Source organism: Chenopodium album, chromosome 3, assembly GCF_948465745.1.
Source record: "Chenopodium album chromosome 3, dcCheAlbu1.1, whole genome shotgun sequence".
In the NCBI taxonomy this organism is placed as follows: Eukaryota; Viridiplantae; Streptophyta; class Magnoliopsida; order Caryophyllales; family Amaranthaceae; genus Chenopodium; species Chenopodium album.
The window spans coordinates 13698745-13770833 of NC_137836.1; the positions used below are offsets into that span (position 1 = coordinate 13698745).

A 72089-nucleotide genomic window follows, 5' to 3' on the forward strand; every position below is an offset into this window, starting at 1 on the left:
CGAAGAACGAATAAGTTCCTAAATACCGGATGCCCATAGGCATCAGTCGGTCACCGGCTGAAGTTCTCACTTAGGTTATTTATTCCAAAAATTGCACCTCACCCCAATCGGGGCAAGAGTTCAATGGCTATGAAATCTCTACCAAGACGGGCATAAGCCGTCTGGGTAGTGACCAAAACGCCTGTTGGTGTACGGCTGTGCACTTGGTTTGGGGCAATCACTACTGTGATTGATTGACTTACAAACATATCATGCTCTTTGCAGCCATCAGACGTTTTCAAGTCAATCAACCAGCTCCAATTGAAACCAATCACACAGCCGTCCAGGGGCAAGGACAGCCAGACTATCGACTAGTAAGGCAAGAAATCGCCGCATGCTTATGACAAGTTAGGCAAAAATAAAAATTTGCAAAAAACAAAAATTCAAATGCAAAATGATCAAAACCGACTTAGTCGGTGCAATTCATAAAGTCCACCCAACCAAACGGTTGTAGTGGATTAAAATGTTAACCGGACCCCGTCCGGGAGAAAAATTAACACGGCTCCACAGCCGGTAAATACAAGAATACTCGGCACGCAGGCCGAAAAAAGCAAGTTTTGGCATACAACCGCTGAATAAAAAGAAAATTAAAAGAAAGCAAAGATTGGCATACTGCCGCTGAAGGGTCACTTCTGGCCTGCAGACGGAGCCTCCTGGTCCTCTCCCTTCTCCTCATCGTCTGAGGGAATTTCCTGCGCTTCACCAGGACCAGGAAGCTCAGGCGCGGACGGCTCATTGTTGCTGAGCCAGGCTTCAAAGGAGGCAGGCTCTGGCTCGCCTTGCTCTCTCAAGTACACCACGTACTCGGCATAGTTGTGCGCCATTGTACAGATGCTATAATCAGCGTCTAGATACAAGGCAGCCCAAGCAATCTTCATACGGGCGTCGTTGTCAGCATCACTCTCAGTAACAAGGCGGTTTTGCTCCGCCTCCAGGGTTGCTGCAAAATTTTTCTGAGCTTGAGCAGCATCCTTCTCCAGCCTCTCAACCTTGGATTTCAGTTTGCCAAGGTCCGCCTGGGTCTTCTTGAGCGCCTCTTCAGCCTGTTTGGCGCTCTCGTCTGCTTTCTTCTGGGCCTCCTCCGCCCCCTTCTTGGCCGTCTCAGCATCCGTTACCCGCTGGTCGGCCGCCTTCAGATCTAGCACCAGCTGCTGGATTCTAGACGCCTGTGTCATAATTATTGCTTTAGTTTCAAGTTCATTTACGATAGTTGAGTGGAAAACAATATTATCAGCGTCTATGGCGGACTTCTTGGCCCTTTTTACCTCTTCCCGTTTGCGGGAATAAGGACGTTTGAGCCCGTCCACCCGCAGCATGGCCTGCAAAAAGCAGGCGGTATAAGAATTACAGGCGGGGTAAAACACTCGGAAAAAATAACATTGAATTGACAAGTTTCTTACCTCAGCCAGAAGGGATAGAATGCGTTCAAGGTTGAACGTCTCTATCCCAGGGATATTGTCCTTATCCCTCTTCCGGACGGCCTCCAGCATGGCCTTGGCATGCTTCTGGACGTCTGGCCAGCGGGGAGATTGATCTGCACCACAATCAATAGGTGATGAGTGCGAAACTAAGGCGGCACCTATTTGTAGCCGGCTGTCTGAGGATGACGTCTGTTAGGAGTGGGATTTCACCCGTAAAGGCCACCCCAGCTCAAGCGGGGATTCAAAAGAGTTCTTACCTTCAGAGCCGGCCAAGCGGGAAACGCTTGCAGGCATGGTGAACCCCGCGGCTGCTGAGGGGTTGGCAAGATCAAGGCACAGGCTGCCGCCTACCTTCTCGAGTCGCCCAGCTATCCGCATCGTCTTAGCCCCGGCTGAGGCGCCAGGAGTTGACGTAGAGGCGGACTTTTTTATCTTGTTAAGAGCGGCTGGGGCCTCCTCTCTAGCCCGTTTGAGGCTCTTCTCAAACGATTTCCCAACTTCTCCCCCCTGTGAAAATAAACAAGTCAGGGTTAGTATCCGGACAAGATAGTTTTTAAAATAAACTTAAGAAGGGGTCAGGCGCTCAATACCTTGGCCCTGAGCTCGGCCGCAGCTTTCTCCGCAAGCTCTTTGCGGATGGCTGCAGAAGACCGCTTGGGATTTTTCTCCGTTTGCAGCATGTTTAGTGCTTCTTCTGCAAAAAGAAATAAATTGGTCAAAATCATAAATTAATTCCGATAGAAAAATACTACAGACGGTATGAACTCAGGTGCATACTTTTATTAAACATGTGCCCTAGCCCACAGGCGGTTAAGAAACATTCATCCCTGAACCAGGCGCTCTTGGGAATCCAGTTCTTAGGGACTTTTATTGTTTCCCCGGTTGACAGAGTTGCGTCTGTGAGGCCGAAAAAGTCTGCCTCGATTATTTTGTCAAAGTCTTCCTCTGGGATCCGGGGAAGAGCGCACTTCCTGCCCAACAAGTCAGGCTTCTTATTGTACAGACGGAATTCATAATTTTCCCGTCTGGTTGGGGCTGACATCAGGTAGAACCTGTGCTTCCAGCCATCGAACTTGGATACCTTGTCCAAGGTCATCATGTATTGCGGCTGTGTGGTTAGAGTATACCACGCCCTCCAGCCGCCTGGGCTCCTACTGAGGTAGTGCATGCTTGTAAAAGCCTCCCAGCCGGGGTTAAGCCCTTGGAACTCGCAGGCGGCAACATACCCCAGAATGTTGGTCCAGGAGTTGGGGGGTAAGTTGCCAGAGCCCAAGGTCGTAGCCTCTCAAAATTGCCTTCACCGCCTGGTGAAGGGGGAAGCGAAGACCAGCTTTGAACGCCACCTCGTAACAACCAAAATAGCTGTTGGCGTTCTCTTGATCATCCCCCCAGGCGATGGTGCCCAGCTCAGGCGGCACCCGGATCTTATACCCGTCTCCAAGCGGGTGCATTTTCTTAAAGTTCTCTAAGCTCTCCCCCATCTGGATTCGGTCCTTGGAGGAGACGTGGATGCTGAAGGGATCGTCCTTCTCACTCCACTTTTTCCTTTCTTCCTCCTCGCTATCCGGAAGAGGGGGCAAGTCATCGCTGCTCTCGGAGGTAGAGGCGGAGCTGTCGCTCTCCGTCTCCCCCTCGCTTTGGTCTATGGGGGCAGAGGCGGCCTCGTCGCCGCCTTGGTCGCACTCTTCCAAGAAAGAGTCAGCAGGGGTTGAAGGGGCGCGCGGAGGGGATCTCTCCAGAGCCGTCTGGTCTCCCTGACCAGACGTTTCTCCCTCAGGCGTTTGGCCACCTGAGCCTTTGCTTCTGTAATTTGGATCAGTGGTCGTCTGCATTGTCCGAGCCATGGTGTCCTGCACAGACACATAACTGGTCGGAATCCATGGCAAAGGGTGGTCCCAACACCCCGAGCCGGCACTCCCAGTCTTAGACTCAGTCGTCCCTGGTGACCGGCTGGACTCTAACCTAGGCTGTGCCGTGTGTGTTGGTGATGCATCCATTTATTGCAAGAAATATGTACAAGCGGTGAAAAAAGAAAAGAGCTGAGAGAGACAGAGACGGTACCTTTGGATTTGATATCTGAAGGAAGGCGGGTCCGGCTGGGTTGCGGAAGAACAAAGTTTCTTGCTCGCGCCTGACTCAAACGGATGACTTCTGCTCTCTCGAAGTTTTTCTCTCTAGAAAATTTTTGTAAACGTACAAAATTATGAGGGTAAAACGGCTATATATAGAGGGTAAATATGGGGGCATTACCGTAATTTACCCGGAAGGTGAACGGTTACTCTGTAACGGTAAAATTACCGCCAGCCGGAGCGTGACATGTGTCACAGATGCCACGTGGCGTGCCACGTCACATCTGTGAGGGGCAAATGTTTAGGGTAATTTCACCCTGCCACGTGGTCCAATCAGAAGCTGACACGTGTCAGCCCCCGATTGGTCTAAAATGAACCAATCCCTGCTTGACACGTGTCATTCCAGAAATCAAGGGAAAAGGCGGCCTTCAGGCCCAAATCCCGAGAATGCCGCAAAACGGCGCAGCCCACCAATGATTAGGGTTCAGTGACCTAATCAGGGGCACAATTCCCAAAGACCCTATAAATAGGGAGATATCCCTCATTTTGAGGAGAACGTTTTTATCATTTAATACACCTGCATTCTCTTACATCAGAGAAACACCTAAGCTTGGAATCCGAGCAGATACCCACCTAAATTTCCGTACTCTTTATTCCTTTTCAAGTTACTAACTTGATCGTTGGAGGCGGAGCACCACCCAACAGGTGTCTCCGTTTGTTTTGCAGGTACATCTCATCCCGGATCAGTCTTCGTGTTGTAACTCTCCCGAGGGACAAAAACACCCAAAACACTTATCATGTTTAGGCAATTAAAATCAATACCCAAAAATGTATAAAAACATGAATTAAATTAAAACCAAAGATTTAAACACAAGGAGGAGAGAGAAGAAGAAGACCACCATGGGTGGTGGCCGGCCGGTGGTGATGTGGCAGGGGGATGGGGTGACGTGGTAGCAACAATGGTGAGGTGGCACCGGCTATCTCGCGACCATGAGTGCGTGAACTCATGTTCACGTGGGAAAGAAAAAGAAAAAGGAGGAATAAGGAAAAAGGAAAAAGAATAAAGAAAGAAAAAGAAAGGAAGAAAAGAAATAAAGGAAAAATAAAAGACAATAATACTTACCCCAATATGACTCTTGAGCCTCTTTGTGTGGGAAAATTTTGGGGTTTTGAGAGGTATTTATAGAGTAGAGAGTATAGCGCAAATTTTTCCCTGGTCTCGAGACCACCCATAGCTGGCCAGTCCCGCACTATAAAATTGAACATTTACAAGAAACAAAATGATCATTTACTAGAAAAAAATGAGCATTTAATTATTTAAGGAAATTTCTGGAAATCAAGTTTTACTCTATGGCGATCTCGGAATCGCGCGGAGATTATCGGTGCGACGGTGATGACAACGACGATGGCGGCGAATTATTGTGATTCTGTTCGCCGGTGAAATAATGCATCTGGTGTTGCGAGTAAATTGATTCATCCAATTAGCTGAATAATTGTTGATGGCGCTGAGAATAATGATAGTGAAAGGAATAATTCTGAGAATGTTAATGATGAAGGTGCAACATATAAAAATGAATATTTATAATATAAGAATAAAATAAAGAGACTTTGAAACTGAAAAAAAAAAAAAATTGTACATCTAATGAACATTATCATAGTAAAGAAAATGAACATTTATTTTATAAGAATGAACATCAAACGACATGAAAATGAACATTTATTTTTTACGAATGAACATCATACTGCATGAAAATGAACATTTAATTACTGAGAAATACAAAATTAATGTAAAATAAGTTAGTTAAAAAATGTTCATTTTTATTTGGGTAAATGTTCATTTTTAACAGAGGGACCAGCCAATTCTGCCTAGTTTCGAGACCAGGTATTAACAACTAGAGAGTATAGGGTTAAGCTTGGGCCCAATAAATTATTGGGCTTGAATTATTAAATATTTGACCCACAAGATATTGAAACAATTTGAGATACAATTTTGTTAATCAATAAGATAAACTGGGCTGGACCGATTTTAAGATCCCAAACTATCAAAACCCATCCTATGCCCAAACAAAAAAAAAAAAAAAAAAAAAAAAAAAAAAAAAAAAAAAACACGATTGGTGTAGTCACGACGAACAACGGTACAACAGCTACACCGGCGATAAATCACGGTGGCAAGGGCCGAAAAATCTCTTTCTCTCTCCTCCAACTCACCCTTCAATCCAAGTTAATTGATTCATCCAATTAGCTGAATTTTTTCTAAGGTTAATCTTTCAATTTTGCATCATAATTTTCACTCAATTTCAAATTAGTCTCTCCTTTTCTCTCTGTATTTTACTTATAAAGTATTCAACTGAATTTATCATCAACAATTATTTAGTTCATTAATCAATTAATCAAATACTATTGAGTTTGTTTACTGTTAATTTGTAGATTAAAATGTTGTATTTTGTTGAAATTTATTGGAAATTATATAAGTTAATATTCAGTATTTAGATGAATTGGTTTTCTAATTGCTGCAGTATTTGATTGAGAGGGGATCAAATTCCTTGCTTCAATGGCTCAAATTCCTAATTTAGATAATGCTGCAATTAATCTAGCTTCTCTCAGGTACTTAATTATTCGTGTTTCGTCGAATTTTGGAATTTGTTATTGTTTCCTCCATATATGATGATGGATTGTTTGTTTAAATGTCTGTTGTATACAGAGAACAGTCACAGAAGGAGTTGTTAACGATTATTAAAAATGTGAGTTCTATTGGTGTTCGCGATAAGTCTTGTTTCTTTGTATTGATCATTTCAACAAAAAGCTTGTTTTTGAGATAATGTTAATATTTTGTTCATTACTTGTGTTTCACAGATTCGCGGAAAAAAATGTCTCGTCATTGATCCAAAACTCAGTGGCTCTCTTTCACTTATTGTCCAGACTGCACTTCTTAAGGTAACTCATGTTATTATATCTCCTTCTTTGTTAAATTATTTTGGTCTTTTTTGTCACTATCAATTAGGATACCGGCTTTTTCTTTAATCGTGATGTATCTCAAACATTTTCCTAGCTGATCACTTTGGTTTAGAAGGATATATACAAAAACCTTAGATTTTTTAATATTGCTAAGAAACACAAGTACATAGATCATTATAAATTTCGATAACCATCTAGGGAATGTGGACTTTTGGAGAATGCATTTATAGAGGGAGAGATGTAGGAGGTTGTGTTGGAGTTGGGGGCTGTATAATGCCGCAAACTTGCAGAAGTTTTGTCAATCTTAAGGGCATGTCTCGTAGCTTTTATAAAGATCTCTATCAGTCTTGGTATTAGTCTAGTGGCAATTGTGGTGTCCATTGATGATTTGGAATTTGTCGTTTGTCATTCAACAGTATTTGGACTTACCATTCAAATGATAGTTGAATGTATTTTCCTTCGAATTATGTCTTGTTGATTTGTATAGAAATCTGAGGTTCTAAACTTTTTAAATTCCGTATCTCAAAGTATGAGTACATTTCTGGAGAAAATTTTGTTAGAATAGCTTGATGTTTGTTTTTGAATTAAGATTTTCCAATTGATCAATTCAAGGTCCTGTTTTCACTGATCTGGGAGCTTGGTTTAGCCTTGAAATCTTTGCTATAATGACTATCATTATTGTTACTGTTATACAGATTTTGCAATTTTATATATTATTATTTATTAGGAAAATTTTTAAATTACAACCCAAAAATGTAACCAATTTTAAACTAACCACCCATTAAATTTTTTATTTTAAATTACCACCTGTTAAATTAAATAAATGCTTAGATTACCACCCATTTTCAAAATCCGGTGGATTTTTCGTTTGTGGGCCCCACCTATCACTTATTTGACCCTTTTCACTGATTTTTTCCCCGTTTTTTCTCTTTAAAAAAGCTCTCCTAACTTCAATTCACATTTTTTCTCTTTGAAATTTGGTTGAATTTGGTGATGGAAATGTGAATTAAAGTATATAGAGCGTTTTTAAAGAGAAAAATCAGGGAAAAAATAAATCAAAATGGTTTAAATAAGTGTTAGGTGGGCCCTACAGACTGAAAATCTAACGGATTTTTGAAATGGGTGGTAATCTGAGCATTTATTTAATTTAAGGGGTGGTAATTTAAAATAAAAAATTAAACGGGTGGTTAGTTCGAAAATGGTTACATTTTTGGGTGGTAATTTAAAAATAAACCTTTATTTTATTTTATTTTTAAAAAAAAAAAAAAAAAAAAAAAGGTTTCGATACTTTATAAATGATTTTAAATTATATTAATTACAACTAACAACAAGAGCTGTAACTTTCTATTTGAAGTTTTGGTCAGATCTCATAGAGAACTCACGTATGCTAAAAAACTTAGGCCCCGTTTGGTTTAATTTAAAATATTTTCAATGGAAAATTAGTTTTCATGAAAAACATATTTTCAAGGAAAAACACAATTGCAAATTAGTTTTCCTTTGTTTGGTTGCATACAAGTAAAGTTCAAGAAAAATAAAGAATAAGAGTGAAAATGTAAGGATGAATGAGAGGGAAGTAAAAAAAAGAGGTAAGGAGGAGAGAGGAAAATGTGGCTTCCCTTGTTTTGGGAAGGAAAATGTTTTCCATTATTAAGGATGGAATTTTTCACTCTTGGAAAAATTGTTTTCCACCCTTAACAAACCAAACAAAGGAAATTGGGAAAAAAATGGAAAATTCATTTTCCATGAAAACCTTTTACATCAAACCAAACAGGGCCTTAAAGTAGTTTAGAGGGAATGAGGAGTAGAGGTGTAGGATTAGAAATGAAGAAATATGGCTCTAACCAAACTGTTGCCCTTTTTTTAATGATAATATGGAGGAAAATGAAATCACAAAACTACACAACAGGGTGTCTGATTGTTTTATTTGCGATAGGTATATCCGTTACGCAAATGTCGTTCCTCTTGATGTAAAATATTTATACAGTAGAGAAAATGAACAATATTTCTAGAGCTTTATGTGAAAAGCAAAATTGATTATAGTTTATTCAGTTGGTTGGCATGTGTAACTTCTGTTGATACTAAGCTGTCTAATGACTTCTGGGTCAGGAACATGGGGTAGAATTGCGACATTTATCAGCTGAACCTCTACAAACAGAATGCACGAAAGTGGTGTACCTTGTGTGTAATCAACTTGAAATGATGAGACATATATCCCTGCATATTCATGACAACACATCAAAGGGATTACAAAAGGAATACTATCTTTACTTTGTTCCTCGGCGTTCTGTGGCATGCGAACAGGTACTTTCTTCTTTCTTTTGATTTGAATGTGGGGGCTATAGAGAGTTGATGGTGAAAATGGATTACATTATTTACATACAACACTGCTAGCATTTAGCTTCTCAATTTTCTTGTTTATTCTATTGCAAATTTGCAATGTATTAAACTTCGGGCTGAAATCTTGTTAGTTTATATACTTTTAAAATATTATAGTATGATGGTTACCATGTGATTATATGTCGTTATGGAGATATAAATGTGTAATCTAAACTCTACTCTTTTCTTTGAGTTCAGATACTGAAAGAGGAAAAAGTACATGATTTATTTACTATTGGAGAATACCCGTTATACATGGTTCCACTTGACGAGGATGTGATATCTTTTGAACTTGACTTTGCATACAAGGTAATAGGCTTGCTTGTGTAATGCTTCCAATATATGTTTTGTAGTATAATGGACGTTTCCTTTAGCCTTTCCCTTTGTGGTGGTTTAGGAGTGCCTAGCTGATGCTGATACAAGCTCTCTTTGGCATATTGCAAAAGCCATTCATAGGCTTGAGGTTTGTTCTTTTTTCAAGCCTTTATTATGCCTCCATTACTATGTTGTTTATTGAGTAAGATTATTTTATTTATTTATTTATTAGGAAAAATGGAATCTAAAAATCCAACCTTTGCGAGGTCTGACTGTAGACACGGAAATTTTATATGTGTCACACATTAAATTAAATAAATTAATTTGGGTTAAAGTCATATGAATGATCCATTTTAATTAATTTTGGCCCACTTAAATAAATAATCTGAATTAATTAAATACAATTCGGGTTATAAAATAAGCCAAATGGACCAGGTTAAAAGACTTTTAAGTCATAAAATGGGCCAGGCCCAAACCTACTAAGTCCACTCAAGGGGTTCTCATCTCCTATAAATACACCATTCCTCCATCAGTTGAAGGGATCCAGATATCTTTATTCTAAGAGCTCATAAAACTCAAGCGGAATTCTCTCTGAAGTAAGTCAACAAGCATATCAAACTCGTGCCGACTTGTTCAGATACATTCAAACACATTTGAACGGGACTAAGCTTCAAAGCCCTCGTTCAGGTGTATTCAAACAAAACCCTTAAATACAGGTTGACATCATCAAACGTCACCCTGCATTCAAACTCAAGTCGACGTCATAAAACGTCAACCTACAGGTGTCACACGCGTGTCATCATCAAGCTGCGGAACAGAATCAGAGGACTTAGTTTATTTTATTATAAACTGTTATACAGAGATTGTACCCAAAAAATCACATATTAATATAAATTCATTTGTTACTTTATTTCCCGTCTTTATTTATTTAGACTCGAAATTTGTGTAAACACTGACAAAAAAAATCCAACCTTTAATTAATCTCACAAAAATCCAACCTTTGCACCCCACCTTCTTCCACAGATCCATTACTTGTTAATGACCGATTTTTGTAAGTTATGTGCCACATGTCAGTCATTAATTGGTCAATTATTTTTTTAATTATTAAAAAACAAAAAAAAAAAAAACCAACACCACCCACCCACCCACCTCCCCCACTCCTCGGAAACTTCCCCCCACCCCCAACCAACACCAGCCACCTCCCCCACTCCCAACCAGCCCCACCATCGGGATCGTCGGATTCCGACGATCTCCCCCCACCCCTTGCCGCAACCTCCCCAACCACCAAAACCCCCTACGATCTAAAACCCTAACCACCACACCAAACACCTTATTCGACCCTCCCAAACCAGCCCGACCCCTCCCCGAACCTCCCCACCGCCCGACGACCACAAACCGACAACCCATGACCCTCCCCGACCTGTTTCCACCCCTCCCCACCCTAAACCCGACCCAAATTAGCCCCCTTCCACCCAAATCCGACAACCCCCGGTGTTGTGGGTCGAATTTCGTGGGTGGCTGGGTTCTGGGGTGGTCGGGGTTTAGCCGTTTAGGGTGGTTGGTGTTAAGGTTGGGTTCTGGGGTGGTCGGCCATTTAGGGTGGTTGGTGTTAGGGTGGCGAATTGGTGGTGGTGCCTTGGTGGGTTGTTGGAGAGAGGAGAGAGAAAGAGGAGCGAGAAAGGAAATTAAAGAGAAAAAAAAAAACTTTTTTACCGATTTAATAGAGGTTAAAGGTCAAATGAATCCGTAGGAGAAGGTGGGGTGCAAAGGTTGGATTTTTGCGAGATTAATTCAAGGTTGGATTTTTTTGTCAGACCTCGCAAAGGTTGGATTTTTAGATTCCATTTTCCCTATTTATTATTTATTTATTTTTTAATTTTTTTTTGTGATACATAATTAGATATTATCACTCTTGTCTACATTACTAATTAAATAAATTAGGCACTTTTGAATGAGTTACTTTTCTTGGACATTCATCATTCCAATGTATGTAGCACTTTTGACTAGAGTGAGTGTAGGATACAGACATATGCATGGTATGCCACTGCACTTATGAGTTCCTTGGAACTATTTCTGTAACAAAAATGAAGGTCAGGAGGAGTGGGGGATCTTTTTCAGGAAGGAATTGTTGATGTTATATACAGAGAAGTGTTTGCATTGTTGATTCCAGTATTACTTTACCTTCTGCCTATTGGGTTTGTGATACCCCAAACTGCTTTTGTACTGCACAAACCTTGATTCTTAAAATAGCAGTTATACAAGGAAAAAGAGTGGCAACCATGATTCTTTGTTGGTTGAGTAGCAGCTTTCCATTTGTAAAATAACAAATTTTTAAGCAGGATATGCAGGGCTGTGCTTCATCTTCTACAATCAGTTTTTTTTTATTGATATTTGAATTATAATGGTTGGGCTGGGTAATTGGCTTAATACAAAATGGTACCAATATTTGGGAGTATTGTTTGTGTTCATACACTGCTCATGCTTATAATTGTGATTATTATGTTGCTAACAGAAACATAATGTAAGAGGGAAGTTATCTACAAAACTGGGGTTAAACCTAACATTACAAATCACAATACTGTAAAGTGACCGTTTTCATGTCCACATCGTTCAAATTGGATTGTCTTTTGTTATATATTGCAGTTCCTATTTTAAATACCTTTTGTAGATTCATTTTGGCTAAGTAGGCCTAGGCTTTGTTCTCTTCACCTTATTTAAGGTGCTGTGGTTTTAAATTTTCAAGTTCTTTTTTAGTATCTTTCTGGCTTGATCTATACTTTATGGTCTTATCTGAATTTAAGAAAAATAAGTAATAAGTAATACTTCGTAGTTGAAGTTAAAAATGCCTTGACATTAAAGGATTAGACCTATACTAGCATATCATCAAAAGGTTCAAATTTTAGTGCCTTGTCTATAAATTTTGCTCAATGAGCTCTCTTACCAATTAGTTTTGCATCATTACATGGCTATATGACCTGAATAATTGGATCTGACTCATATGAGGGACAACAGCAGTTGTATTCTATTCAGGAAGATTTCATTTTTTAGAAAACCAAAGTTCTGAATCTAAACTTTAGGTACCTTGGGATTGGATTTCAGTTAAATGGTTCACATTGTAACAAATATTGTTGCATACTTGCACTGCATCCTCTAAAATTCTCTCATGTTTTAAATGCTAGTCCTTGAGATCAAGCAACATTAAACCAGGCTCATTGCTAGAAAGTTATTGTTTTCAGATGCATCGGTATCGTGATGATTTGTAGCAAGACGTTTTTCAAAAAGTAATTTAGGTAGTTTTCCTGAACCTTTCTCTGTTTCATGTGTATAGTTTTCGTTTGGCTTGATACCAAATGTGAGGGCGAAAGGCAAGGCTTCAGTCCGTGTTGCAGAGATTTTGGATAGAATGCAGACAGAAGAGCCAGTCAACATAGATGAGGTAATCGAAATTTAATTTTTGAGTGTATATTCAGTTTGAAATCTGTTAAAAAATGGTAGGTTCTTTTGATTGGTTAATTATTCACATTTTTTATACACATCACTTTCAGGCGGTACCAGATATAAGTACACTGATCTTGCTCGATAGAGAGGTAAATTTTTGAATTGCCTTGCATTTCTTGCTTGATTGAAGTAGGTCATATAATATATAATCTTGATGAAGCTCTTCAATTCTTGTTCCTTTTTGGGTAATGAACAAGGAAGCAAATTGTGTGAAGTGCAGCTTAGATTAATGTTAATCTTTAGGATAAGGCATACAAAATAAATGTCCTCATGCTTCTATACATTTGTTAAGATAATAGAGTGAAATATCTAGGTTTTTCTCTGTTTAAACAGCATGCTCTTTATTTCACTGGAAAAGTAGATATAGGTTTCCATGCAACTGAATGAGCTAGTCATCACTTCAAATCTAAGTTTCACATAGCTAAACTTTTGGGTGGATATTAGTCGAGTATTATGTGATGGCAGGAAATCTGATAATTCTTCATTGCAGGTGGACATGGTAACTCCAATGTGTACCCAGTTAACTTATGAAGGCTTGTTGGATGAGGTAAGAGAATGCATGCTTAAACTGCTCTTGTTATTCAGTTTTACAGTCAGTAAACTGCGTAATTTTGTCTAATAAAGTAGTGGACCAGTTTGCACAGTTACAAGAATTACATAATTAATTTTTTTGATAAGTAGGGAGGAGGGAAGAGTTGGACAAGAATTAAAAAAACAGAGATAGAAAATGAGTTCTGTAATTGGAGTGCCTTTTGAATGCCATTAAAAGTGAAATGTAATGAAGCTCTCAAGGCAAAGTGGCAGTGGAGGTATTGCATCATGAAAGAATTTTATCAAATATTTATAAGGTTTAGAGAGGTTATGTTGGTGTCTTCTTCTCAAGATTAGGCTTGCAAGAGTTGCATGTTTTTGGAAATTGATGTAATAGTACAAAAAAGAGATGACAATTTATCAAAAAGTGGAGACTATTCTCATATTGTAGACAATAAGGAAATAATGATGAGGTTGTAACTCCTAGTATAGAGGAGATAATAATAGAACCATCATTTCAGGTTAAAGAGAGTTTTAAGGTGATTAAAATAGAATAACAATATAATCATCGGTGAAATAGGAGGCGTATGAGATATTCATTATCCTTCATTCATTTCATAGCATGTAAACTCATATATATTACCTAGGTTGTAACATAGAGTTTAACAATTCAATCATTTTTATTCATGTCAAAGTTTATTAGAATTAAGAAGTTTATTTTCTTATATTTATCATTTCCTTCATATTGGTTATTTGTATATCCCAAAATATTATTTATCTTTGTGAGGTATCAGATTCATATGATCTAGTAGAGGCTACATTTCTGCTGTGAGAGCTCTAACAATTGGTATCAGAGCTCACATCAAAAATCTTAAGTGGTAAAATTTTTAATTTTGAAATTAATTATAATGGCATCCACTAGTGGAAAGTTAAAGTTGGGAAATATGAAATCGAAAAATTCAATGGTAAAAACGATTTTTCCTATTAGAGGATGCAAATGAAAATTTGCTTGTATCACAAAAGTTGCATAAGGCATTGGCGGGAAGAGAACAAACTTGGGGACATGAAGGATGAGGATTGGGATCTTGAAGCATGAGCGGCTATAATCTTATGCCTTGAGAGGGATGTTGCATTCTTGGTAATTGAAGAAGCAACCGTTGGCTTATGGACAAAGTTAGAAGCTAATTTCATGACGAAAACTCTAACAGATAGGATTTACTTAAAATCCAAATTGTATACATGCAAGATGGAAGAAGGCACCTCAATACGGGATTATATTAATAAGTTTGATAGGATTATATCAGACTTGAAGGATATTGATGTGAAGGTAGATGAGAAAGACCAAACACTCATGTTATTGCTTTCATTACCGAAATCCTATGAAAATCTAGTGGCTTGTAACCATGGATAAGACTAGAACATCGCTTTTAGCGGATGACCTTCGAAAGGTTGCTACAAGCGGAATAATGTCTAGTATTGGAAAAGAACACAACGAACAAGACGAAGGACTAATGAAAGAGGGTGAGACAAGGGAGGAAAGTTTAGATCAAAATCTAGACCTCTTGCGGAAAGGCCATGTTTCAAATGTGGTGAACTTGGTCATTTTAAAGCTAATTGCCCTAATAAGAGGGTAATATTCAAGAAGAACAACGACGACAACTCTAGAGGAAAAAAAACATGAAAAACAAGAAGCTAGTTTTGTCTCAAACGACGAGGATGATTATTGTTACTCAAGAATCTGAACAATGCAATGGGATGTCCGATAAATGGATGCTTGATTCAAGTGCATCACACCATATGTGTCCAAACAGGAAGTGGTTTACAACTTAGCAGAGTTTGGATGGTGGTACTGTTTTGATGGGAAATGATCATGCTTGTAAGACTGTCGGGTTAGGTACTATCCGAGTTAAGATGCATGATGGAACAATAATAACCTTGAAGCAGATTTGCGGAAGAACTTTATTTCTCTTGGGTTATTAGAGAAAAATGGTTGCAAGATAGTTTTGGAGAATGGAGTTTTAAAAGTTGTTTGTGGTTCCTTGGTAGTGATGAAGGGAATTCGTCACGGTAATCTTTATCCTTTTTTGGGGACAATTGTTACAATTGATTTAGCAGTTGGAATTGGTAGAAGTAAACACCAAACAGGCATATGTCGGAAAAGGGACTGCCGTTACTTAGTGGACAAGGTTTGTTGGAGAACATGAAGAAGCTACAAATGAAATTTTGTGAGCATTGTGTGTATAGAAAAGCACGCAGGGTGAAGTTCTCTACAAGCAAACACAAGAGCAAGGGATTGTTAACTATGTGCAACGGATGTTTAGGGTCCGGCTAAAGTTGCTTTCAAAGTTAGTTCCAGGTATTTTGTTACATTTGTTAATGATCATTCTAAATATGCTTGGATTTATTTTCTTAAGCATAAGAATGAGGTATTCGACATTTCAAGCGGTGGAGAGCAATGGTTGATAACACAACAGGTCGAAAGCTAAAAATTTACGGTCTGATAATGGTACCAAATACACGTTAGGACCTTACAAGGAGTTTTGTGATTAGGAAGGCACTCTGTGAGACACTGGACGGTAAGAGACACACCACAATAGAATGTAGTCGTGGAAAGACTGAATCGTGCACTACTTAAAAAGGCAAGGTGCATGCGCTCTAATTCTGGATTAAGCAAAGAAAGGTGGGCGGAGTTGTTTGCTACAGCTTGTTATATATTAAATTGATCCCCTCATTCTTATTTAGATGGTGACACGCCTTATAGGGTATGGTCAGGGGAACATGCAGATTACACGAGACTCAAAATCTTTGGGTGCACGACTTATCATCATGTTAAAAATAACAAATGTGATGAAAGAGCCAAGAAAGCAATCTTTTTGGGGTATCCAAAAGGGGTTCTAAGGTTATCGTCTTTGGAGAGTAGAAGATTCTAAATTTGTAATTAGCAGAGATGTGACCAATGATGAAAGATCTATGGTAGCTTTATCGAAAGTTATGATGCCTAATGATGGTGATGTTGGAATGACTATAAATACTCAACCGGTGGAGATAGAATCTAGAAACCAACAAGATTCTAGGCATGTTCATGTTCAGGAGGAGGATGATCTGGATCATGAGGAGATTTAGCAGGAAAATGCACACGTACTACAACAACAACAACAACATGATTATTTGGCATCCACTAAGCCAAATAGGAATTATAAATTAGTTTTGTATGAGGAATTACGGGCCTTCAAACAAGATTTCAAAGACAAGGATAGAGAGAGTTGGTTGGTTGCTATGGAAGAAGAGGTGCAATCTCTTCATAAAAACAAGACATGGGAGGTAGTCCCATTGCCCGTGGGAAAGACTGCTATTGGTTGTATTAAAGCAAAAAGGATCCTTCCAAGTTAGATAAAATAAGGTATAAGGCTAGGTTAGTGGTTAAGGGATTTTCACAAGAAAGAAGGTGTTGATTACAATGAGATTTTTTCTGCGGTGGTAAAACATACTTCTATTCGGATGCTGTTGAGTCTTGTAGCTCATGGAGATCTTGAGAGCTCGATGTGAAGACATCCTTCTTACACGGAGACTTGGATGAGAAAATTTATATGTATCAACCCGAAGGATTTAAGGTTTAGGGTAAAGAGAATAAGAAATGTCGCTCGAGGAAATTACTTTAAGGATTAAAGCAATCTCCTCGAGAGTGGTACACGTGATTTGATTCTTTTATGTCAAAACAAGGATTTTCCAGAAGTAGTTACGATTGTTGTGTATACATTCGCAAACTTCGTGGAGGTGATTATATGTATCTCCTATTGTATGTAGACGACATGCTTATTGCTTCAAAAAGCAAGGTGGAGATAAATAGGTTAAAAATTCAGCTCGTTGAAGAGTTCGAGACTAAAGACTTAGGCGCTGCAAATGAAATATTGGGTATGGAGATTAGAAGAGAGAGATCAAGCCAGAAATTGTTCTTAAGCCAAAATGACTATATTGAGCGGGTTATTGAAAGGTTTGGAATGAAAGGTGCTAAGTCAGTGGCGACTCCATTGGCTCCACATTTTAGGCTCCGTGGTAAACAATCTCCTACTACAGCGGATGATAAGGCATACATGAATAATGTACCTTATGCTAATGCAGTAGGCAGTTTAATGTACACTATGTTATGTACACGTCCAATCATTTCACATTCAGTGTTGTTATGTTACAGGCTTTAGAGCTCTATCTACGACAGAAGCCGAGTATATGGCTATATGTCACGGTCCGGGAGTTTGGGTCCCGAAACGTGCGGCGCGCTCTAGCCTTTTGGTGGCAAGAACGCTAGCCTTGAGCGGAAGAGGGGCTTGTGAGCACAAAGCAACACAAGCGGGCAATAGAATCTCAGGAGCACTCACGTCTATCTGGGCGACGGAGTGCGGGTGGTCAGGGCTTGTGACGGCCGATACTTCAAAGCGGGCCCAAGCGGGTCCGAACCACGAGTCCTTAGCGCATTAAGTTGGGTTGGAGGGGAGCTAATATGCAAGTTAGACATAATATCTATAAAGGTCTAACAACAAACAAGCATAAAAGCAAGGCAACACTTGGTAGAAGGCTTTAAGATTTCATTAATCATTCGCCCTCTAAAGAGCTTTAAATGACATACAAGGAGAATCCCTAGTGAACACTGATCTGACAATAACACAATAGTGGGACCTCAAGCTAAGAAAGCATAAACTAAACTCTAGGAAAGCACTTAAAGGGAATCTAATACATCAAAAGGAGTTGGATTCTAACACTATGGCTGAAGGAGTTAAGGAAGCATTATGGTTGAAGGGACTTCTTCAGGATAGTGTGAATCTAAACTGTGATGGCCAAAGTGCTATTCACCTGGCTAAGAACCGGGTTCATCATGCTCGTACCAAATATATAGATGTCAAATATCATTTTGTATTTTGTACAGGATGTCGTAGAGGAAGATAGTATTTCTCTAATGAAGGTGGATACAAATGAGAACCCTTCAAACATATTAACCAAAGTTGTCTCAGCCAACATTGTTTGGAATTGCTAAATATTGTCCTGTGTTAGGGATTACATGGGGAAGTAAATGGAACTACGATTGATTTGATCCTGGTTAAGGGTACATAGGCAGTCATTGTGAAAAATGGTGCAACCGGATATGGATTATGCAATTTGTTCGTCCAAAATTTTGAATGTCTTCAAATTGTGAACGAGGTGGAGAATTGTAGACAAATAAGGAAATAATGATGAGGTTGTAACTCCTAGTATAGAGGAGATAATAATAGAATCATCATTTCAGGGTAAAGAGAGTTTTAATTTAATTAAAATAGAATAACAATATAATCACCAGTGAAATAGGAGGCATATGAGATATTCATTATCCTTCATTCATTTCATAGCATGTAAACTCATATAAATTACCTAGGTTGTAACATAGAGTTTAACAATTCAATCATTTTTATTCACGTCAAAGTTTATTAACATTAAGAAGTTTATTTTCTTATATTTATCATTTCCTTCACAGTGGTCATTTTTCTATCCCAAAATATTATTTATCTTTGTGAGGTATCGAATTCATATTATCTAGTAGAAGCCACATTTCCGTTGCGATAGCTCTAACACATATAGTAAAACCTTAAAATAGATCTAGGTTCTTAATTTTAGGCTCCCAAAAAGGAATAAAAGTTCTTAATAAAATGACGGAGGGGGTAAGAATTTGAACCTCACAGCAATCTTGTCAAATCGTCATCATTTATTTTTTTGGCCTTATATTCATAAATGCCTGCTTAGCTGCTATTTAGTTTTGTGGGTTGGCTTATTACTGGGGCATAACAATTACGAATAGCTAAGCTTTACAAAGCTTACTTGAAAACTTAAAAATCTCTATCTTCTCTATCCAATGCTTGTTGGTAAGCATTGGGATCTCTAACTTTTCAATTGTTGTTCCAACCTATATGATGATTGGACTATTGCAGTTGCTACATGTGAATAATGGGGCTGTGGAGCTTGATGCATCTATTATGGGTGCCCAAGAGGGGAAAAAGGTCAAAGTACCGCTAAATTCAAGGTATATCTTAAGAAATGCTTTTAAACTATCTTTAAACATCTACTACTATTGAATTTACTCTAGATAACTTTTCGGAGATATTCAATTGTTTTGGAATCATACTTCAATGTTTACTTATTGCATTATTTTTAGTTCTTCCATGATTACTATTGTCCTTTAACCCCTTAGCATTTGCATTTTACTCATTTTAAGTTTTTACCTGAACCCACATTGGTGTTTCAACATGCTTATGGTCTGAAATTTACTTGTTTTTACTTATAATATGAGGGGAGGGAGTAGAACGACTTGAACGACACATTTTTTCTTTAAGTAGCCTTTCCGTTAGGTTTATCAATGTTGTGTGGCTTGTTCCTAGAGTTTTGGAAGATATGTTTCACTGTTGAAATATCTTAAGCGTTGTTGTCGTTACTTAAATTAAGATTGTTAAGAATTTTAAGATCTAGTCTAGTATAGTTTGATCCGATCACATGATTTGACTAATCTTTGAATGTATTTGTATATGCTAATATAAAAGAAAATAAACATTATCAAGTGGATCTTGTTGGATTTGTCTTGATGTGATGTTTGCAAATATAACTGCCTCTGTTTTTTTTTTTTTTTTAAGTATTATAGTTTGACTAGCACATAGTTTGAAGTATGCGAGTTAAATAAAGTTAAATATTCTGTAAATTGGGTTTGTTGGGGAACTAAAATTTTTAAAGTAAGGAATGTGAGTGGAGGGAAATCATAAAAATGTAGGAGTGGGAAACATGTGAGGAGAGAGCTATAATAAAAATAAGTGAAGATGTCCACAAAGGAAATGATGGATTTTAAAAAAAAAAACACAACTAATTTAGGAAAGTGATGCACTAAAAAGAAAAAATAGGATATTTCTAAGGGCACACAATTAAAAATGTTAAGCGATGAGCAAACAAAGTAAGATCTAGTGTGGTCTGAATTTTATTTTAATTTTGTTGTAGTTGGGTTTTTTTTTTTTTTAGGTGGTTTAGTTACAAACTTGCAATAATTATAAGTAAATAAGTTGAAAATAACATATCCTTGTATGGTCTTTATCAATGTTACAAGGGGCCGGATTCAATTCGAAACGTGGTACGGAAACGAATACGCAAAACGCTACCCGTGGTGAATTCGGTACAATTGGGTACGAAATAGTAAATTAATAAAAAAAAAATATAGGTGATTTTTATTAATAGATTTTATATTAGAAATTAAAATAAATACAAGTATATAATAACTCCTCCATATAATATGTATTTAGGTGAGCGGATTACTAAAAAATTAGATTATATAATATATAAGGCCCAAGTTGCTCATTAAAAAGAGGCTCTGTTGTTGATAGAGGTTTAAGCCTTCACTAATTGAAACAAAACCCTAGCCACCACCCTAGTAAAATGTTACTGCTATGTAAAGCATGAGAAAGGAGAGAGAAAAAAGTGAAAATTTTCAAAAATTAAATAAGCAGATGCACGTGAAAGAAGGAAGAGAGAGAATATTGCACTGCAAATATCGGGAAACAACCCATTAGAAGTTGCAGAGGAAGAACAACCGTCTTTGATCAACCACAACTAGGAGTCGCCACCTTCAGCGTTCTGGTTCGCGGCCACCGGCAGGTCGTGTTTGTTCCGCGTTCCGATTCGCATGAATCAGTTCGCGATTCGTGGCACCGTACCGCGTTCCTTGTAACGTTGGTCTTTATGTATTCTTTATCTTATAATGTCAAAGGATTATTGTTTGCTAGCTTTCAACTAGCACTTTTCCTTTTCATCTCTTTACCCCCCATCTTTCTAAAATCATTTACTCCTTCGGTCCTTAAGTAGTTGCATTGCTTTGACCAACACACAAATTAAGGCACTTTAATTGACTTTTAAAGTTTTAGTTCCCCACAATTCCATATTGAAACAATTCTAGATGAAGTAACCAGGCCAATTCAAGATGAGGTTCCATGGTGTATGTTGTTTGCGGATGATATTGTTTTGGTGGATGAAACTAAAGATGTGGTTAATGCCAAAGTAGAGCAATGGAGGCAAAGGTTGGAATATTGAGGGTTTAAGTTAAGTCGGAGTAAGACTGAATATTTGGTACATAGAAGGGGACAAGCGATGATGTAGTGAGCTTGGACGAAAAAGACTTGAAAATGAGTGAATTATTTTAAGTTCTTGGGCCAATCATCAAGAAAAATGGAGAGTGACCACGGGAGTGTTAGGTAACTGAAGCGTTCCCGTGGAACACAGACCAAGTGTTGCTCTATGGTACAGAATGATGCGCTTCTAAGGAGCACATTAAAAAGATGGAGGTTACGGAAATGCACATGTTAAGATGGATGTGCAGGAACACTCTAACAAATAGAATCAGAGATGAGGTTATTCAAAAGAAAGTGGGTGTAGCATACATTGCTGAAAGACTAAGTAAAAATTGTTTATGTTTGTTTGGGCATGTAAGACGGAGAGCCGAGGGCCCGGTACAAAGAGTGGAAGAGAGAGACCATGGAGGGGTTAAACGAGGGAGAGGGAGACCGGAAATGACTTGGTTGGAAGGTGCTAGGAAGGATGGGAAGTAGATGGATTTGTATGAGATTGTGGCATTTGATCATAACTTCATAAGGGATGAAGGAGAAAGATTTTTGTGGTTCAATATACAGAATAATCACTTTTGGTTCATATAGCCGACCCTACTTATGGGGTTAAGGCTTTAATTAATTGCATTGTCCCATATTGATTTTTGAATTATTCACGTCTTTTTTTCTTACAAAATTGTTTTTTACCAATGATCTGTTTGTTTCATCTAATTTGAACTTATTTTTGTCTTATTTCAAATAAAATGATTTCAAATAAGTTCTAATCTTTGGCAACATAAGTTCGGAAAATTCAAGTAAAATAAAGTAAATTAAGTTTAGATATAATATTTTTCACACAAAATAAGATAAACCAAACATACCCTTAGCATATAAAAATGGATATGCCTTATATTATTTTATAATTTTAAAATTTTATAACTTGTAGATGATTACAAATATCAACGCTTGCAAACGAGAAATTCAAAGTGGAATATTAAAATATAAATATTGAGGAAGTTTCAATGTCTTCTAAAAGCACTAGATGTGATTATATGCTAGTGCGGTTATTAGAGAATTATTTTTGAGCTCTTGTTTTGACTTTCCAAGCCTTACACAGTTAGGGGTTGTGGTATGTAGGAGGAAAAAACCTTCTGAAGTGCTTGGTATTATTCGGTGTTTTGGCCTTAAAGTTGGCACTTGGAATTTATTCAATTGTGCCAAAACAATATACTTTAGGGCCAAATTACTCTTTCTTGATAAATAAGTTTTTGTCATTTTATACACTGAAACTATTTCCAAAAACTGTGTGTATGTTAGATCAATGGTGTTTTTCACAGATATCCCATCTTTAAGTAAACCTATTCCAGCTATCTCACCATTTTTTTTTTTTTTTTCAGTGACAAGCTTTTTAAGGAGACTCGGGACCTCAATTTTGAAGTTGTTGTCCAGGTTGGCAATTGCTCTAATCTCCAATTACTTTTATTTGGCTAATTAGTCCATTTTTTTTTTTTTATTCCCAGTTGATCTTCTCTGATATGTTTACACAAAATTGCAGGTCTTACGCCAAAAAGCAACATCCATGAAACAAGACTATACTGACATAACAACCACTGTAAGTTATCAACTGTTGTGCCCATTTTTTGCTTTGTAGCTTACATGAATTCAGTGGAATAAATGTTACTTGCTGAAACCCCTTGCAATTGTGTCTCTTAACTTTTGGTTGGATGTGATTCACAAAAGATGGATTCCTTCATTTTTTTTAGTATGCTTAGTTCTAAGGCGTATATCCAATTGTACATAGTTGTTGCCAGTGAACTTAATTGTGTATGAAATTCCGAGATGGTTTTCCATATTAATTGTGTTTTTGATACTTTATATACCCGCTTTGTTCCTTTTTGTTCTACTCATTGTAGATTCGCAACCCTAGGAAAATGGGTTTATATAAGAAAAAGGTGTGTTTGTGTGTGTGTTTGCTCGTTTGCGTGCGCGAGGGTGCGGGTGTGTGTGTGCGTGCATGTGTGTGGGCATGTGTGTGTGTGTGTGTGTGTTCGTGTGAGCGTGCATGTGTGTGGGCATGTGTGTGTGTGTGTGTGTGTTCGTGTGAGCGTGCGTGCGGGTGCATGTGTGCGTGTGTGTTGTGTGTGTGTGTGTGAAGAAATGTAGTATTTGTTTTACATATTCATAGTTGTTCTATATTGCTTGGAGCTGGGTAAATGCTAGCTGAATACGTTTCCTCTGCAATTTATGTTCTTTTTGAAAATGAACCCCTAGTGCTCTGCAGGTTTTACCTGCTTAACTGGCAAGCCTTTAAGGTAATTTTAGTTACAAAATGATATTTGAATCTCTCAAAAGTAATTTTGTGTGAAGGTCTCTAAAGAGTGGGATTATGTCTTCCCTCTTGTTTCAAGGAGAGTGATTAAAAGTTCTAGGATGAACCTTAGTACATCTGTATATTTTACTAAGAATCTTGCACATGTATGGGAAATAGTTAGGCTGGTAATATGATAGTCTGCTACTGAAAAATAAGAAAATGTAGAATTTAGTTTCTGCTGTAGTACAACGCACTTAGATATCGAATTTTTTTTTTTTTGAGAACCACTAGATATCGATTTTAAAACTAATTGAATTGTCAAAACATGATTTCAGAATCAAACAGTATCTGAACTGAAGGACTTCGTCAAGAAGCTTAACTCCTTGCCAGAGATGACTGTAAGTGATATCTTGTGTATAGTTTCCAAACTTTTTGATTGTAGCAATTGAGCTCAAGAGTTTAACTTGCCTTTCTTTTTGGTCTAGAGGCACATAAATCTTGCTCAACACTTGTCCACATTGACATCCAAGCCATCATTTCTTGGGCGTCTTGACATGGAACATACTATAGTGGAATCTGAGAGCTATGACATGTATGTTACTATTATTTTCTGCTGAAACAGACATACAGTTTATAAGCATGGAAAAATAATTTGATTTGCTTGTATGTTAAATCAGGAACAAATGATTGGGGCTTTGGTGGAGTAATTTGGTTCTTTATAGATTACGTTGTCAAATTAGTGAGAGAGAAGATTTGATCATTGGTAAAAGTAAGCTGAGAGAGCTATGACATGTATGTTACTATTATTTTCTGCTGATACAGACATACAGTTTATAAGCATGGAAAAATAATTTGATTTACTTATATATTAAATCAGGAACAAATGATTGGGGCTTTGGTGGAGTAATTTGGTTCTTTATAGATTACATTGTCAAATTAGGGAGAGAGAAGATCTGATCATTGATAAAAGTAGATTTAAATACGAGTACCAATTTCTAGGAAGTAGAAATAGTTAAGCATGTCTCTTTTACTGAATTCTTGGGGGTTTAAAGCTGAAGATCATGTCTATTTAACAGTAAAAATGAGTTGTATTCCCATGTGGAAAAATATCATGGTCGCAGTGTCATGGAAGCTGCATCTCATGGTTGTTTGACACATTTTGTGGCCAGTGACGTGACTTGACAAATGTAAAAGTAGGAAAAAAAAAAGCATTTTTACGGTACAGCATAAACTATTCCACTGTTCACCACTTATCTTGTTATATTTTAATAGAAATAAGAGGTTCTAAGCATTTGTAGTGACTAATATGAAAACATATTTTTCTTAAATGGGATTCCAATTGCATCCATACAGTAAACTAGTGGTCTTTAATTGATGTCAAAGCTACATTACCCAACAGCATTTTGCAAAATGGCAAGCTTAAATCAATTGCAAACTTTTATGTCGTAGAATGGTCTAGTTTGAATTCTCTCGTGCATCCTTTATGACTCAAAAAGAAGTTTAAATATCATATTGAAGTGGCGTTTCATAGTGCATTCTGTTTTAATAAAGGATGTCTAGAATCTGGAAAAATGTACCTGTTTGTGAATTTAGTACCTTTACAGTTTTTCATGTTAGCTACCTATCCAGAAGAATGTTGGTGGGTTTCATATTAGCTCCACTGCTTTGTGTTGATGCATTACGTGTTTGGCTAAGGGTTTTATGTGTATGGTTCTGCTAGTCACGTAAAGGATACATGCATTGCTTATGTAATATGCAGATCTTTAGAGTATATTGAAGAAATGATTCACAAGCAGGAACCTCTTGCCTGTGTCCTCCGACTTCTCATCTTGTTTTCTGTTACAAATTCAGGATTGCCTAAGAGACAGTATGACGGTCTGAGGTATCTATACCTGATGTCTAATTTTCAAATTTTTTTAATTTAATTTTTATTTTATAAATAAGATTTCTGTCATACATATCATGGCAACACTTTTTTTTTTCCAAAATACTGTGTTATGAATGTTATGGTACATTTGTTTGATGAAGGAGAGAGATACTTCATAGCTATGGATTTGAGCACATGGCCACACTGAATAATCTGGAAAAGGCTGGGTTTTTTAGAAAACAGGTTCTGTTCAACTGTAATGGCAAATTTTAGCAATATTGACTTGTCAATCATAATTATAGTGCTGTTTATTGGTAGTTATTTAATGCTTGTTGTCTTGTTGATCCTGACAGGAAATGAGAAGCAACTGGTTGACTGTAAAACGAGCTATGCGTCTTGTAGTTGAGGATATCAATACAGCCAAGTATGCACACTGATATCTGTCATCATTTCCTGTTGAATTATTATTTGTGTTAAATGTTTTTTTTTTTTTGTTTTTTTAAAAAAAAATTATCATATATGCTGTTAAGCTTAGAGAATTTCTTACTGGTCATTATATAAGTCGATGTAGCAGAATATATTTCATAATGGCTTGCTGATGGTTGAATCACTAAACTGCCACCATGAATATCTGGATGGCGTTTCTTCAGATAAAGTAGGTTGTTTTGATTTTTTTCAAATTTAGTTATAATGTGTAATGCAAACACTTTAACAAAGACCTTCAATCTTCCAACAGTTACCAAGACATAAAAGAAAGCATATGCATGAAAATGCTAATCTGGGAATCTCCCCAGTATTGATACATTGATACCAAAGAGTAGTTTAGCATCATAATTCAGGGAAAGTTAAAAAGGGAAAGGAATTTATGGTGTATGTGTTTAGCTCACAATTTCCTGTCCCCCACTTGATGAATAGATTGGATTAGGTTCACCCGTCTTTTGTTTATCCTTATTCCCAATCACCCCTCTCCCTGATTTCCCCTACAGCCACAACCACCCCTATCCTCATGGTCCTTTTTTTTTTGGTCCAGTATTTGCAGATTGGGTACTTGGGAATAGGGGGGAAATGTAAGGAAATATTGCCACCAAGCACCCTCACTTGGAAAGATTTGAACCCCATGCCTCAAGAATATGGTGTAAGAACCTCATCAAGCAAGCTAAGCATTGCTTGGTAGGTGTCCCCCTGAAAAAAAACCTTTGTATCCTCTTGGCTTATACTACAATGGTTAAATAAGAGTAAAAAAAAAATTCTACTCACTTTCCATTTTCATCTATTTTTCTAGGTTGTACTCACTTTCACTTAATTCCTTTTATGGTAACATTTTATTCAATTTTTATCATATACAATCCTACTTTGTGGGCCCAATAATATTTAATAAAACCCCCATACTTTATCTTTCGCCGCTTTATAGCAAAGTACCCACATGCATGGTCCATTTTTTTACTTTTTCTTGATATGCGTAGCTACTGAGTAGAACTTAGAATTCATACAACTAGTTGGTTTACTTTTTTTTTTTTTTCTTTTTTTAATTACTTTTGCTATAAATTTTCAGCATATCGGAATACCTTTATTCTTAAATCGTGAAATTTGGCTATTTAGGTTATTGTTTAAACTTAATGATGTAAAAAAATTAATTATTGTTTGTCGCTAGTAATATACAGGGGAAGGGTCTTGTGAGAATAGGTCCCTATGTGAGAACACCATACTTATATAAGAAGAGAGAACAAATTTAAAATTTAAAACATTTGAATAAAACTTAGAACGTACTAGTAAAAATTTAGAACACACGATTTAAAATCTTGAACATATGATTTAATTTTAGAACACATAAATAAAAATTTAGAACATTTTTTATAATTTTAAAACATATGAGTAATAACATGATTTAAGTTTAGAACTTGTGAGAAAAAATTTAGAAAGCTTAATTTAAGATTTCGAACATATGAGTAAAACTTAAAACATTTTATTTATGATTTAGAATACGTCAGTAAAAATTTAGAACATATGAGTTAAATTTAGAACATGTGAATAAAAATTAAAACATATGAGTAAAAATATTGAATGTATGATTAAAAATGGGAAAATTTCAATGGTATCCCCCAAATGGTGATTCTTTTTTTGTATTATACGAAATGACCCTAATTAAAAAAAAGTTTCCTACAAATGACTTAATGAGGCTCAAATGAGTTAGTTTTAATTAATATGCTAACCATGGTTAGGCTAATTTTTCACCACATCATTTCCCTAATCTACACCACACTCCCACAAGCAACAACATCCCACATCTCCACCTTCTTGTTGCCTAACACCCTACCTCCCAGCGTATCCTATCCACACTATCTCCTTATCCTTCACTCCACTTCATCTTCTAGCCAACAATAACCCTTATCTGAGCCACTTGCACCACATTTGTCTCTCCTTTTTCTCCAACCTCACCACTAATCAGCCACCACCAAACCATCTCACTACCCATGCCCCTGAAAATCAACCCCATCCTCCTAGAAAATCACCCTCACCCAAATAATAAGTCCTAACCAATTCTATTTGGGGTTTATTTGTGGTTGGCGAATAGAAGATAAGAAGGTTGGTGGATGGCGAGAGAGCAGCGATGGGTTTGCCTGAAGGAGAGAGAAAGAGATAATGTGAGAGGGGGAAAGAAAAGAGGAAAGAGACTGGAGAAGAGGTGTTAGGTGTTGGAGTGGGGTTCAGGTGATGTTTAAATGCGGGGGTGACCGCAAGGCGGCAGTGGGTGTGGAGGAAGGATAATTTAGAGAAATTAATGGTTGGGGTGATGAGTTACATAGTGTTCCATAAAGGAAGGTGATAAAGACTGGTGTCCATAGTGATGTTAGATGACGGCAGCCTTGCGAAATTTGTTACAGGAAAATACTTATGAGATAAACTTCCAGGAGTTAGTGTAAGAGGCATGATTCACAAGTCCCTGTTATAGTATTTTACTGAAGGGAGTAAGGTTCATAAAAATGCCAAAACAATGTTCTCACCTGGGTTATTCTAGGTACAGTATTCCAGAAATTCAAATGTATTCTGAAGTATACAGTTTTAGATCCAATCCACCAAGTTTCTACCTATTCCTCCGTTATCTCCAAGTCTCAACCCAAAGATAATTGTTTAGTCATTTCTAGCACGTTGGATGAGCAATCAGGGACCCTGATGAGAGATAGTATGATGGATATACACAAGTAAATGAGCTAATAAATTCCCCAGATAGTAATGTAAGCCCTCTTCTACCTATCTAAGCTATTTTCTTAACTGCTTGCCAAAGCAGCCTACATTGGTATTGTTATCAACATTGATTCATATCTTTAGTGAGATTACTAACGTTGACTCTCATTTTTCTATCTTAACAGTTAGGTTGAAGAATAATTTGATGAATATCTGTTTTATTATGGATAGCTATGTAAAATTTTGACACTCTGATTGAATTTTTGTATTGACGGAACTTCATAAACCGCACTTGCCCAAATGTATAATTCTTGTATTAGATGGTTTTTGGAGTTCATCTTTTCGAAACCTTGTTGAATTATATGAAAAGTGTGATGTAATGTATATGTTTTGCAAAATTTACAATATTATGAAGCCAACATGTCACGATTATCACCCTTATCTTCATTTGTTTTTAGTTAGTAGAAGTAATCTTCTTCACTATTAAAGTATGTAGGCCATAGATAGCTGCTTAGAGTTGTTTCCTGTAAGGTGTTAAGTTATTGCAATCTGGTTGATTTCTTTGTCTCTGTTGCATTATGGTAATTTAATTTTCGATAACATCTTTTGGAGTGAAAAATAGTCGAAAACACTGCTTCCAGTTATGACCTGGTGTATACTATTGTTGGTTATGAATGTAATTTTTAGCATATCTTTGTATGGCTGCTCTGGTTCTGATACTGCTTTCATTTTAAGTGTTAATTGAATACTCTATATATCATCTCTGTTGCTGCTATGCTGACTTCCCTGTGGTGTGGTTTATGACAGCCCCAACGATATTTCTTATGTCTTCTCTGGGTATGCACCACTTAGTATACGTCTGATCCAGCAAGCCATTAGATCTGGATGGTAAGAAAATTATCCCTGAAATATTAGTTTTGACTTATTTCGACTATATCTTTTCTGCGGTTCTTCTTTTATGTTTGGCCTTAAATTTTTTACTTCCAGTTATCTGGGCAGCAACTACACTTCAAAGTGTTATTAAAAAAAAAAAAACCTCAAAGTGGTTCTATGTGTTCTTTACCAATTAACCATGCATGATTGCTGCTAGAGTTTGATTTTTTGCTTGAATATCACTTTGTTAGGTGATATCTGTGTGTGTGTTGAATATTATGTAACCACTCATTCTTGCAGTATTGCCTCTTGACTTTGGCATACCAGAGCTGAATAATATGGCATGGAAAATATAAGTACCCATATCAAAAGATTCTCCACATAGACTTTAAAAGTCATAAATCGGTTTTTTAAGAGACTGCACTGGCACTAATCATATTTAATAGACTTTTAAATTAATGCATCACTGTTGGTCTATAGAGATGAACTAGTGAATGTCATTTTGTATGAGCTGCAGACCTGCCGTCAAAACACTTTGACTATTAATGGAGGTTGAGTATTTAATCACCTTACTCCATGCGCCTCTTGTCTCTGTTCCTACAGTTCAACTGTCTTTTACTAGTGGTAGATCTGTTTTTAGGAATTAAAGAGTCCACAAGCAGATGTGCATGGAGTATCAGTCCTTAAAATTTTGGCTAACACCTATGTCCAACATTATTATCTCACTAATAAATAGCTAACACCTTACACCTATATACTTTGTATTGTGAATCGTACTGAAAGTAATTTCCAACTTATAATCATTCATACTCCTTGCTTTGTTCTTGCATATTACCCCTAAACTCGGTCCATATCCATGATATATTCATAATATTTTCCTCTTATGTTTAAAACTCTTTAGTTCCCACCATATGCTGAGGATGAAATGCATAGTTTTGCTGGTATATTTCTTAGGATTTTTTATTTTTATTTTTTTTCAGTATCATGATTCTGATTTCATAATTGATTATTTAGGCGTTCCATTGAAGAAATATTAAAGCTACTACCTGGACCACACTTTGAAACAAAAAGAGTGAGCTTTTCTTATCCTCATTTAGTCATATTTTATAGACTTAGTGCAAACTCTTTTTTTTTTCCTTACTGCTATGATCCTAATTTATGAAATGTTATCTTTAGGGGGCATTATCTAGGGGTTCATCAGTGGAGTCACTGTCAGGAGGATCAGCTAATGTTGACAAGTATGCACACATTACGTGTTACAAAAACTTATGAATTATTCCCTTTTTCTGTTTATTCAATATCAAATATGGTTAAAATAACAATGTGCTAATCATGATTTGACCATGCTTTATTGACATTAAAGATTTACAGTTATGTTTTTAGATTATATTCTATTCAGAAACTTTGAAGTTTTAAGTGTAAAAATAAGTATCCAAAATAGTGTTTTTCTTCTTTTGTCAAAAAATAAAAAATAAAAAATAAAAAATAAAATAAAAAAAAAAAAAAAAAAAAAAAAAAGGTGTTTTTCTTCATATCGTTGCTTCTGTATCTACTATTTTCCCAGTCCAAAAAAGCTGCTTTGTATACTGACATCTCCTGCCTTTGTGGGGGTTTTTCCTATGTTACAGAGCGGCATCTGGAAGACGCTCTGTAGTACTGGTGGTTTTTGTTGGTGGGGTGACATTTGCTGAGATATCTGCACTCCGTTTTCTCAGTTCTCAGGTTTGTTCAATCTTGTGATTAGCGGACTAAATTTGAATTGCCATTCTTAAGTTAGCATTAAGAGTAGGCATGAGAACCTTAATTTGATGTTAGTGTCCCGGGTGAAAGAAGGCCAGGGTATGTATAGGCTTCAGTAGCAATCGCTGGTACTTTTGCTCCCATGGAGCTAAAGTTGACACCGTCTGTCCTCTGATTGCAATTTTTAATTTTCAGGAACTGATGGCATATGATATAATTGTTGCCACGACAAAGGTAATCAATGGCCAGACTTTACTGGATCCATTTGTGGAAAGACTTTCTTGAGTTATCCTCTATTTGATGAGGCTGACAGCTCACGTTGATTGAGATCAGTTTCTTGTGATGACTTTCTGGTTGCAATACTTTGTTTTTCAAGCTTCTTAAATTTTGTTGAGTGTACTCTAAAACTTTACTGTAAATGGGATATTGTTTTGTTGGTTTTCAATCCATTACCAATGTGAATCAACTAGAAGTCGGATCCTTGTCTGTCAAAAAAAAGAAGTCAGGATCCTTCTATCTGACTAATTGAGTATAGGCTCTTGTTGACACTTCTAATCTGACAAAAATAACACGTTTACGCCTCAAACTAATCTGCTTAATTGGATTCATCTGATGTGCCCCATCAAAGGATTCACTTTGCCAGAAGCAACGGAAACATTTGTCTTTTTTGAACATGATAATGAAAAGACTTCTCTGATGTTGAGAGTTGTTATTAAGAGCGTAATTGTGTTAAGAGTGTTGGACTAAGGACTTGCTCCATTTTTTTATTTTTTTTTTTTATTTTTTTTGGTAATATTGCTCTTTTCACCTTATCAACTGAAATTATTTTTATTAAACTGAAATTAATTTTACAAACTAAATTTTTTATGCTAATTAAAAATTATTTTATTGATTTTCTATTATATGTTTCTTCAAAGTTTTTGATTTTTAGTGAGTAAACTTTTTTTGATGAACTAAAATTATTTTTTACTAAAATAAATTTATTTTAATAGAACTGAACTTATTCATATTGAACTAAAAATGTTGTCTTAATCCCAAAAGTATTTATGGTTGGCTATCATGATTCATGAACCATAAAAAATGTTTCCAATTAAAACAATAGAATGGTATGACATCCATTATATACGATTGAAAAAGCTCCAACCAATTGAATCCAACATTTTTTATGGTCCAATTAAACCACAAACGAAAGTGATGAACGAGAAAAAGGAACCCAAAAATCCAAATTGAACAAGAAAGAGGGGTTCATAGATGCGAAGAGGAGTGAGAAAGAGGAGGATTTTAATTGATGAACACCATGAGAAGAATAAGAACAGTGTGAGAAGAAAGAGAAAGGAAAGGGAAGGGAAGAGAGACGGTTACCCTGCTTAATTTTTTAGTTTATTTTTTATTTCCTTTTTTTATGTCAAATATTTAATTTTTTTTTTTAATGAAAAATACACTTTAATAATTTCAATCATGTAGGAATTCTTTTTAATAATCTCAACAAAACTTTAGTATCTAATAATTCCAACTATGATGTCAATTTGTCTTCAATGGTCTCACTGACAACCTACAATATATATATATATATATATATATATATATATATATATATATATATATATATATATATATATATATATATACCTCGTGAGAATTTTTCTTATATGAGAATTTTTCTTATGTGAGAATACTCTTTATGTTCTAAATTTTTACTCGTATGTTCTAAATTTTAAATATGATGTTCTAAACTTTTCCTTAGGTGTTCTAAATTAAATCAAATGTTCTAATTTAGTATTCACATGTTCTAAACCATAAATTAGTTAAGTTTGATGTCATAAATTCTAAATAACTTGTTCCAAAATTTTAATTTATATGTTCTAAATTTTAAAACGTGTGTTCTAAGATTTTTAATTATATGTTTCAGATTTTAAAGCGTATGTTCTATTTTTTTTACACGTATGTTCTAAATTCTTTACTCACACTTTCTATATTCTATATCAGTTTGTTCTAAATTTTTATTCACATGTTCATAATCTTAAATCAGATGTTCTAAATTTACTCATATGTTTAAAATTTCATAAAGCAAATTTTATAAATTTTTATTCACTTGTTCTAATTCTTAAATCAGATGTTCTAAACATATTACTCACACAAATGTTCTAAATTATTACTCATATGTTCAGAATTTTAGTTTGAGTCACATGTTCTAAATTTTAACTCGCATCTTCTAAATTTTTACTCACATGTTCTAAATTTTTACTCATATGTTCTAAATTTTAAATCAGTTCTCATATAAGTATGAATTCTCACATATGAACCTATTCTCACCGGATCCCTCCCCTATATATATATATATATATATATATATATATATATATATATATATATATATATAATCTAGCCGGAAACCTGTTGGCCACCCCCCCCCCCCAACACTTAACCACTTAAACTGGTGCATTATCCACCGGCTGGCAACCCCTCTACACCCCCTTTGATAATCCACTCTGACCTCAAAACCACCTCCAAGCCAATCTAGAAGACATAGAAAACACAAGTGGATCATGGTTTTGTGGTTTTTATAATATTCTCTAGACAAGAGTTCAAATCTTACTATAGTTGCCTTTTCTTTTTACTTTTTTACCAATAAGTTGAGGGTCCAATTTTTTAAAAAAAAAAACTTAAAACTTGAGCGGGATATCCAAAATTGTGGCTTTTCTAGCCCCGCCCCTAGATTAAGAGTACATATGTTTCCAATTCGAAATTTTGGACACCAGAGAATTTGGTTCATATCAAACCCAATATCCGAAATTAAATGGCTCTAGTATGACTAAGTTTTCTGTAAATTATAAATCACCAAAAATATAGTAGACTGTGTGAATATCATAAAATGCAAAACTTAGCATTTAAACATAAACAGAGTAAGTATACTTTTTGATTTGGTCACCTTTAGTGTTAGGAAAATACCAATATGAGTCAATAGTTTCCCCATATTAGGAAAAGAATCATAAGTCCAAAAGGCAGAAGTACTGTACATATAAAAAAAAAAATTATAAAAAAACTCAAATATATTTATTAAAACAATGGTAGTTCTAACTAGCCATTACAATTTTGCATGATGTCTTTCATGCATACAATTAAGGACAAAAAGTGATTGTATAATCACTTGATCCACTAGGACATGTAAAAGTGCTAGTCTTATCATCATAAGCATAACTATAAGCTTGAGGGCAAAGTGACTTAAAAATATTGGAATATTTTGTTGGTGGACAAGTTTGTGGCTTACCATATGCCCCAGTGCAACAAAATTCTGGCTTATTAAACGCCAAGCATGCACTCTTACATGCTATAACTGCACCACTATGAGCACCTTTAAGTTGCAACTCTGGTGGGCATGATCTATTTATGTTCGCGGGGCAACCCGTGGATTTACAACTTTGTCTATTCGTTGGCACCACCGATATTGGCAAATTGTATCCATCGACTAGGCTAACGTCATAGAAATCTAAATTACCACTCCCATTTAGGGTGAATTCTACTAGGGTGGCGGGTGGGATTGCCCCTGCTCCGTTGCACAGTACTTGACCTATGAGAAACAAATTCACAAAAATTTCTTAAGAAAGCTTTTTATTGATATGATAATGATTATTACTACTAATTACATAGCACTAACTTTTCGTCATATCTATAGGATATTTGGATTGGATATTTTTGTTATGCAAATTTTACCATATTTTGACATGTTTCGAACATAATTAAGAATTTCGTATATTAAACCTTTTAAATATATTGATCAATGGAATATTGAGGAGTTTCACAATAATGTTAAACCAAAATTTGTAATGCAACCTATGTTATTGTGTGATTAGTTGCAACTTGTAACATTACTCAAATGTTGAATTTAGCACCAAAAACAAAGCCATGATTTTATTACTTCACCATGTGCATAATTAAAAATTACTATGAACAAAAAAAGTCTACAACTAACCCCTTGCAGACTTTGCAAACAAGTCTAGCCCATCATAGTATATTAAATCCACCAAAAATCGAGATGAAAAAACAAATGAAGAAAATAAGGAATACAAAATAATTCAAAATTTTAACCTTTATTTTAGCAGCCCTGTTCCAAAATAATTTATGGGTATGACTTAATTTTTCAATAATACACTTACGCCCATTGGTAGTTAGTAAAAAATGATGTATGTTGATGTTATAAAAAAAAAAAAAAAAGTTTATTGTATTGATGTGTTTAATTCACCTAATTTTTACTTATCTGAACTTGTTAGAACTTAATAAAATTTATTTTAGTTATCATATGAAAATGGTTAACCAATTCTTATCAAAACCTATTTTTCATGAAATGAAATTGGTAAAAATAAGGTGAAAGTGTAAGCCTAATAATTTGCCAAGGAATAACCACTATGATAATGATTATTTAAGATAAAAATTGGATTTTTGAGGTGAATTAGTAGGACTGTGCTCCTTAGCCTATGACTTTTAATCTCATACAAATTTACAATATAAATTCATGCTCATTATCACCTCATTAATCTTTTGTTTGATAACTTTTTCGTAACTCTTCCTAGAGTAATACGAAATTTAATTTATTAGATACTTATGTGATGAGAATTTTATGCTCGGGTATAGAAAACAATAAATCATGAAAATATTAATAATTTTATTTTATAAATTAGTGGGATTTTTTTTACTATTACGGAGTACCACCTAAAAAAATTATTTTTATATGATTTTGTCAAGTTGTGGTGAAAACCAAAATAAAATTTGAAGTGGTAAAATCAAATTTGACATTTACCATCTTTAAAAAAATATTAAAAAAATGTTTTCTTCTAATTTTGCTAACACTTAATGTATTAATAATAGATGTAAGTTGTTAACTCGTTGTATAATTAAAAAATTCTTTTGTAAAAGTTGGTAAAATAAACTTAAACTTATTAAGGTAATAAAAATTATTTTTAAAAGGTGATAAAAAGTCTAAAAAAAAATTAGTCCCAATGTATAAATATAAAATATCACCTTATGATGCTAATTCTCATTTATTGATGAATAAATTGTGTTAAGGTTTTCCTCAATATACCACTTTTTGTTACAATTTAAATTTTAAGTTACGTTAATAGCAAGCATAAAAATTAAAATGTCGTCACAAAAATATATATAATACTAAATTCGGCCTATGACAGGTACCTGATGCGCAATCTGCAGTTTCACATACAAACTTTTGTGTGGTAGCATCTTGTGAGCAAAGAGTGCGAGCCCAAATGCGACCTGACCAAGAAGGGGCAGCGACAAAATTGTAGGTTGCACCAGGATTCAAAGTGAAGCCGGTAGTTGGCAATGCGGGCCCACTACCTGTTAAGGTCCCTGGCCATACGATGTTTGGACAATTGTTTTTGAATATGAATTGTGATGAGTTTGTTCCTGCAAAATTCGACATACAATTTAAAACAACAAAAGGTATATATTCCATATGTAAATAAAATTGATGAGGCTTTAACCATCACTTTAAACCTATGGTCGTTGACTTAGTCTTCTAACAAAATATACAAACCATTCCTCAAAAAATAAAAATAAAAATTCAACAAACCATGCTTGGGTCGGGTGATACCCTCTAGGTTAGTTGCACTGATTAATAATTCCGAGCAACTTAAGCGTGAGTAGGTGATGATGAAATCCCCCCCCCCCCCACCTCTCAACTCAAAAATATGATGGGATATTAATCCCACAACCTCATGGTCGTGAGTTCTAAGCACCAACCATTAGACCAAGCTAATTTAACTGAACAATGTGAGACAATCAAATGTGATACTTACCCAAAACGAGGAACAGAAACAATATGAATATCAAAGCAAAACAATTGGTAATTTTCGTCATCTTTGAAGGTAGGTGATGTTTTCAACAAATTGAATCTAAGATAAGTTTGACATGCACATACGTGATATATGGTGTATATCTATGCAAAGTAGGTGGTGTATATATATATATATATATATATATATATATATATATATATATATATATATATATATATATATATATATATATATATATATATATATATATATATATATGCGCTATTAATAATAAGGCAAAGAAGCAATGCAACTTAGCTCCCAACACTACTGTATATATATATATAAGATAGGTAGGGAAGCCACGCAAAGTTTAGCTTCCAATAATTAAGGATTATAATTGAGTAGATTCTTAAATATGGAAATAAATGTTATATTTAGTATAATATCATCCTCTTAAAGTTGTGACAGATAAGCATTAATAATTGTCATTATGACCTTGACTTCCCTTATACAAGAAAAACTATGTTAGGATGAAGTATTATTCGGGTAATGTTATATGTAACCCCAAAACTGTATATATTAAATTAAGAGTTAATTTTGTATTTATGGGTAAAAAAATCTGTTTTGATACTCTCATTTTAAAGTCAGATATGACGATAGAACATTATAGGTGAAGAATCTGTGTTGATACTCTTACTTTTAAAGTGAGACATGACAACATAGTAGAAATTTCCAATGACATCCGGGGAAGAAGACAAGAAATGTTTAATGCTTGAAAAATATCCCCTACATTCAAACCAAGGAAAACTAGATATATATGACTAGTGGCGGATCTTCGAAAATTATCTATTGGGGGCGAAATTTTTAACATGTTAATTTATACATTACAATTATAATTCACTAATATTAGATAAATTAAATTTAATACTCCATATCAAGTAATCATCTGATAAACAAGAAATATATACATGATAAATCGATACAATTGCACAATCAATTTATGCATTAATTAGTTGGTTATTGATTTAGTATCTGACCTAATATATGAAATACATAGTACTCCGTACAAAATTTGATATAATTAAACAAGTGCTAAAATTGATTTAAAAATCTATGTTTTTACATAACATAATAATTTTAAGGAAAACTCATAAATAACCATCTGTCAATACACCTAATTTTGATTTTATCACCTTTTTTTTTAATATTAAAAAAAACATCCCTAAAATTAAATTAAGTTAGATTCACCATCTCTTAACTAAAAATTACCGATTTTTTATGCTGAAATTTGGTCTATTAAAGTTTTGGGGGTCACTTTGGTCATTTGGATCTAGTTTGAGGTTAAAAACTTTAAACACCCAATAAAGTATTGAAAATGTCTTGCATTGGAGTTTCACGTAATCTAGGTAATTTTCAACAAGAAAAACGTGGCATTTCCAATAATTTTATTTCAATTATAACCTCAAATTGAACTCAAAGGACCAAAGGGGCCACATTAACCTTAATAGATCAAGTTTTGGCAAAAATCGATGTTTTATTTTAAAAAAATGAAATTAATAATTATATAGAGGTGGTGAAATCTAACCTTTTGCATTTTTTTGGGTGGTTATTAAAAAAAAAAAAAAAAAAAAAAAAAAAAAAAAAAAGAGGTGGTTAAATCAAATTTTGGTGCTTTGAGGTTTTTGATAATTTTAATACCATATAAGGAGTAAATTACAATTGGTGGTTAAATCAAATTTACAATTTTTCCTAATTTTAATACCATATACTATGTATGGAGTAGATTTTGATAATAACATGAGTTGACAGTCATTGACCATTTTTTTAAAAATCATACAGTGTAAGCACTTGTATTAGGTTTTTTTTTTTTTTTTTTTTTTTTTTTAAGTAGTTGTTGTTTAGAAAGCCATAAGGGCACAAGGGCAGGGGTGAGAATCGATCTCAGGATCTCCTGGAACCGAGAGGAAAGTTGTAACCATTTGAACTATTCCTCACTCTCGAACACTTGCAATAGTGTTGCACAGTTGCATGCTCATAGAGATATACGTAGTATATACTTATAAGGCATATTCGGTAAAAGTAACTGTGTGTGTGTAATTGTAAGCCGTTGTAGTAGTTGTTAGTTGTACAACTAGTTGTTAGCTATCAATTGGCGGTTAGTTGTAAATGTTTGAATTTTTAGTAAGACTGTTAGGTAAATTATTAGCTATTGAGCTTCTAAAGATTTTAAATTATTAGCTATTGAGCTTCTAAAGGCTTTTTAATAATTAAAAATTAAAAATTATTATTTCATTATTACATAATTGTGATTATATTATTAGGAAAATTTTCATAATAAAATTTAAGAAGTGGTTTATAAAAGGGTACACAATTTTCTTGATTACTATCAAATATCTACAATAGGTTAAATAGAAAAAATACACACAATAAAGGCTTAATTCATAAAATTAGGAACCAATAATTTAAGTAGATATATAGGAAGATAAAAATTTACCCGAACAAAGCAATGATGTATGATAAACAAGATACGATCAATTCTAATACTCCGTAATAAGTTCTAATAAGGTCCAATAAGTTCAATAAATTCTAATAAGTTTAATATGGTCTAATATGTTCAATAAGGTTTGATCATTTTAATAAGGTCTAATAAGTTCATATAAGTTAAGTAAAGTTTAGATAAATTCAATTAAAATAAGTTCATATAATTCTAGGTCCAATAAGTTGAAGAGAACATACACATCCAAATATAATATTTCCTCTGTTTATTTTTGGAAAAATGGAAATAAATAATCTCACCTTTGCGTAGTCTGACAAAAATAATCCCACCTTTTACAAGATAATCCCACCTTGGTATGTCATCTTCTTTTAATGAACCTTGACTTGTTGGTGACCTATTATTGTAGGTTATATGACATGTGTCAAATTTTTATAGGCTCATTTCATTTTTAATAATTATAAAAAAAATTAATACAAAAAAAAAAAAAACAAAAAAAAAAAAAAAAAAAAAAAAACCAGCCACCAGCCACCAACCCCAAAACCCTAGCCCCTACCTCAACCACCACCAAAAATCGGCCGTCCACCCTCCTTAACCTTCGAAATCGACCGACCAACACCAAGGTTGTGTTTAAGGGGGGTTTCCGGGGCTGAGATGGGGATTTTCGGGGTAGTTAAGGAGGTTGGACGGAGTTTTCGGTGGTGATGGTGTAGGGGATTATAGGTACTACGCAGCGGAAATAATCATGAATCATATTCATATAGCACCTAACCAAGGATCTCATGCATAACACATAAAGAGTAAGAATAATACCTTTGAAGCGTGATTCCACAAGTGATCGAGCAAGAACAATAAGGAGAACAAGAACCCCACGTGTGATTCCTCTACTTAGTCCACGAGCACGGATTAAACCTCCACTAATGCTAGTTAGTTGTGACTGAACGCTTCAATCAACCTTCAACGGAGATCCGAGTCACGAACACACCACACCACCACCCACGCACCACCACACGCGCCGCCTACAAGGGAGAGCCGTACGGACAGGGAGGAGAGAGAGAGAGGGCCGAAATAGAGAGAGAGAGAGAGAATTAGGGTTTTTGGGATGCTTGGTTGCTTGTGTGACAATTCACTGTATGTCAATTGTTCTATCATGCAACCCTAGGCATGGTTTATATTTATAGATCATATCTAGAAATAAAAACCATGTCATGTCCAAAACCCATTAGACTCTTCTAACTATCCAAGCCCAATTATCAACATGGTATGTCATGTACTCATGAGGCCCAATAATGGGCCTCTAACTTGTTTAACCCAATACTCTTATGTGTGACCTTGTAGGATCCACTCTATAAGGCTTTGGGCCATTAAGCTAGCCCAAAAATCAATTGTCATATCTAGCACCAAACATTGACGACCCTATAGAATGAACTTATTATCTCCATAATAGTGATCCTTGATATATCTAGTAATTGCACTTATCGAAGACATAACTCCTTCAGATGGTTGTGGTGGTTATGGAGGTTTTCGATGTGGGTTATCGGCGGCTGAGTGGGGTTATAGAGGTTTCGGGGCGGGATTTGGTGTAGGGGGTGATTTCGATGGTGGTTTAGGGGTGAGGTTTGGGTCGAGGGTGATTTCGGTGGTGGATGTGGTGGTTTGGGGGGGGGGGGTGAGATTTGGGTCAGGGGGTTACGGGCGGTCGTTTTCGGTGGTCTTCGACCCTTATAGGGGATGGGATGGAGGTTTTCGGGGTTGGGATGGAGGTTTTCTACGGCAGGGTGGTGTTTTTCAGGGTGGTGGATGTGATTTCGGGGGTGGCTTATGGCATTGGGAGGTTCGGCCGGCGTTTTAGGAGGTTTAGAGTGGCGGCCGGTGGGTTTTTGGTGGGCCTAGGTATGGGTAAGGGGTTTCACGGTGACTGGGGGTGGCTAGTGGGTGGTGGTTTTTTCTTTTTTTCTTTTTTTTTTTTTTTGATCTACCTGTTTTTTTTTTAGTTTAACTTTTATTATTTTGACCAATTAATGAGTGACATGTGGCTTTAAAAAACTAAAAAAAAAAAAAAAAATTTAACTTGTTTAACAGGTTGTAGGTCAAATGGTCTATTAAAAGAAAATCACATACCAAGGTGGGATTGCCTCATAATAATCAAAAGGTGGAATTGTTATTGTCATACCACACAAAGGTGGAATTATTTATTTTCATTTTTCCTTTATTTTTTAGTTGACACCTTTCTATTATCACGCTTGCCAACGCATGTTTTTAACGATTAATATCTCTAACTATCAACATAGTAAAATTATAAAAAGTGAATATTAATAAAATATACATTAAAACGATTCAAACAAGATCCCACATGAATATGTTTTATCGTATCTATAAACCATAAAACTGAGTCAAAGCGTGTTGTGTGAATAATGTAAAAATCAAACGGTGTCAACTAAAAAACGGAGGAAGTATTATAGTGCATTGTGCATGATCAATGAACAATCACTTTAGTTCAACACAACAATTTATCATTTGACATTGCTCACATCAACAACATTAATCCCCTCCTACCCCCAACCTCCATGATCAGATTCATCACCCATTCACCATGACAGCAACCACCATAGGGCACCATCTGTTCTCTCTCCTCTCTTACTTGTAACATACCCAATTCCCAAAGAATATATAACTCATTAAAAGCCCCCCAAGGCCCTGTTCTGTTCACCTTATTTCCACTTATTTCAGGGTTAATAAGTTCAGATAAGGGTTAATAAATTCAGATAAATTCAGATAAGATAAGTTCAGGAAAAATAAGTTCAGATAAGTTGTGATAAGGGTTAATCAGGGCTGTCAAGTTTAATTTATAACTAAAATAAGTTCTAATAAGGGTTAATAAGTTTGATAAGTTCAGATAAGTTCAAATAAGATCAGATAAGTTCAGATAAGTAAAAATCAGTTGAATAAAACACACCTTAACGCTTCTCTTTGCATCCCGTATCTCCACCCAACCTCCACCTACTTGGGTGTGATCTCTTCACCTTATTGGACTTGAATTTATCTTAACTTATTTGAATTGAACTTATTTTAACTTATTAAACCTTATTAAAATTACTATCGTATAGAATTTATTAGGACTAATTAGACCTGATTGAACTTGTTAAAACTTATTAAAGTTTTTTGGACCTTATTAAAACTTATTGGACCTTATTAGACCTTATTATTATACTTTATTAGAACTTATTAGACCTTATTAAACTTATTAAACCTTATTAAACTTATTAAACCTTATTAGAATTTATTAAATTTACAGTGCGGCTGGCCGCACTCGTACCATGCGGCAGGGTGCCCAATCAGCAAATGACGACAAAGTAACCCTACCAACCTAGTAACCCTCCCAACCAAGTACGTAACCCCTGATCGGACCTAGTAATGTACGTACCTCTGACCATGTAACCCCTGACTAGACCTAGTAACCCCCGACCAGACCAAGTAACCCCTCAAGAAACTCATCTAGTAACCCCTCTAGTAACCCCTTAAGTAACCCCTCTGACTTAGTAACTCCTGACCGGACCAAGTAACCCCTCTAGTAACCCCTTAAGTAACCCCACTTAAGTAACCCCTCCACTAACCCCTCAAGTAACCTCACTTAAATAACCTCCTAAGTAACCCCCCAAGTAACCCCTAGTAACCCCTTCAAGTAACCCCACGTAAGTAACCTTTCTAGTAACCCCTTAAGTAACCCCCGACCTACGTACCCATCTAGTAACCCCTTAAGTAACCCCCGACCTAATAACCCTTGACCCACCACCACCCCCAAAACGCCACTAGCCCCACCCCCAATACGCCATGCCACAACCACCATACACTAAACCCACAGACAAACATAGATCCAACCGAACCCACAACCACAATACGCCATGCTCACGGAGTACGATGACGCGTTGGTGGAGGACATGCGTTCTTCCTTTTGTAATCACATGCTGTTTGTTTTGCAAGTATGCTACCCTTTTTTGAGAAAGGAGGAGAGAGAAAGAGGAGATAGCTTGGAGATGGGGGTAATATGGGTGGCTAACTGGAGAAGAAGAAATTTAACACAAAGTTTCATATGTGGTTGGCCGCACCATACGACCAACCACAATATAATTTATTTATTTATTTTTTAATTCTTCTTCTCCCGCTTAATAAACATGAAATTTATTTTTATAGGGTGAAGCTAAGAGAACAAGCTCTCAACCCCATCTTTCACCTCCGTTGCCCAAAACCACCCACCTCCAATCATATGACATTTTTCAGTTACCTTATTTCTGCCTTTTATGTTGTACGGATGTTTTATTTGTTACTTGCATTAGATAAAGTAAACAAACAAAGATATTTTAGGAGAAAATCCAAGTTTAATATATTTCCTATAAACTTTTTAATTAAGTGACCCAAACATAAATGTATAAAATTTGTATATATGTGGGATAAATGGAGAAATTACATGCCAATAAATACTATAGTAAATTAATTAGGGCCTGTTCACTTTAACTAAATTTCAGTTCAGTTCAGTTCAATTCAGCTTCAATCAGTTCAGTGCAATTCAGTTCAGTTCAGCTCCAATCAGGTTCAGTTCCTAATTTTCTTCTCTCATAAAATATTCATTTCAACTCTATTCAGTTCAGTTCAGCTCAGCTCCAATCAATTTAGATCACTTCAGTTTAGTTTAATTTAGTTCAGTTCAATTGCCTAGTAATAGATCACAATAACAAATGTCCACAAGTAATTTTACACATATGGTTGTCTAAATATTATGGAGCATACTAACATATGGATATTGTCTTGTTAGTATTATTGTACCCACAAATACAATTACAAGGTCTAAAATACTAACATATACTTGCCATTGTCATATATGATGAGAGTAATTATTGTTTTAGACTACCTTGGATAAAATTAGATGTTATTCTCATAGATTAACAAGATTCGACTCATATTTTGGACCGTATAAGGGCATTTTTGTAACCTTACATTCCCACTTCTCCTTAAATACTCATTTTTTTATTTTTTAAATTTAGGTTGGTAAGGAGAAGAGCCCTATCGGACTAGATCCTCTCACATGTCCTCTTAACCCGAGTTAGTAGACTAAACACTTTAAAGATGGAGGAGGGGGAGAAGGTTAAGAGAACCCCCACCCTAAAGTGCCTCATAAAGTGTTTAATCCCGCAACCTCTTAATTGTAAGATGTAAATTTTCCTATCCAACCAAGCTTTGCAAAGCTTGGTTCCTTATATACTCGTATTGTTGTCCACATTCATATACTAATATACTACAGTCTAATACTACAATAACTATTGTCCACATTCATTTACACAAATACTTCCTTAATTATTCTATTTTTTTTTTAAAACTAAATACTTCCTTAATTGATAAGACATGCTAACATTATATAGAAGTACATTATATTATAATAATAATCCCACCAAAGTCAAAACATAAGACCTTACCCAAACCCAAACACCAAAGCGGCAAACGCAAACCCACAACAAAGTTGATTCTTCTACTAAAAAACAAGCCAACTCCATCCACTAATAAACTACAAGCAAGTATGAGTTTGAGGTGTAAAAAAGAGGATAAATTTGCAGAATTGAAAAAAACAATTGACAATTTAGAATTAATCGACGCTCATGCTCACAATATCGTCGCTATTAATTCGTCGTTTCCATTCATCAAATGCTTTACCGAAGCCGATGGTGACGCTTTATCCTTTGCTCCTCACTCTCTCTCTTTCAAGGTAACCTTTTTTTTCTTCTTCCTTTTCTACTTTATTAATTTTTTCAACCAAATAGATTAATATTTGTAATATTTGCATACTTCTGATTATCGTTAGCTCATGCCAAATTTGGAGATGATAATTTTGAAAATATTTCTTTAGTTTTTTTTTATGAGATTAGTACATTTTTGTCAATATGGAATTAATTATACTTCCCCGCTTCATATTAATTCATCCATCAAAGAGAAAGGGGGCGATTGATTTCATTTATTTTATATTATTTGATATTTAATGTGTTTTTGTTTGATAGATTTTGTACAATATAGAAAAAAAACAGAAAAAAAAAAGATGCTGTTTTGGGGATTCACTTGGAATATGCATAAACTTTTCAAATTGTTGTTTTTGTAAAATTATTTTTTAAAATTTCCAATATATGTTTTTGTTGTTTCTCGTTTAAGGTTAGATATTTAATATTTTTGAAGAAAATGACAAACATAGCGGTGACATATAATCAGCTGAAAAAGGAAATATTCATTCCAAATAAACATTAATTACATTATTCAGTTATTCACAAAAAAAATTACATTGATTCACTTGTGTGTTTGCCATTCTTTCACATTTATGCCATGAATTTTCAAACTTATACACCGCACCATTTTAAAAATCAATATTACGAAGTACATATTTACATACATCATCACCTAATTATTTATTTTCTTTGGTAAAAAATTGTACTCGTAGTTGATGCATCATGATCATTTGGTCCCCCTACTTACTTGAAAATGACCCGTTACTCACAAAAAAACAAATGAAAATGAAAAGTGATTATGTTAACAGAAAAGTGTTAGTTGTCAAATAATGAAAAAAAAGTGTTTCATCAATTAAAAAAAAAAGTGATACTTTGGAACTCTCCCTTTTTAAATAGTTGCTCTATTTGTGCTGAGCATGTATGTCAATGCTAATTTCTAACCAATAATAAGTATCAATAAATATAAATTCTAATAATTGAGAATTAATAATGTATTTATTGAGACGATGACAACATGTACCCACAACACTATAAATAAAAAACATTAGTAAAAAATTGTCAAGAATAATCCGAATTTTGGACCGTTCGTTCAAAATAATCCCAACTTTTGATTATTTTTTAATAATCCCAACATTTGATTATTTTTTAATAATCCCAACTTTATACTCTATTAATTTTAAGCAGTCGCAAGTAACTTGGAACCGGCTAAACAGGTCAAAATATTTTTTGTTGAAAATAATAAAAAAAAAATTATCAATTTTTTTTTTAAAGAAAATCATATGAAAAAAACCACCACTGCAACACCACCTCAGCAGCTCAGCCACCAACATCTTCACTCCCATCCAAACCTAGACGCCTTAACCACCTCCCCCACCCCACCCCACCCAGACCCGAAACCACCACCCCCACCCAACCAGACTTTCATGAGTTTCATCCTATCCTAAATAACTCCATCTTTGAAAATCAAACAATCCCCAATTACATGTTCTTCATCTTCATATAAAAAATTTGCAGTTGCAAATTGGAAGTTTTGGGAATGGGAAGGAAAGACATGGCAGAAGACATGGGAGGAGAGAGAATTGATTGGTGAGGGTGGTTGTGGTTCAGGTGGGGGTTATCTACCATTTCGGGTTTGGGTGGTTTCGAGTGAGGGAGGGGGAAAGGGGTCGGAAATGGACGGGGGAACGTGAGGGGGGCGGTAATGGGACGAGGATGGGGAGGAGATGCCGGCGGCAGCCAGCCTCCCGGCGGTGGCAGGACTGGCAGCGGCTATGGGTTTTATTTATTTATTTATTTTTATAATTTTTTTGAAAGATTTTTTTATTATTTAATTTTAAATTTTTTTTTGGACCTATCACATGCCAACACATGTCATAACTAGTTATAACAAGTTAATGACATGTTGGGACTATTCAGAGCGAATGCATATTAAAGTTTGGATTATTAAAAAATAATCGAAAGTTGAGATTATTTTTGGCGAATGAGACAAAGTTTGGATTATTTTGGGCAATTTTTCCTAAATAAAAAGTGCAAAAAGTAGAAATAAAGAAGTATTTAAAAATGAAGGGAGTAGAAATTAGAGTGCATTCATGATACAAGTACTAGTTTTGTTTGACGTAATAGTTACTTATACCTGTTCATCAATTATATAACCAAAATCCCTCAAATAATAAAAAATTATATAAACAAAACAAAGCCTTTAAATTTTTTAAATTGATCATATCTTTCAATGCAATACTTGTCACATTTTTTAATCAAAGTGATGCATCTAATTCAAAACGGAGGAGGTGTTACCTATGTGCCTGTGCGTTTCAATCAACATTTAGGTTTCTCAAAAACGACATTGGTTTAAAGTGGTAAGTGGTGGCTGAGTAGGTGGAGTGTCGTTGTTGGGTCTGTGTCATTAAGTTAGTGACAACTTCTTTAAGTATTACTTTAGTGTTAATCTGTTTTTTAGCGTGTTAAAATATCTTCCCTAATTTCCTAGAAAGGTTGGTTGTTGCACTACTTACATTTATGTAGTACATCTGTACATGGATTATGACTGATAAAGTGATAAAGTATCCATGTACACTTGAAATACTCTTTCTGTTTCAAAATTATATTCATTCTACCTCAGTTAATACCTCAGTTAATCTTATATGAATATTAATAAAGTGATAATGTCCCATAAGATAGTGTATGTTCCTCATTTTTCATAAAGGGTATTTTATATGGGAGTGTTAAAAAAAATCAAAGGTTGACTCCAAACATTAGTTAATGTAATGAGTAGGTGTTTTTATGATGAAATTATGTAAAATATAACTAAAATATTAAAAATAGACATAACATTTTGGGCGCTAAAAATTGAATACATGCATAATATTATTATATGAAGGAGTAAAAAGTTAATATTTTGTTTTCTCAAAAAAACAAAAAAAAAAGTTAATATTTTGAATTTTGAAACTAAACATCGAGACAAACATGTTTTTACTTATACAATTGTCAAAAGAGGTCATATTGTGATTTGATTTCTAAACTAAGAAGAGTTCTTTAAATTCAAATGTAGTTCATTGCTTTTAATGCTCCCTTAAGTCCCTTACCCTCATAATTGGTTAGCTACCTGTTAATGCAACGAACTTTAACAAGAGGCTTAAAAGCAACTAGGATAAAGATGTTATATAGAAAGGTTGACAAGTGCTTATTAACATTCAAAATGTGACATTTAGTCCTTAGAGGTTGTTTGGTTGCCAAAGAAAAACATGGGAATTTGAAAATTCTAGGAATTGAAATTTTTTGAAGTTGTTTGGCTAACAAATTCATGGGAAGTAGAAATTCCCATGACACAAAACGGGGGAAGTTAATTACCTAGGGGGACCTAGGTAAGTGGAACTTCCCATGGGAATTTTCACTTCCCTTAGTTAACCAAACAATTTTTAGAATTTTCTTGGAAGTTCAATTTCATGGGAAATCAATTTTCCAAGGAATTTGCAATTCATACATTCAACCAAACGAGCCCTTAATTTAATATGTGTTCTAAGTATTCTTTCTATCCATTTTAAGGCTATCAACTCCTACTTTTTGGATGCTGAAAAAGAGAGTGAAAAAGGTACAAAAAGTGGATTGTGGGGTGGGGGTGTAGCGTGTAGGTCCTAACTTTAATTTTAGAAAAAAAAACAAGTATCTATAATTAAGGGCACCTCAAATTGGCATGTGTTAAATTAATTTTTCAACTTAAGTTTATTACTCCCTCCAATCCTAAAGAAGTAAAGAACTTTCTGTTTTTATTTTAGTTGGATCTTAAAGACTTAAATGTACATCTTATACCATTCATATATTTAATTTAATAATATTTATTAAAACATTATAAAAAGTTGATATTATGAAAATACACATTAAAATTGTTTCAAAAAAAAAAAAAAAAATACACATTAAAATAAATCCAACAAAATCCAATGAGATTTTTTTTCTTTGATATACTGAAAGAGGCCTAAGTGTAAAAACTAAAAAGTGAGTACAAGGTCTGAAAATGTACAATGTCTAAAATGTGCATAGTAAGATTTTACAGTCATCATTTGTGAACCATATCTATCAAATGTGGTATTTATTATGTTTGATGACCTTTTTGACAACTTTTTTCTTTGATAACCATATCTATCAAGGACAATAGTGCTAGTATCAATTTTAATCCTCAATCCTAAAGCATCACTGTGTTTCTTGTACGACTATAATTGATGCCAAGTTTGGCTACTCCATTGATGCAATGACTTAGTAAATATGTTAGACATTACACCAATATCAAGCAACTTTATCAATTAGTGAGTTTAGTGCTCGATGCTGTAAAGTGATACTGCAATCCTATGGTAACTTTATTTTAAACAACTAATTATTTCTGTTTCATTATCTATACTAAAAAGTTAGCTTATTATGCAGATTTTTTCTCCTGAATCATCTAGTTATGTCTTGCTGCATCTTTTATTGGAATCAAATTGAATAATGATCATTTCATATTTTGGCTACAACACTTGTTGATGATATTTTTTTCTCAGAGGGGGGTGAGGGAAATTGCTGAACTATATAAATGCAAATCATCTTTGTACGACATTGAAGAGTATCGGAAACACTCTGGAATAGATTCTATTAGCTCAACTTGTTTTGGAGCTGCAAGGATCGCAGGGTCACTTATCGATGATGGTCTTGATTTTGATAACAAGTATGAGATTGAGTGGCATAAGAGCTATGTTCCTTTTGTTGGGAGAATATTACGAATTGAGCACTTGGCAGGAAAAATATTGGATGAAGTAAGAACATTTTGGCTCTTTACTTGTTTAAAAATTTTGAATTTTCCTCTGTCTAGTATGTTGATTCCAAGCTTTTTTAGTACAAATATGGGAAAAAAAAAAGGCAAATTTTCACACATTCTTAAAAATGAAGTTTATAATTTATGATTTCACATTCTTGTTTATATTCTCAATTTTGCATATGTAACATTTCTCTGATTTATAAGTATATTTCTGTGTTGTCGGCGGGGTGTTATAGGACTTGCCTGATGGAGCTATGTGGACGCTGAACAAGTTTACTGAAGTTTTTGTTGAAAAATTGAAGTCATATCCTTTGCATTAATAATTTATAATCCTTATGTTTATTTTATGGTAATTTGAATGATTATTATGACAAGATGAATATGCCTTTTCAATTTCTGTAATGAGCTTCCGTGACCTTCTTCCACATTAGCTACCACAGTGGTTGGATTGAAAAGTATAGCTGCATATCGTGGTGGTCTAGAAATCGATCCATATATCAGCGAAAAGGATGCTGAAAATGGCCTGTCTGAAGTTTTAAGTGGTGAGTGAATCCTGAGAGATGTCATATTTTTCATAACCAACATACATACTTACTTCTATGCCTATTCTACCTTTCAGCTGGGAAGCCTGTCCGGATTGCAAATAAGAAGTTAATTGACTATATCTTTATTCGTAGTTTGGAGGTTGCTTTGCACTTTGACTTGCCAATCCAAATACACACAGGGTATTTTCATACTTAATAAGTCAATTACTCTGATTATTATAAATACATATTTCCTATGTTCCTTAGTATGCTGAAAATGGTGGTAGTATGTTGAAGTGTTGTATTGCTCTAGCTTACATAGTACATCTCTCATGGAAGCACCATTTACAATTTGAGTTTCAACATAATTACATGAGGGTTGGCATTAATTTCCCATTTTCCCATGCGTTAACTACAATAAGAAAAAAGAAAAGTACACCTATGTGAGTAAAGTTGGAATTTCATAAGCACCGTCCCAACACAGAGATGTTGCAATAGCTGTCCTTTCTTAAATAATAGTTGTTGCTGTATTAGGGGAGCAGAGGAAGTAATAACTAGTTTTAGGTGCTTTGGTGTGTTCTTTATTGTCTGCTAACAATTTTTCTTGTAAGATAAACTTGTTTTTTTTTTTTTTTTTTTTTTTTTTTCTTATACTATAATATTCTTTGCACTAAGATTGCATTTGATATTGGCCATAGATTTGGAGACAAAGATCAAGATTTAAGGACATCAAACCCGCTTCATCTTCGTAAGGTACTTGAAGATGCAAGATTTGACAAATGTCGATTTGTTCTGTTACATGCTTCCTATCCATTTTCAAAGGAAGCATCATACTTGGCAAGTGTTTATCCCCAGGTATCATTTATGCCACTAAACTTATTTCCTTTCATACCATAGCTAAATTTTAAAAGTGTTAGTTAAGCTTTTCTTAATGTACTAGGTCTACCTTGACTTTGGATTGGGACTTCTCTTACTCAGCTACAATGGGATGAAATCTGCAGTTAAAGAGTTACTGGAGCTGGCTCCCATAAAAAAGGTGATGAGTTTACAAGGACCGTGTGCTACAGAATTGAGTTCTTGTAGAGATGATACTTGATATATTACATTATATCTTACATTAGGGTGATATTCAACAGGTGATGTTCAGCACTGATGGCTATGCATTTCCTGAAGCTTTTTACCTAGGTGTGTTCATCTTTGGTTAAATTCAGATCAAATTTTTATTTTCAAGTTAATTCTTACAGTATTCATGCAGTGCAATGGACCACATATATGAGATATATCAATAAGTTCATATTTGTCCATATATATTTTTCTTCTTTGACATATGGGGCACTGTAAAGTTAGGAATTAGAGTTGAGTCTATTAAACTATAATAAATCTATTATGTCCACATCCACATGACTCCAAAACCTGAACATTATAAGATTATATTTAACATTTATGTCCTCCTTAATTATGCCTCTTTGTCTAATTATTTGATCAAGTTTAAGGTGACATATGCATCCTGATCTAGGCTAAGTTGGGCCTAGTATGATAGTGCTTTGTAACCTAGGCTGCTAAATACTGTGGTCTGCATATAAGATTAGCATAGTGTGTAACAAGACATTTTATTCAATTGGAATGTAAGTTATGAGAATAAATTTACTTACGATTTTGGTTCTATTTTGGGTCATTCATTTAATTGTCATGCACCTCATATAGCAGCATAGGAGCTGTACACTTATGTCTTTTGGAATAACAAGGTTAATTGTATTAGAGATGTAGTTTGGCCATTTTTAGTTAAGGTTTCAAAAGGTAGTCGATAGTCCTCACATTTCCCATTCCACTTTATAGGTGCCAGGCGAGCACGTGAGGTTATCTTCTCAATTTTACGTGATTCTTGCATTGATGAAGATCTGTCAATCCCTGAAGCATTGGAAGCAGCCAAGGACCTTTTTGCTGAAAATGCAATTCAGTTTTACAAGATCAAACAGAGTGTTAAATTGGATCCAACTAAAGCCATACCTTATAATAATGGAGAGACTACAATTATTTTGCCAAAAAGTCATATCACTTTAGTCCGTATAATCTGGATCGATACTTCAGGTCAATGCAGATGTCGTGTAAGTTTTAAAAGTTTTCTTTAGAAATTAATTGAATTTGTGGTTTCTTGCATCATTATTATATTTAAGTTCTGCTTGTTAAAGAGGATATTCATGCCTTATAGGTTTCAGTTTTAGATAAAAGTACCATTTGAGTGACCAATTTTCATTGAACTATGGAGTATTAAATAACAAGCAGTTCCAGATTATTGAACCTTACTTGTATGTTCTATAACTCTTTCACCAATGAGTTGCCCGCTAAACTTTTATGGGATTATTGCTTAGACATTCTAAGCATTTTCATCTTCATCTATATGAATGAATTTACATATTTGCACATGAAACATATAGTTTTACAACTATAATTGTCTAATATTACTCTCAACAAAGTTCTTAGCTCTACTAACTCTATAGTCATCTCACACACATATTCAAAATTATATCTCTTACTATATGCGTAGATACCTATGTTCATGATTTTGAACTTAGATCTTTCACTTGTTTTTCTCTTAAATTGTAGCTTATTCAATTATCAGTCCAACTTTGGTAATAGTCTGTGCTGGTTCAAATTCTTTCTTTGCTCAGAATTTCTGAAAGTTTTTGTGCAAAGATTATTTGTTGGCCTAGCTTGTGATTTGTTTTGTTCTTGTGTTATTTTTATGTTTTAAAAAGGACCCTTTTTAGGCAATTGTTATGTATTAAAGACCTGATTAGCAATTAACTTGTGAAATTTTAAGGCATAAAATGTAGAGGCTGTGTTAAAGTCATGCTGCATATAGATTTAATATATAACACAATTATATGCTGAATATGAGATTTATTTGGTGTATATTATTGAATCAATTGATTAAGGATTTGTAGCTTGTATCCCTTGTATGTTTTGTTCCTGGTATATACTTATCGTCTATTTAAGAGTTTCTTCATATCTTAATGATATAGTACTTTGTCCTGCTAATGTAACCTCTTTCTTTAAATTCTATCCTTTTTGCAATCTTGAAAAAAAAAAAGTATTATTATTGAAAATTTCATTTGCATACACCAGTTGTAGCTTAGTAAATTAAATACATCTTTACATTATGATAATCTTATTGCTATTTAGAGTTGTCTTTGATGTATCTGATATTTTACAGGTTGTTCCTGTAAAGCGCTTTCATGATGTTGTCAAGAAAAATGGTGTTGGTTTAACTTTTGCATGCATGGGAATGCCCTCTTTTATGGATGGTCCAGTTGCTGAGTCTAACTTGACAGGAACAGGCGAGATCAGACTTGTTCCTGACATGTCAACCCTTAGAAAAATCCCATGGTAATTATATTCAATAGAATATGTGTAATTACTGTAATATCTTAATCTTCACAATTTTTTTCCTTACTCATACAGAGAAAAATCTTATTTTTTTTGTGGAATATTCGAATATTGCTGTGGAATTTGCTTCTGGAGTTTGTATAAATCCGGTTAGGAGATTTGGGAGAACATATGTATCATATATGTTATGCGCCATATGTTGATTATTTGAATCTAGTTTTTGGGAAAGGTGCTTCTTGTTTGTTGGTTGCTACATTACAATCTTAAGGAAGTATTGCAGTGTAGGACAAAGTCCAAATAGTTGTTATGTAACTTTTCATTCCACTAGTTCACATGCTTGAATTTTACTGCTTAAGATTTTTTTTGGAAGATTCCACTATAAGGTAATTACATTGTTTTGTTTTCAATATTATCAATGCCGGATCATTTTCTTTCCTTCTAGGTGCTTTGTTCACAGATGTTTTTAATTCAGTACTCTTATCGTATTGCAACTGATACATGGGTTATTGTGCTTGTGTTCTTTAAGAAATAGTCCATTAATATTTCCGTCTTAATTAACTTATTGGGTTCTTCTGTTTTCTTTGTCAGGGTTTATGGAGAAGAGATGGTTTTATCTGACATGCATCTGAAGCCTGGTGAACCATGGGAATACTGCCCAAGGGAGGCATTGAGGAGGGTTGCAAAAGTTATGAAAGAAGAGTTTAATTTGGTACCTTTTTATTGCCTAGTATTTCAACAGTATACAATTCTAAGTCGTTCTACCTCTAAATGTTTTGTTTATCATGTCTAGGAAATGAATGCAGGTTTCGAGAATGAATTTTATATCTTGAAACCAGTAACAAGGTTATTACATTAATTCTTCCACTCTTTTATTTCACTTTTCTTTCATTAATATCCACAAGCTTTAAGATATTATAGACTTTATAGTATCAGGTATTTAATATTGAAAATTTTTGTAGGGATGGAAGTGAAGAATGGGTTCCATTTGATTCAACTCCATATTGCTCAACTTCATCATATGATGCAGCTTCTCGAATCCTCAATGAAATGTTTACAGCACTTCAGTCTTTGGATATTTCAGTGGAGCAGGTACGGAGTAGATTATTTTTAATTGGGAATGCATGATTGGAAGTAGGACTTAGAAGTTGTCTCTCGTTCTGGTGTTTCTTATTACCAATGCATATATCAAGGTACCTTACATCGAATGTGTAAATTTTTTTGAAAAACAAAATCTAATTTCATACCATAAGCATCACAAAGCCATGTAGGAAATAGTTTAAGAGCAATTGTGCATCATAGCTATAAGGTACCCCGTGACATGCACTATCATATGCAACCCAAATGTGTAATTATAATCTACAAGACTAGATGTCAATATCAACAACTTTCTCCCCTCTCCAACATATTTACAACTTATCAAGAATCCAAAAATGGAGGGGAAAATGCTTCTTCTCTAATGCAAAGTATGCCCAGCATTCATGAAGTAACAACCAAATGAGAGGTTAGCCAGGGTGTTTAACCAAATGCTTCGCCATTGTGAAGAAATTAATATATAATTTTTAGCTCATCTATTGCCTTAGTAATTAGTGTCATCACGATTCAATAGACTAATTACTGTTAGGAGTGTCTACATAGTATATTGATGGGTGGGGTTTAGTTCATCAAATTCCAAGGGTTATAAATTATCACTATAAAATGTTCTGGATGATGATTGTTTGCCATTGAACTGTAATGCGTTTATCCTGTCTTTTTTTTTTTTTTTTTTTTCATAATTCTTCTTTTAATTTGTGTAATGCCTTAATTCAGATATTCTTTTGGTAATTTATTCCTTATATGCTTTAGATACATGCCGAAGCAGGGAAAGGCCAATTTGAGATGGCACTGGGACACAGTGTTTGTACCAGTGCTGCTGATAATTTGGTTTTTGCCCGTGAAGCTATCAGGAGCGTGGCTAGAAAACATGGATTGCTCGCAACTTTTGCACCAAAGTAAGTATCATGTCTGAACATAAAGTGAATCAAGGTGATGAATATAATTGTTTGTCTAAAGCAAAACTTGTCATCCTATTATGAAAATTCCAAGTACTTGTTTGCAGCTCTATTTTGTTGAACCTTTTCCCCTGGGTAACTTGCAGAAGAGAATTGATCTTATTTGTTGATCTTTTTGTTGAATCTTTTTCCCCTGGTAACATCAAATATAATTGTACGGTGTATAGAGTATTTAATATCATAGTCCATTATGGTTTTTAATTCTTTATGAAGGTTGGGTCAGTTGATATAACAATTACACGAATTTTGATGCTATCAGCAAAGTTTCTAGTAAACTATATTTATAACTTCTTTCTACGAATCCCAATGATGTGAATTATAAAATATTTAGATATACCTTTGTTGTAAGTGTGTAGTCCCATACTTGAATTCGAACTTCGACTGTGATTCCCTTGCTTGGTTCACACAAGCACAAATCTAAATCACCGCGCATTTGTTTACTAAAATAGAAGAAATTCAGAACTCTCTTGTGAGGTGGCCGAGGGGCAAGTATATTTTGATGATTCTCATATTGTTGCCTCTCATACTTAAAAGTATGTGATCTTTTAGCTCTCAATTAATCATCCCATAGTTCAAAGTTGGTTTCTAGTATTATATCCACCTAAATTTGAGCATTAAATCTCTATATGCTATTAATCATATACTATTATTACTTACCTGTTGATTGTATGATACTCAGTTTCATAGACTGCACTAATAGTTTGTATTTGCATATGAGTTTCCAGCCCTGTTCTTTTTGTGTGTATAGGTTAATTATGATGATTGTCTTATAAATATTCTCGACATTATGTTTATCATCTTGGTGTCAACTTCTTAATCGTTTTCTTTCTTTTCTCCCTAGGTATAAATTGGATGACATTGGATCTGGATCTCATGTGCATCTAAGTTTGTGGGAAAATGATGAAAATGTTTTTACTGGGTCTCCTGGATCTGGCTATGGAATGTCTGAAGTTGGTCAGGAATTTATGGCTGGAGTTTTATTTCATCTTCCTGCCATTTTGGCATTTACTGCTCCAAATCCTAATAGGTAAAAATTTTATTTTAATTATGTGTAGAACATTTTGAGCAGAGGACCCTCCAAATGTTTAAGTCTGACCATTATTCTTCATTTCTCATATAAGTTAGCTTGTGAGCATGAACCCATATTCAGCATCGTTACCCCTTACGAGTATTTTCCCTCGGAGTTGATTGTTACCATTTGATTCAAGAACATATTATGCTCATTAGAACATTATTTAGCTTTTAATGACTTATCTATATATAGAGAAGATCTGCCTAATTTCCTCTCTCCATGTGTTGCTGTTTATCAAATTATCAAGGTTTATGTTACATAGCAAAAATCTTGTAATTAAACTTTCATATTAGTTAACATACATGAATCATATGTTGTTGAAATAATATGTCTAATTTGCATCGTTTTAAAATTTATAATCTGTAGCTATGATCGTATACAACCAGACACATGGAGTGGAGCATATCATTGCTGGGGAAAAGAGAACAGGGAAGTTCCTTTGAGGACTGCCTGCCCTCCTGGGGTTGAAGATGGTCTTGTAAGCAACTTTGAAATCAAATCTTTTGATGGATGTGCAAATCCCCACTTGGGTTTGGCTTCTATAATTGCTGCAGGGATCGATGGCTTGCGGAGGCACCTTACTTTGCCTCCTCCAATTGGTAAGATTATCTAGAGTTGAAGTATGAGCTTATTGTATACAAGATATTTGAAATGAAGTGTAGGTGAAGGAAGTGTTCGCAATTAAATTCAACTTAATCTAATACAAAAAGTTTAATATTGTCATACATAACAATTTTAACACTAAAAATTTCTATTGTACTTTCAAAACTATTCCCCTCTCCCCTTTTAGGAAGGGTTGGGTAAGGACTAAGGTAACTACTCTTCCCTTGCGTGAGAGTATCCTTTTTTGTTAGGGAGGGGGGGGGGTGCTAGGCTGTATATTGGAGTATGCACTTGTTTTTCCTTCGAAAGTCTTCAGAAAGTAATTTGGTTGTAAGCAGACGAACAAGAAGTGAATCATTGACACTCCTGATAACATTGAGTTTGTACTTGCTTGTTAACGGATATATATTTTTGATATTAATGTGTTGCAGAAGCGAACCCTTCTAGCCTTGATGGTGAACTTCAGAGACTTCCAACATCACTTGCTGAATCCTTAGATGCTCTTCACAAGGACACCTTTTTTAAAGACTTTTTCGGTGAGAAGCTATTGACAGCAGTAAAGGGAGTTCGGAAGGTAAGTGTATTTCGATTGCAATGTTTCACTTTCATAACCTTGTGTGTTTTGAACGCTACAATAGGTAATGGTTTTACATGTATAAAGTTTAGTCTCATTTCAATATCTACCCCAGTTCCAAAGTTTTTGTGTTTTTTTTTTCTTAAATTTTCTTGCCCCTTGAAAATTAGTTTTCTTTGTTTAAAGTGGCAAAGGTCTTATGTATGAAGTTTACAGTTTACTCTCCTGAACTTATGCACTTGTATGTTACTGTATTAAACATAAGTTTATTGGAGTTTGAAAGTTAACCGGGTAAATTTTTTTGATAATTATTACATACAACTAATCACAATAGGCTGTTGTATATGGAACTCTTACCATTGTAATCTTCTCATTTATAGTATATCTTTCTTTCCTCTGCAATTTATGATCTTAATGCCTTCTACCATACTTCTGAAGTTGGCCATTTATATGATATAAGTTTGCAAGTATTTGAAGCATGATCAACCACCCTACGAATTATTTTGAACAAGTTGTTAGCAGTAGAACACTTTTACACATAAAACCATTTCCAATTTATGCTGAAGTGCTCGAGTTTCATTTCCTTTGTATCTTTTGTCTTGTATTATTAAGAATTTGGTTTTATGTTTTGTAGGCTGAAGTGGCGTATTACTCGCAGAATAAAGATGCATACAAGCAACTCATATACCGATATTAGCCTTCAACTTTGGTAACCAAAGGAAAAGGAAAAAGAGAGGGATATTCAAACTTTCAAATATAAACTTTTATTTTATTTTATTTTTTATACTTTTCTATTATTTAAATTTCAGCAATGAATGTAATCTCCTAATACAAACATATATATATATATATATATATATATATATATATATATTATGTGAACATTTTATAAAACTAGAGCAACTTTTATAGGTTTAAAAATCTCTAGCATTACAAAGTTTCAATCTTTGACCTACCTTAAATGATTTAATATAGTAGTTAGTATAAACTCGTACAATTAAAGTCTTAAAAATCTTCATTGCCGGAGTTGCTAGGAGATGTGCTCAGTGCACATGATCCTTGGGAACCTTTTGAATGTTTGCACCAAACAAAAGTCATACTAACAAGCTTAATATTTGTTGGGTTTGAAAAGTGTGGAGAGCAATTCAAGACATCTAAGGGGGTGCATAGTTTTGGAGTTAAGTTATGGATTGTTTGATTGGTGCAAATAAAGCAACAATGAAAGGCAAGGCTGCCTTCATATCTCATGATCTAGAAATGATATTGAGGTGATTCAAGTTAGAGGTGATAGCTCATCTTAAGAGCTTTCCAACTACTGGTCATCTGCTTAATTTGGTCGAGAATCAAGGGAGTTACGACCGTTATAAGAAGAGTTGTCCGCATAGTGCGGAAGTTTGACTAAACTTTTGAAAAGTTCAGTCAAACCATTTGAAGGAAATTGAGTTTTTCTACTGACTCGAGTGTTCGATCGAACCTCTTGGAGGTTCAACTGAACCACCCATTGTTTGACCGAACTCAAGGTAGATTCGATCGAACCAGCTTCCTCGGCCCTATTTCAGCGCTGTGATTTCTTTTAATTTGCTCTGGATGTAATCTTAGCCGTTGATTAACCTTGTACTCTTGCACTATATAAGCTCTTATTTTGTCATTGTTAAGAGAGTAATAGGATGAAGGGAAAGATGTAGAGAGAGAGCCTCAATGTAAACCCAAACACTTAAGGTTTGAGTATTTAAGAGGGTGAGCTTGGGGTAGGAGCTTTCATGGTGAATTGAAAGCTTGTAATCTACATTTTTCTTCATCAAATTGTTACTCCATAGTGGATTTGTGGGTTATTGTCTCGGTTCTCGGGTTTCCCACAATAAATTTTTCTTGTCTCGTTTGTTGCTTGTTTTTACGTTTTCGTTGTTGTTAAGTGTCGTTAATTGAAAACTAGCTGGCACATTCGTTAATCCTTTTAATTGGTATCAGAGCCAAGGTTGTTTTAGCGGTTTTTTAGGGTTAGTTTGTGTGGTATGATTGTTATTTGTTATTAGAAGTCCAAAGATTGAATTTTGGTGTTAAATTTTCAATTTTGGTGTTGTGGGTGTTCAAAATTTGAGTCTTTGGTATGGATTTCAATTGGTTGTTATTGAAATTGAAAAATCTTGAAGTTTGTGTTTGATTAACAATGCATGGAAGTCGGTATAGGGGGATTGAAATCTATGGAGTGTTGATGTTGGAGTGAAGGATATCAAGGATTTCCCCATCTTGATATCCGGTAGTAAACTTAACGTCATTGATGGCTACATGTTTATGTGTGAGAGAGTGCCATAGAAAAATTATTAAAGAAACTCAGGTTGAAGTTCATGGGACAATAATGGAGTGGGGCCTTGTAACCTTGGAGAACACATGAGTAGTCATGAGGGGTGGGGTTCTTCACGGAGGTATGGCTTGGTTGGATTGCCATTGAGGAAGAGCCGTGGTTTCGGTTTCAATGGTGGAACATGATCGTGAAAAGCATGTCAAGTGAAATGGTATCACATGGGTTTCGTGAGATGATGTGAATCTTTGCGGTAGGCATTATTGTTGGTTAGATTGTCATTGGAGAGAAGCCAGACATTAATGTTTCAATGTTAGAAGACGACCGGAAAAGACATGTCAATTAAAGGTGTTTCATGGAAGGCTCACGTGTTGTTTTTATGTGTGTGAAAGGCAAGTATGGGTTCTTATTGAGGTGGGAGATGAGCATGGTAGGAATGTTCTATCAACAAAAGAAAAATGCCCAAAGGCTTGTGTTTGCCACGGAGGGTGAGTCGTGTGGAGTGCGGTTGGAGTGCTCGGAGAACCATGAAATTCCCTTCGATAACGTACTGTTTATCAAAGTTGTTTTAGACTTTGGATCTTCGATGTTTGCTTCCTTCGTTGAGAGGAGGTGTCATTTCCTTAGTGTAGAGGAAATGGGTGTGTTGTTGAGATTGGTTGAGATCTCGATGTTTGCATTGCATTCTTGGTGTGTAAAAGGTGGTGTGTTAGAGTTGGTGTAGACTCCGATTTGCTTCCTTGGTTGAGAGAAAGTGGTTGTAGGGAATATTTCAAGCATTACCCCAAACTTGAACCCCACTGTGATCATACACTAAAGTATGGTGGCGTCCAAAGGGAAAGAAGATAGAGCAAAAGAGTCGCCAACAAGTTTTAGGAACTTGTAAACTGTTCACAAGGTGAAGGTTACACCCCTTAACGATCCAGGAGATCGTCAACTCCAATAGGTCTGGAACCATGACTGGTAGTTCGGGGATGAAGGTACAAATCCAACCTAAAAGAGATTGAACCTGCCCTAATAATAGGCCTCTACTTTATTCTGATTGTATTCATGCGCGCATTCTGACTAACATGCAATTAATAGGATTACCCTAAACCTGTTTATCTATGTTGGTTGAATATTAATGCACAAATAAAACTATTATTGGCGATCACTTGAATTATAATCATATTAACCCTAAACAAGATTATTAATTATCTTATTAAGCGTGATTACAAGTACCAAATTCCCTTTAAACATGCATAAAAAGGTGTGATCAAGCAATAACAATAAAAATCAAGCAACATAATAAATAATCATCATAATAATAATCATAATCAAAATAATAATTATAATAATGTTAAAGCATAATAGCAAGATCCTAGGCATGATACTAATAAGATTAATAACAAACCCTAGCATGTCACTAAGCAATAAAAATCAAAGCTTTAGCCCTAACATGATACTAACAATCATAAATATTAGGAAGAGCATAAAAGGCATCATACTTTTAATCATACTTGATATTAAAATTACCCTAGACATGATCTTAGGAATCAAAATAACAATCTAAGCATAATTTCTACATAATAACATCAATTAAACCATTAAAGTATTTACTTGGATGCCTCGTATCTCTTTCTAATAACAAAATACACGTGTTAGTAACTTTAAGGAAAATAATAAACAAAACAATTAAATTAAATAATTGAAAGAGAGATTTAGGACCAAACCCTCAGAAATTAAAACCTTTCACGTCTAGGGCGAAGGCAACTTCGAGCTTGGCTAGGTGTATCTAAGTCTTGCGAATGCGAAATTTTGTATTTGAGAAAAAGCTAGTTTAGAAAAGAGAGAGAGAGAGAAAAATCAAGAAATTCTTGATGAGAGTTGGTGAATAGAGAGAATTGGTGAAAATTGGTGAGAATTGATCAATGAAAACGGAGTTTTTAGAAGACTATTTATAGAGAAAATCAGTCAAAAAGATAAAAAATCAAAACAGAGTTCTGACGTGCAAAAACGAGGTTGGCGCCAGACGCTGACATTAGCGTTAGACGCTAACGCTAGCGCCAGGCGCCAAGCTTAGCATCAGGCGCTAATGCTGGCGTTTGGAGCTAACTTAATTATTGACGCATTTTCTTAAATCAATTAGAAATTGACCGTACAGGAGGATAAAATCGTATTTTCCTAAAAAACATTCTTTTATTCTGATTAAAACTCTAAAAAGTCAACAAAAGTCAATTTATCAATGCTAATTGAATTAGGAATGAAAAGAACCTTCTAGAAGAATCTAGAAGACTAAAACCATTCCTAATTGCATTAGGAATGATGAATCCATATTAGGCCCTCCTCTAGATCATTGGGCCGCATATAAGGCTCAAACCAAGCCTAGTTCAGTAATTTGGCCATAACTTCCTCAATATTCATCGGAATTGGGCTTATAATATATCATTGGAAAGCTCTTTTCAAGCCCTATCTAACTACACTACTATTAGACCCATATCATGGACCAACCAAAATGGATTGACTGTTTTCTTAAAATAGATTTTCAAAAACAGAGAGAAGAGAAAAGAAATTAAAACTATCCGCAACACTAGACTTTCCACACTTTCACTTCATTCGATTATGATTTGACGTGAAAGGTACTCATCACTGGGTTTGGTTTTGGGGAGACACAAATTGGTGTCTACAGAAGCCCCCACTTTGATTAAGTTTGGAGAAACGCAAGTTTCGAAAACAAAAGTCAAAGTATCGATAGGGACGGAGAATGATTCAGAACGTTCTGCGATCCTAAACCATTCTTGTAACGCCAATACCTGCAAACTAGCGTTAGTTAAACAGATAAAAGGGTTAAGAAACGCGTATCTTGCACCGTCGAGCACACGTCTCTAAAGGTAACCGATTTGTTGTGACGATCTTCCGCAAGCTAGAGAATACCGCCTGAAGACTGCTATGCCTGTAACTGCCTCCAATTTCTGCTGTGATAGTCTTCGAAAAGATCACTGCTTGTTGATCCTTAATGCTGCTATGCCAGTACGTCGGTGCTTTGCTGCGTGTGAACCAGTATGTCGGTGCTTTTGCTGTGAGGACAATCCTCTTTTCTTTGGGAATAGTTGCCAACACAACTCTTGTATGATGTATGACAATCCGATTTAGGGAAAGTTGTCAATGCTTCGTAACAATCCATCCTTGGAAATGTTGCTACGATCAAGCGACAATCTGTATCTCGGAAAATTTGTCAAAATCCATTTTTGGGAAAAGTTGCCAATGCTTCGTAACAATCTGTCATAAGAGTTTTGCTACGATCGACAATCCACATCTTGGAATATAACTCTTAAAAGCGATCCACCTTGGAAATTTTCCAACGCTATGCGACAATCCTTTTAGGAAAATATTGCCACAATTGACAATCCGTGTCTTGGAACATTTGCCAAAAAAGAGTCGACCGACAATCCACTTCGGGAAAATTTGCCACTTACTGAAATGAATGACAATCCACGTTGAGGAACCTTTGCCGAAATTTATGATGAGTAGAGACCTACGACAATCCTTTGGGAAATTTTACCATAGGGAACTGGGTGTATGACAGTCCAATCTCGGAAAACTTGCCAGCGATGACAATCCGAACTTGGAAAAAATTGCCAAACAAAGAAGGAGCACGACAATCCACGCTTGGAAATTTTGCCAGAGATGACAATCCAATCTTGGAAAAATTGTCGTTGAAGAAGATGCACGACAATCCATTTTTGGAAATATTGTCAGTTGGGGATGACAATCCAATTTTTGGAAAAATTGTCGTTTAAGAAGAATGCGCGACAATCCATATTTGGAAATATTGTCGTTTAAGAAGAATACGCGACAATCCGTATTTGGAAATATTGTCGTTTAAGAAGAATGCGCGACAATCCGTATTTGGAAATATTGTCGTTTAAGTGCTTGCTTTTAAACCGATATGTTGGTGCTTGTAATGAGCCAGTGTTTTAGGCGCTTAAGCTAAGTGAGACGATTTTTTTGTCAGGTCAATCACTTAATACGATTGTAATCGAGCTGACTACTAATCATGTCAAATTGCTTATAGGGGCTAACTGGCGTACCAAGGAACCCGAAATTGCTGTATGAGGTCGAAACAACCATTCTGAGAGGCTTCGAGCTCTGTCGCTGCTGAAATATCTCTGGCGTCAAGAATTGGCTCTGTCGCCAGACGATGGGATCTAGAGTCAGGCGCTGAACTCTGTTGCCAGACGCCAGATGTTGTTGCCAGACGACAGCCTTGTCATCTGGTGCTGGAGTAGGGTCTTCCCTATTCTGCTCTTGCTGCCGCTGTTTCTTGGTTTTGCTCCGAACTTTGAGCTTGGTCGTTTCCTTTCAACCAAATCCGCTCAAATCTTTTGTAAATTAAAGCTCTTCATCTCTAATTTACTGATCCCATTTTACTATATGTATCACAATGCTTTTCTAAAGCAGCATTGATTCTTATCTTAGAGGAATCTCCTGCATCATATTCGCGGTTTTTTCGAAAAAAATCCGGGAATGTCCTCGCTTGCTGGGATGCACCTGCATTTATATCTTTGACCATATGACTTTGCTTATCTTTCTTTAGGGTTGACCTAAGACTTAGTGTTGCTTGACTCATTGACTTGACATGACTCAAGGTATAAACTTGACTCGCTGTGATTGACTCGAGGTTGACTCGACTCAAAGTGTTTGACACATGTGTTAGACTCAAATTAAGGTGATATGACACGACATGACTCAATGTGTACATGACTCGTGTGTGCATTGTAATGTGATTGTGCGACTTGAAAATGCAAAAAAGCAAAAATTTTCCGTCATTTTTGTGGAGGGTACCGACTTTCTCCCGAAAAAGAAAGACGCAAAAAAGAATCGAAGTTTTTGAAGGTGCATGTTGAATGAGCTTAATCCGTTAACGTTGTCTCTCACATTACAAGGATTGTAACATCTTAGACTATCCTAGTTGACTCGATAATGAAAGTATTTAGGTAACTTAGGCACGGAGGCTAAGCACTTCATACTTCGATGCAATGATGATTATGATTGATGAGTGATTTTGATATGACAAGGCATGCTTCAGCGTCGTGTTAAGATCTCATGATAAAGGGTTCCTAAGGGAAAGTATATTTGGTCATGTATCTGTGCGGTGTGTGAAAGTGATACTAAAGTTAGGCCGCAAAGGCGAAATTATTATTTTAAGAAGAGTCAAATGATGGTGACTCTTTAGGCTAGGTAAGCTAATGATGTAAGGATCAAGCCCCTAAGTCTAGCTTTAAGTGAATAGGGATGAGCATTGGAGATCCCTTGATATGACCATGATGTGTGAGTGTGAATATGAATGCATTTTTATTACGGCCGCACCTCGATGTGAGGTTGCCTACGTATCCGTTAGGAATCAGGCCGGACGTAGCTCTAGCCGAACCTCGCACAAGTTTGTGTATACCTCAAAAAGGTCTTTTCAAGGGTTGTAACGTGGTTAGGCTAAAGGTTTTAAGAAGACGGGTATAAAGGCTCAAGACCCTCGATAAGCCCCCAAGGTGTGCAACCTTGCTTTTTGGAATATTTATATTTTTATGCTTGAGGATTTTAGCTCTTTTTTTAGCTCTCTTTTCTCTTTTTCTTTAGCATCTATTTTATTTTTATAAGTGTGGGCAATCCCGATCATGCGGTCTATCACTCACTTAGCATTCATGTTTCTCAGGCACGGTACCGAGCACTCGATAAGAGACGCAATATGAGACGTGTTCATATCAAAGATATTTTCATATCAAAGACATTGGAACACTTGCCCTTTTGTACACTTTTATTTATTATTATTTTTTTGCTTATTTTTGCTATTTTAATCTTTTGAATTCACTCAAACCTTTTTTAGAATTGCATAAGTTGGACACTGTCCCATCCCAAGGTTAGGTAGATATGGGTTGAAAAATGAAAGGTCTATCGTTAGACAAGGCTCAAAGTGGTTTATCAAAAAAAGGATTGTATATTTGAAGGGTGAAAGGTGATATGATGTGGCTACAAGGGGTGCCTCAAATCATTGGTATACCTTGTGCTTAGTTCGACATGGTTTTTTTATTTTTTTTTTTTATTTTTTATTTTTTTTTTTTTTTTGCAATGTAATGTAATGAAATGATCATATGAAAGAAAATAAATGCTCATTTTATTAAAAGAAAAAAAAATTGATCCTACAAAATTAATCTAAGGAAAAAAAAAAGAATCTACAAAAATAATCTAAGGGAAGAGAAAGGTGCCTATGCTAGACTTATTTGGGAAAGGAAAAAAATGAAAAAGAAATAGAAAAAGAGGTCATGAAATCTTGTCGTTGAAGCTTGCCTCTTGTCTTGTGTCATTCGCTTCATCATCATCCAGTCTTCTCGCTAGCTAGAGGCAATGGGATCTTGTTTGCTTCTATGAGATCTTGAATGAGATTTTGAAACCTGTAGCATTCATCAGTGGTATGACCGTTTCCTCGATGGTACTTGCAATAGGAGTTGGGATTCCATCTCGAAGATCGATTTTCTGGCGTTGGATCCTCAGTAGGGCCAATAGGTTTGATTAATCCTTGATCATAAAGACGATCGAAAGTAGCATCGTAGGTCATTCCAATGGGTGTGAACTCTCTCCTGGGTTTCCTTTTAGATCCTTGATTGTCCATGGCTAAGACACCATTATGGTCAAAGGTACTAACATTATTACTAGAGTGGGCATTTTCGGAAGAAGAAGGATTGTCGTTCTTCTTTCCTTTCCAGTGGTTACTATTGTTAGTAGCTTTTTGTTTTGCGAGGTCATCTTCGATTTCAATTCCGATGTCATAAACGGCCTTGAAAGTATTCAGATTGTGCTGATATTTTAAATGCTTCGAATACTTCTCTTGGAGATTCTTGATAAACATCCTCACAGATTCTTTTTCAGTGGGCACCTCAATCATCTTAGCGGAAGTTTCCCTCCACTTATTGAAGAAAGAAGTAAAGCCTTCATTTTCTTTTTGTCTTAACATTTCAAGTTGTCTATAATCAGTTTCGACTTGGATATTGCATTTATACCTATCAATGAAAGCGTTTACCATCGATTCCCAGGTAGAGGTTTTCTCTTTGTCCAGGGAGAAGAACCATTGTTAACAAACGGTTTCAAGAGATAAGGAGAACAAGGAATGAAAGACTTTCTTATCAATCCCCTTAATGTTCATCATAGTTTCAAAGGCTCTTAAGTGAAGGTAAGGATTATCTATTGCCTTGAATTTTGGGATGTCGTTGGCATTGAACTTATGCGGAAGAAGTTCTTTGTCCACCAAGACCCCTTGTGAACTAATGCCTTGAAATTTGTAGTCACTAGATAGCTTGCTCAAGCTTTCTTGCATGAGGTCCATCTACTGTTGCTTCATAGGGTCATTGATTTTGAGGGTTTAAACCTTCAATGCCTCAGTCACGGTAGTCAATTGATTCTTAAGTTCGTTGACTTCTTCTTGAGTTGCCATTATCTTTTTAGCTTTCCTCTTTTGACGAATCGGTTTATCAAAAAGTAAGACTTGAATAAAGAGGTTGTCCTTGATTAATCGCCCTTCTCTCCTCGACCAAGTACTATGGAAAAGGAATTTGGGAATATTCATTGTTAGTTATTTGACTCAAACTCTATTCAACATGCAATGGATGGAGGAAGTGAAGAAAAGATGATGTAGATGGAGAGATATGAAGAATTAGGAATGGGATGTACCCCCAACTCAAATGACGGAAAAAACTGACTCATGCATGAACCTAAGACATGGTCATGGTGATATATACTCAAAGTGTGTGCTAAGACTAGTGAGTGTAGGTGACATGTTAAGACTCGTGTCATGACCATGTGGCTAGACTATGTGACTAGACTCGAACAAAGACTAAGTTAAGACCTCACGTATATGCATTAAACTGGACAGGCTATGGTATTTTAGTCATAACTTTTAATCTGTGACTCTGATTGGGATGAAACCAACTCCAACTTAAAGATAAAACTCGGGGATACAGATCCATAGGTTGTACGACTCGTAGTTCTTCCTAGAACTCCGTCTATGACCAAAACAAGTTGACGCTTGTGCAGTATACGGGAATAAAAATCCGGGTTGACTTAAAAGAACTATGACTCGATTTTAGACATATTTATTAGCTCTAATTAATTAATTAATTAATTAATTAGACAAATTCCTTTAGTCATTAATTATTTTATTAAGTCTTAACACAAGTCAAACAAACGGTTAGGAAAAAAAACATATAGTATGCCCAACAAATAATGCACAATTAGTCAAGTAGGCACAATATGATGCAATGAGTTTGCAACCTAACCATGGCTCTAGTTCTCTAAAGTTCAGGATATGGGTTAGTCAAAGAGGGTCTATGGTTAATTGTCCGGATGCACCGCGCGGAAGCCTAACCGTGAAGGGTTGGCGCGAGTGGATGGGACACCGCGAATTTTAGAAAAAACTCGCTTCCATGGTTTGGTGAATTCAACAAACTCGGATGTACCCTTTGTTGCTCAGAGCGTTCAATCAGGTAGATGGAGCATGAATTCCCAGAGGGTTATGTCCATATGTAGAACATATATGGGTTTTAGAAAAGTGAGAAAAACTCAATTAGGAAGTAGGATCGAGCAAACAATGCGAAAAACTAGTCGAAATTAGAACGCATATTTCTGGCTCGGTATTGGAAGAATTTGGCGCCAGCAAACAGAAGTTGGCGCCAGCTTTTGGCTTTAGCGCCTAGCGACAAAGCTGTCTCTGGCGTTAAAGTCAAAATATTGGCGTTAATTTCAGTTCGCCGACGCTAATTCCTACATGCCTCAGCAGCTTTCTGTGCTCGATAAAATTTTCCAGTTTCGTGCAGTGTTATTTCGATCCTAGTTGTGAAAGATATTTCTCAAATTTCATACGTGTAAAAATCCTATGTTTTAACTCATTACGGATGGTCTTTCCAATGAGATCTTTTTTTATGCATATGACAATAATGTTAATCAAAATTACGCACATGAAATACTTAGAACTTTTCGAGTCTCATCCACTCATTCTAAATCATTGCCGAAATAAATTTCAGGAATTAAAATAGAAATCCTCACCAGCGGAGTCGCCAAAAACTGTAGGGAATATTTCAAAGCATTACCCCAAACTTGAACCCCACTGTGATCATACACTAAAGTACGGTGGCGTCCAAAGGGAAAGAAGATAGAGCAAAAGAGTCGCCAACAAGTTTTAGGAAATTGTAAACCATTCACAGGGTGAAGGTTACACCCCTTAACGATCCAGGAGATCGTCAACTCCAATAGGTCTGGAACCATGACTGGTAGTTCGGGGAGGAAGGTACAAATCCAACCTAAAAGAGATTGAACCCGCCCTAATAATAGGCCTCTACTTTATTCTGATATTATTCATGTGCGCTTTCTGACTAACATGCAATCAATAGGATTGCCCTAAACCTGTTTATCTATATTGGTTGAATATTAATGCACAAATAAAACTATTATTGGCGATCACTTGAATTATAATCATATTAACCCTAAAAAAGATTATTAATTATCTTATTAAGCGTGATTACAAGTACCAAATTCCCTTTAAACATGCATAAAAAGGTGTGATCAAGCAATAACAATAAAAATCAAGCAACATAATAAATAATCATCATAATAATAATCATAATCAAAATAATAATTATAATAATGTTAAAGCATAATAGAAAGATCCTAGGCATGATACTAATAAGATAAATAACAAACCCTAACATGTCACTAAGCAATAAAAATCAAAGCTTTAGCCCTAACATGATACTAACAATCATAAATATTAGGAAGAGCATAAAAGGCATCATACTTTTAATCATACTTGATATTAAAATTACCCTAGACATGATACTAGGAATCAAAATAACAATCTAAGCATAATTTCTACATAATAACATCAATTAAACCATTAAAGTACTTACTTGGATGCCTCGTATCTCTTTCTAATAACAAAATACACGCGTTAGTAACTTCAAGGAAAATAATAAACAAAACAATCAAATTAAATAATTAAAAGAGAGATTTGGGACCAAACCCTCAGAAATTAAAACCTTTCACGTCTAAGGCGAAGGCAACTTCGAGCTTGGCTAGGTGTATCTAAGTCTTGCGAATGCGGAATTTTGTATTTGAGAAAAAGCTAGTTTAGAAAAGAGAGAGAGAGAGAAAAATCAAGAAATTCTTGATGAGAGTTGGTGAATAGAGAGAATTGGTGAAAATTGGTGAGAATTGATGAATGAAAACGGAGTTTTTAGAAGACTATTTATAGAGAAAGTCAACCAAAAAGATAAAAAATCAAAACAGAGTTCTGACGTGCAAAAACGAGGTTGGCACCAGACGCTGACATTAGCTCCAGGCGCTAACGCTAGCGCCAAGCGCTAAGCTTAGCATCAAGCGCTAATGCTGACGTTTGGCGCTAACTTAAGTATTGACGCGTTTTCTTAAATCAGATAGAAATTGACCGTACAGGAGGATAAAATCGTATTTTCCTCAAAAACATTCTTTTATTTTGATTAAAACTCTAAAAAGTCAACAAAAGTCAATTTATCAATGTTAATTGAATTAGGAATAAAAAGAACCTTCTAGAAGAATCTAGAAGACTAAAACCATTCCTAATTGCATTAGGAATGATAAATCCATATTAGGCCCTCCTCTAGATCATTGGGCCGCATATAAGGCTCAAACCAAGCCCAGTTCAGTAATTTGGCCATAACTTCCTCAATATTCATCGGAATTGGGCTTATAATATATCATTGGAAAGATCTTTTCAAGCCCTATCCAACTAAAATACTATTGGACCCATATCATGGACCAATTAAACTGGATTGGCTTTTTTCTTAAAATAGATTTTCAAAAATAGAGAGAAGAGAAAAGAAATGAAAACTATCCGCAACACTAAACTTTCCACACTTTCACTTCATTTGATTATGATTTGACGTGAAAGGTACTCATCACTGGGTTTGGTTTTGGGGAGACACAAATGGGTGTCTACAGTGGTTTGTCAAGATTGGTGTTGATCTTCATGTTTAGTCTCCTTGATGAAGAGGAGATGGTGTTTTTTTGGTGAAAAGGAAATGACCGTGTCAAAGTTGGTGTAGACTTCGGTGGTGTTACTTGATGAAGAGGACTCATATTGCACACATGCAAATTGTGTGTGGGAAAGCAAGTAGAGCAAATGATGTTTTGTTCGAGTGGGAGCAAGGTGAGTTGTTTCGAGAGCAAATATGATGTTGTTGAAGAGAAAGAATCTTCATATTCATCCGGGGATCGTGCTAAGGTCCCTGAACCAAAATCGTTCAGTGGATCTAGGGATTATAAGTCCCCAGAAAAATTCATTTAGGATTTGGAGCATTATTTCAAAATGATTAATCGGGGAGATGGTAGCAAAGTTGATTTGGCTGCCCTGTTTATTTCCGATGATGCAATATTATGATGGAGATCCTACAAAGAAGCGGATAAAGTGGTCATAAAAG

The 72089-nt window shown here is 35.2% G+C and overlaps 3 protein-coding genes across 4 annotated transcripts; 2 read left to right on the forward strand and 1 right to left on the reverse strand.

The window, feature by feature from the left end:
• Positions 1–5593: 5593 nt before the first annotated feature.
• On the forward strand, positions 5594–31719 carry LOC145623851 (vacuolar protein-sorting-associated protein 33 homolog). Its single transcript, XM_081676733.1, has 23 exons — positions 5594–5787; positions 6046–6133; positions 6231–6270; positions 6383–6463; positions 8591–8785; positions 9059–9169; positions 9258–9323; positions 12504–12611; positions 12721–12762; positions 13164–13220; positions 19156–19247; positions 22698–22749; positions 22856–22912; positions 23947–24009; positions 24097–24203; positions 25371–25493; positions 25640–25721; positions 25832–25902; positions 29469–29549; positions 30549–30606; positions 30711–30772; positions 31163–31256; positions 31470–31719. Exons 2-23 carry the CDS (start codon positions 6081–6083, stop codon positions 31557–31559), a joined length of 1785 nt encoding a protein of 594 aa, XP_081532859.1. The 5' UTR covers positions 5594–5787; positions 6046–6080; the 3' UTR covers positions 31560–31719.
• Positions 31720–34392: 2673 nt separating this feature from the next.
• LOC145611777 (thaumatin-like protein 1b) lies at positions 34393–37145 on the reverse strand. Its single transcript, XM_081667150.1, has 3 exons — positions 37085–37145; positions 36459–36692; positions 34393–34842 (listed from the first exon to the last, which is right to left on the reverse strand). The coding sequence occupies exons 1-3, from the start codon at positions 37143–37145 to the stop codon at positions 34394–34396; spliced, it is 744 nt and encodes a 247-aa protein (XP_081523276.1). The 3' UTR covers position 34393.
• A 7861-nt stretch (positions 37146–45006) lies between these two features.
• LOC145623852 (uncharacterized) lies at positions 45007–59209 on the forward strand. 2 transcript variants are annotated; one of them, XM_081676734.1, is made up of 18 exons: positions 45007–45315; positions 49852–50103; positions 50342–50408; positions 50531–50647; positions 50725–50830; positions 51328–51484; positions 51570–51665; positions 51766–51814; positions 52466–52734; positions 53844–54016; positions 54605–54725; positions 54807–54859; positions 54976–55105; positions 55859–56004; positions 56906–57091; positions 57503–57735; positions 58171–58313; positions 58948–59209. In XM_081676734.1, exons 1-18 carry the CDS (start codon positions 45130–45132, stop codon positions 59008–59010), a joined length of 2547 nt encoding a protein of 848 aa, XP_081532860.1. In that variant the 5' UTR covers positions 45007–45129; the 3' UTR covers positions 59011–59209. The 2 variants fall into 2 exon arrangements, with proteins under 2 accessions (XP_081532860.1, XP_081532861.1); XM_081676735.1 differs by lacking the exon at positions 45007–45315 and adding an exon at positions 49348–49665 and having other exon boundaries at positions 58948–59207.
• Positions 59210–72089: the final 12880 nt, after the last annotated feature.

What these genes read in the sequence shown, in the direction of transcription:
- LOC145623851 (XM_081676733.1), top strand. Translation starts at nt 6,081, where the DNA reads ATGGCTCAAATTCCTAATTTAGATAATGCTGCAATTAATCTAGCTTCT. An exon ending in ATTTTGAAGTTGTTGTCCAG is followed by an intron (nt 22,750 to 22,855) that starts GTTGGCAATTGC and finishes ACAAAATTGCAG; the next exon opens with GTCTTACGCCAAAAAGCAAC. An exon ending in CAAGCCATTAGATCTGGATG is followed by an intron (nt 29,550 to 30,548) that starts GTAAGAAAATTA and finishes TTGATTATTTAG; the next exon opens with GCGTTCCATTGAAGAAATAT.
- LOC145611777 (XM_081667150.1), bottom strand. Translation starts at nt 37,145, where the DNA reads ATGACGAAAATTACCAATTGTTTTGCTTTGATATTCATATTGTTTCTG. An exon ending in GTTTCTGTTCCTCGTTTTGG is followed by an intron (nt 36,693 to 37,084) that starts GTAAGTATCACA and finishes CGAATTTTGCAG; the next exon opens with GAACAAACTCATCACAATTC. An exon ending in AACTGCAGATTGCGCATCAG is followed by an intron (nt 34,843 to 36,458) that starts GTACCTGTCATA and finishes TGTTTCTCATAG; the next exon opens with GTCAAGTACTGTGCAACGGA.
- LOC145623852 (XM_081676734.1), top strand. Translation starts at nt 45,130, where the DNA reads ATGAGTTTGAGGTGTAAAAAAGAGGATAAATTTGCAGAATTGAAAAAA. An exon ending in ATCTTGAAACCAGTAACAAG is followed by an intron (nt 54,860 to 54,975) that starts GTTATTACATTA and finishes AAATTTTTGTAG; the next exon opens with GGATGGAAGTGAAGAATGGG. An exon ending in CAGTAAAGGGAGTTCGGAAG is followed by an intron (nt 58,314 to 58,947) that starts GTAAGTGTATTT and finishes TATGTTTTGTAG; the next exon opens with GCTGAAGTGGCGTATTACTC.